Source organism: Prunus avium, chromosome 7 (assembly GCF_965620075.1).
Source record: "Prunus avium chromosome 7, drPruAviu1.hap1.1, whole genome shotgun sequence".
NCBI lineage: Eukaryota > Viridiplantae > Streptophyta > Magnoliopsida > Rosales > Rosaceae > Prunus > Prunus avium.
The window spans coordinates 32,569,200-32,631,841 of NC_142290.1; the positions used below are offsets into that span (position 1 = coordinate 32,569,200).

The 62,642-nt window shown below is 37.2% G+C and overlaps 7 protein-coding genes, 1 long non-coding RNA gene and 1 other non-coding gene across 13 annotated transcripts; 8 read left to right on the forward strand and 1 right to left on the reverse strand.

Annotated features, from left to right (window-relative positions):
• The first annotated feature begins 632 nt into the window (after positions 1-632).
• On the forward strand, positions 633-4,825 carry DWF4 (Cytochrome P450 superfamily protein). 4 transcript variants are annotated; one of them, XM_088255831.1, is made up of 8 exons: positions 633-1,152; positions 1,252-1,576; positions 1,690-1,842; positions 1,942-2,184; positions 2,247-2,357; positions 2,440-2,518; positions 2,661-2,767; positions 4,106-4,825. In XM_088255831.1, exons 1-8 carry the CDS (start codon positions 917-919, stop codon positions 4,367-4,369), a joined length of 1,518 nt encoding a protein of 505 aa, XP_088111957.1. In that variant the 5' UTR covers positions 633-916; the 3' UTR covers positions 4,370-4,825. The 4 variants fall into 4 exon arrangements, with proteins under 4 accessions (XP_088111957.1, XP_088111958.1, XP_021833668.1 ...); XM_088255832.1 differs by having other exon boundaries at positions 634-1,152; positions 4,109-4,825; XM_021977976.2 differs by having other exon boundaries at positions 635-1,152; positions 2,265-2,357.
• A 3,937-nt stretch (positions 4,826-8,762) lies between these two features.
• On the forward strand, positions 8,763-13,902 carry SDH1-1 (succinate dehydrogenase 1-1). Its single transcript, XM_021978137.2, has 16 exons — positions 8,763-9,066; positions 9,601-9,768; positions 9,888-9,975; positions 10,223-10,369; positions 10,484-10,624; positions 11,150-11,235; positions 11,341-11,433; positions 11,522-11,585; positions 11,704-11,847; positions 11,997-12,184; positions 12,384-12,558; positions 12,646-12,816; positions 13,025-13,094; positions 13,200-13,320; positions 13,395-13,432; positions 13,522-13,902. The coding sequence occupies exons 1-16, from the start codon at positions 8,962-8,964 to the stop codon at positions 13,622-13,624; spliced, it is 1,902 nt and encodes a 633-aa protein (XP_021833829.1). The 5' UTR covers positions 8,763-8,961; the 3' UTR covers positions 13,625-13,902.
• A 6,155-nt stretch (positions 13,903-20,057) lies between these two features.
• LOC110773678 (GRAS family transcription factor) lies at positions 20,058-22,701 on the forward strand. Its single transcript, XM_021978201.2, has 2 exons — positions 20,058-20,244; positions 20,372-22,701. Exon 2 carries the CDS (start codon positions 20,399-20,401, stop codon positions 22,205-22,207), a length of 1,809 nt encoding a protein of 602 aa, XP_021833893.2. The 5' UTR covers positions 20,058-20,244; positions 20,372-20,398; the 3' UTR covers positions 22,208-22,701.
• A 5,816-nt stretch (positions 22,702-28,517) lies between these two features.
• On the forward strand, positions 28,518-29,252 carry LOC110773351 (uncharacterized). Its single transcript, XM_021977865.2, has 2 exons — positions 28,518-28,735; positions 28,844-29,252. The coding sequence occupies exons 1-2, from the start codon at positions 28,536-28,538 to the stop codon at positions 29,037-29,039; spliced, it is 396 nt and encodes a 131-aa protein (XP_021833557.2). The 5' UTR covers positions 28,518-28,535; the 3' UTR covers positions 29,040-29,252.
• A 19-nt stretch (positions 29,253-29,271) lies between these two features.
• On the forward strand, positions 29,272-30,420 carry LOC110773361 (uncharacterized). Its single transcript, XM_088255889.1, has 3 exons — positions 29,272-29,385; positions 29,471-29,662; positions 30,045-30,420. Exons 2-3 carry the CDS (start codon positions 29,505-29,507, stop codon positions 30,259-30,261), a joined length of 375 nt encoding a protein of 124 aa, XP_088112015.1. The 5' UTR covers positions 29,272-29,385; positions 29,471-29,504; the 3' UTR covers positions 30,262-30,420.
• Positions 30,421-34,327: 3,907 nt separating this feature from the next.
• Positions 34,328-40,181, forward strand: LOC110773915 (uncharacterized). The gene is made up of 3 exons (XR_002529394.2): positions 34,328-34,592; positions 34,754-38,457; positions 38,581-40,181. It is a non-coding gene; the product is annotated as an uncharacterized LOC110773915 (long non-coding RNA).
• A 5,256-nt stretch (positions 40,182-45,437) lies between these two features.
• LOC110774192 (Sec14p-like phosphatidylinositol transfer family protein) lies at positions 45,438-48,926 on the forward strand. Of its 2 annotated transcripts, none has more exons than XM_021978737.2 (6): positions 45,438-45,771; positions 46,372-46,468; positions 46,724-46,900; positions 47,359-47,457; positions 47,562-47,807; positions 48,323-48,926. In XM_021978737.2, exons 2-6 carry the CDS (start codon positions 46,400-46,402, stop codon positions 48,620-48,622), a joined length of 891 nt encoding a protein of 296 aa, XP_021834429.1. In that variant the 5' UTR covers positions 45,438-45,771; positions 46,372-46,399; the 3' UTR covers positions 48,623-48,926. The 2 variants fall into 2 exon arrangements, with proteins under 2 accessions (XP_021834429.1, XP_021834435.1); XM_021978743.2 differs by lacking the exon at positions 45,438-45,771 and adding an exon at positions 45,788-45,886.
• A 600-nt stretch (positions 48,927-49,526) lies between these two features.
• LOC110773755 (MIP18 family protein (DUF59)) lies at positions 49,527-51,625 on the reverse strand. The gene is made up of 5 exons (XM_088244145.1): positions 51,443-51,625; positions 51,178-51,281; positions 50,955-51,054; positions 50,218-50,263; positions 49,527-49,759 (listed from the first exon to the last, which is right to left on the reverse strand). The coding sequence occupies exons 1-5, from the start codon at positions 51,554-51,556 to the stop codon at positions 49,659-49,661; spliced, it is 465 nt and encodes a 154-aa protein (XP_088100271.1). The 5' UTR covers positions 51,557-51,625; the 3' UTR covers positions 49,527-49,658.
• A 578-nt stretch (positions 51,626-52,203) lies between these two features.
• Positions 52,204-52,277, forward strand: TRNAI-UAU (transfer RNA isoleucine (anticodon UAU)). The gene has a single exon. It is a non-coding gene; the product is annotated as a tRNA-Ile (tRNA).
• Positions 52,278-62,642: the final 10,365 nt, after the last annotated feature.

Below are 62,642 nucleotides of genomic sequence, written 5' to 3' on the forward strand. Positions count from 1 at the left end.
ATCGTGTTAGATTTCGGTACTTTAGGATATAGTATCAATTACGTCCACTTATATTATAACAGACGATTTATACTATGTAACCATACTGGAGTACCGCACTTCACCTTCACCAATTTGATTTGGCAAATTAAAAGAACAACTCAAACGTTCTGCAACAACTGCTATTTATCAAAGTCTAATTAAAAGATGCTATAATAGATAGACCCAAATTCCACCCTATACTTGAGAAATAAATGTTTCGATCAAGCACATAATTCAAATTCATTATTATTTTCCGCCGTTTTCGCTCAAAAGAGAACAAAAAAAGGAAGCTTATGTTGATGCTAAAAAATGGACGGTCAAAATTGAGTCCAACTTAGAGATTAAATTTGAAGGGGAGGACCTTCAACATGTGTGTGAAAATTTAGGCAAGTGATTCACCCTTAATGAATGGACTATGTCCACGGAGAAGTATATTCTCATTCTCATAATAATATGTATTTACATTTGTATAAGGGGTTGAGTCTAAATATATAGGGAATAAGGGAGAGGCCTATGACTAAAGATCAAGTCAAGCTTAGGGATTCCTTTCTAAGTGGAGAGTGGTCTCCTTATATAGATGAGGGAGTCCTCATTTCTTGTAATATTTCAATATGAAACTCTTTGCCTTGCCTAAAGTTGCTTCTAGTTGGTTAGTCTGATATGCTATAAACAGCTTATAAAAGCCACCTCTTGGCTGCAAAAGCTTTTCATAAAAACCTTTTGCTTAAGAATAAGCAACTTTTAAAAAAACTCTGGAAAATCAAAGCTAAGCAGCCTTAAACTTAGCTCCTTTTTTCAACGGGTGTAGAGAGCTTCAAAAGGCAGATATCTGTTTTCATTTTTGCATTATAACAGCTAAGCAGAGTTCCACAGAGACAGAAAGAAAGAAAGAAAGATGGTAGAGAGACAGTCAGCCTCCATGTCTTCTGACTCAGAGGTAATTCTCTGTCTTCTTCCATCAGTCTTAGCTCTGTTCCTCTTCCTCATTCTCATCAGAAGGAAGCAGCAGCAAACAAGACTTCATCTCCCACCAGGCAACATGGGGTGGCCTTTTCTTGGTGAAACCCTAGGCTATTTGAAGCCTTACTCTGCTACCTCCACAGGCCAGTTCATGGAGCAACATATCTCAAGGTAAATCACACAAGACCCACAAAGCACAAAGCCTTGAATTTCATAACCCAGGTTCTGTTTTATGCAGGAAAGACTTGAACTTTCACTTAAAATCTGCAGGTATGGAAAAATCTACAAGTCCAATCTGTTTGGTGAGCCAACTATAGTCTCAGCAGATGCAGGGCTCAACAGGTTCATATTGCAAAATGAAGGGAGATTATTTGAATGCAGCTACCCAAGAAGCATAGGTGGAATTCTTGGGAAATGGTCTATGTTGGTTTTAGTTGGTGACATGCATAGAGACATGAGGATGATATCTCTCAATTTCTTAAGCCATGCCAGGCTCAGAACCCATTTGATGAGAGAAGTTGAAAAACACACTCTGCTGGTTTTGAGCAGCTGGAAAGAGAATTCTGTTTTTTCAGCTCAAGATGAAGCTAAGAAGGTAAACTACTTTTGTACCCAACAAGAAAAACAAAATTTATGAAATGAATGCTTGCAATTCAAGGAAAAAAAATGCAACAGCAGGTTAATTTTGTTATGAAAAAGTGATTGCAGTTCACATTCAATTTGATGGCCAAACATATCATGAGCTTAGATCCTGGAAAACCAGAGACTGAGCAGCTGAAGAAATTGTATGTTACTTTCATGAAAGGTGTGGTTTCTGCTCCAGTCAATTTACCAGGAACAGCTTACAGAAAAGCCTTGCAGGTAATTAGTTAACATTTTTCTACATGGAATTTCATCTGCCAATAAGCTTAAATTTTAATTTTCAAATTTTTTAAATGATTTATTTACTCTGCTTCACAGTCAAGATCAACCATTTTGAAGTTTATAGAGAGCAAAATGGAAGAAAGATTAAAGGAGGGAGCAGAAAATATAGATGAAGATGATCTTCTTGGATGGGTTTTGAAGCATTCCGATCTCTCCAAAGAGCAGATTCTTGACTTGATATTGAGCTTGCTCTTTGCTGGCCATGAAACATCCTCAGTGGCCATAGCTTTAGCCATATACTTCTTACCAGGCTGTCCTAATGCAATTCAACAGTTAAGGGTAAGCAAACATAGATTAATTCCAATCCATTTCCACTTGGGTTTTGATTATTTCTTCAATAGGTCTGGTTTATTCTGCAGGAAGAACACACAGAAATTGCCAAAGCCAAGAAACAAGCAGGAGAGACAGAGTTGAATTGGGATGACTACAAGAAAATGGGGTTCACTCAATGTGTAAGCTCTCTTAATCATTGTTAAAGCTTAAATTAAGCTTAATTATCTCATAATTAAAATTTTGCATCTTTTGTTTGTGAAGGTTATCAGTGAGACACTTCGGCTTGGAAATGTCGTGAGGTTTTTACACAGAAAGGCTTTGAAGGATGTTAGGTACAAAGGTAAAGACTTGAGGACAATTTAGTGTAAGAGTTGGAAGTTGTAGCCAAAAAGTCATCTGAAATCTGAGGCTGGTTAAATTAAAGTTGATTTTTTTTTCTTCTTCTTCTTATTTTTTCTGTTTGGTGTTCGAAACTTGGAAAGGTTATGACATTCCATGTGGGTGGAAAGTGCTTCCGGTCATTGCAGCCGTGCATTTGGATCCTTTACTTTTTGACCAGCCTCAACACTTCAATCCATGGAGATGGCAGGTCAGTCTTTTAGCTTTGGCCTTTGGACAGCATGCCTCATAATTATAGTGGTCTTTTTCACATTTTCCTTTAAATAATTGTTTTGTGTCAAGGTTAAATTGAAAAGGGTACCAAGCACATCCCCTTTGGTTGTTGTTGTGGCTCCCACAAAGCAGCCGTTGGTTGTTTACTTGTGGACACCACAAAAATTTAACTTCTTCCTAATCTTATATATGTAGTAGATATTTGTGTTATACACTATCAACAATAGTCTCTCGTCCCGTGATTAGAGAGATGATGACGATTGATTATTGTGTTGATATGATGTGAATTAAAAACGCATATTCAAATAAGATTCTACCTGATCAATAGTTCCAATTCAATGTGGATGCGAGGTGCGTCCAATGCGATAGTCCATAATAAGATAGTTGCAAAGGCAGATGATATCTCATGGATTTCCCATTCAGATGAAGTGTCTATATCAATGAAAGGATGGAAGCTTCATAATGTGTACGGACAAACATAGGTCCTCCACCTCTCTTTATTTCTTGCCCTAGTGTGCGTGTGGGGAGAGACTCGGGGGTTCGAGATGATTAGAGCCCATGTGGATGTGGGGTTGGTCACATGCTGCCATTGCACGTGCACATAAGTGCTTTTTTCCCTAGTGGGTCAAATGCCAAACTGGTCCTGAGCATTTTTTCTCCTTTTATAACAAAAGGAAGCCCAAAAACTGGTCCAGAAAATCCCAAACGAATAAGGAATAGAAACGTATTTACAAAGGCCATCACAAAAGGTTAGAGAGTGCACCACGGAAACCATACAACATTACAATGATAATTAGTGCGACAGTGACAAAATCACTACGAGAATTTGGTGAATTTTATCCTCACAGGGTCAAGATGAAACCCGCAAAATTCTCCCCTTAGGAAAGTTGCCCTCTTTGAGGCATTTTGTCAAACATATTGGTTTGGTGGGGTCAATTGACCTCTCTTTCAATCTTTAGTGGATTCGCCACTAATTAAAAGCCGTATCTTTAATAGAGATGAGACTCACTACTACTGGTGATATAGGTATTAGAAATGTGATCAGAATATACGTTACAAATAGTAACGTAAGTAGTAATATGCATCCAAATCTCGATTTTTATGGGGTGTAAAAGGCCCATTAGTCTCATTATGTAGTAGTATTGTATTGGGTAGAAAAGTAGAAAGCTCATATGAGCCCCAAATAATCCAAAACAAAACCATGACTTTTGCTTGATTAGATTTTTAGCATGACATGCCATTGAAATTTGTTGTTCATTTGTGGTTTTGTTTGTGTGTGTGTGGTGATGTTGATGGTGATGATGATTTGATGCAGCAGAATAACAACAGTGGAGCATCTTCATCATCTTACACGAGCATGACAAGCAGCAACTTTATGCCATTTGGGGGAGGACCACGACTTTGCGCTGGTTCAGAACTGGCCAAACTTGAAATGGCGGTTTTCATCCACCATCTGGTACTCAACTTCCACTGGGACTTAGAAGACGATTTGGATCAACCTTTTGCCTTCCCTTTTGTCGATTTTCAAAATGGCCTACCAATCACAGCCCGGAGGCACCAAAACCAATCTCATATATAAATCCCAAAATTTAAAACTCCCCATGGAATTATATTTTTAAAAAAAGCTTCAAATGTGACAGATGACAAAGCTAGCTAGCTCATTGTTTTGAGTTGTTGTAATTTCCCAACGGCTTAGTCTACTAGGGCAACTTCCTGTGCCTTTGTTTATGTGGTGCTTCACTTAAACAAAGACCTCAACTGATCACCGCCAAGCTCTCTGCATATATGCACCCAAATTAAAAGGAGAAAAAAAATATTATCACATCTTCCTCTCTTTGTAAATTTGATTTTGTCTTAAGGTCCCTTCCTCATTCTTGTTGGGAGACTTGAGGGTAATTATTTATTTTTATGTGATATGGATTCGAATTCAAGTGCATAGTGGGGAGCACATCCGCTCTAGCCAACTTGATTAAGCTCATGTATGTATTTTTAACTTACAACACAAGCAACAATTTGTGATGCCTTATTTTTAAAATATCAGCCTCTCTTCTGTTGATAGTTTATTTGTTAATTTTCTATGGATCGAAAAATCAAAACTTCAAAAGAAAAATGCCAAGAAAGGACATAGATTTAATGAAAGCTTCAGAAAGCTCGTGCAGAAACTTAATTGAATAGACCAAGGGCTCCTTTCCCTTTCTGATCCTTGTTAGTAGGTTTTCTTTCGCTTTCCCGATGTGCAATTGTTTGTTCCTACTTCCATCCATCTACTTAAATTCCATTTCATGGGTTTCTGTTTCTTTTTGTTTCTGTCTCTCACTGTTGTTGATGATCTCTCTGCGGCCAAGGAAGCTGCACGTTAGGCTAAGAAATGCGGACCTTAATTCCCCGCTTAAAATTTATGGTTGCAAGAAATTTACCAGGTTACGACTCCTACTGTTATGAAAATAGGAAAGGTCCCTAGACAAGATCCTCGGTTCGAGTTCTAATATTTGTGTAATGTGTGCGAGTTTAGTTACCCACTAGAGCTTACGGTTGCTAGAAATGTGGCCTTTATTACCAGCTTACGACTTTCCTATTGTTATGAAATTGAAACTAAACTAAAATTTGGGTTCAGCCCCCAGCCTATAAACTCTGTTTTCAGCCCAGCTCAACTACGGGAGTTGGATCAACCAAATCCAATGGAGGCCAATATGTGATGGATTCTTATTAAGACCACTTTATGCGTTTTCACAACAGGATGCAAAGTTCTTGATTGGCCCAAAACTGTGTATACTTGGACCGGATCATTCATGCTTTTATCCATACAGGCCTTCTCGCACCGACTTAGTATTTTTTATTTTTTATTTTTTATACAAGCGATGGTTTAAATTATTGTGGTTATAACAGGCCGATTCACTATCATGGTTAACTGGACTAACCCACCTCTACATGCCCATTTCGACTTTAAAATAGGAATGTTAAACACAACAGCTTGCACATAAGATTTAAAGAAAAATACTAAGTGCTCGTTTGACATTGCTTATTTAGAGTGATAAGTGATTTTTAAACATTTTTGGGAAGTCCAGCCCGTTTGGTAAACTGCGAGAAAATCACTTATTGTTAAAAATTGTTGTGAGAGAAAGCTATAAGGGAAAGCAGCTAATGAGGTGCTTTCATTTTCTGATTATGCAGGAATCAGTTTTGAAGAGGCACTAAGGGCATGTTTACGTATCAGTAATGGAAAAAGTAAGGAATCAGAAAATTTAGGAATTGGGGAACTACTGAATCGGTATGGGAAGAATCATTCTCATTAAGCTGTTTACTAAACATATGGAATTAGCAAAGGAATGAGGTTGATTCCCATTGTTATTGTTTACTAATTTTCATGAATCAGAATCCAAATTAATTTGATTACTAAAATGCCCTGCACATTTTCACCACATCACATATATAATTCTCAAATTGGCTAAGGAGACCAAACTAATCCAGTGGCAAACTAGTAAGGCAGTGTAAACATGATGAATCAATATGTTGAACAAGATGAACAACAAGAGGCCAGTTCAATGATAATGTTAATAACACCTTTGTCAAGAGCCAATTTCAAACGAAAAAATAAACTCCAATAAATATATATCTTTCACCTACGTAACTAGTAAACAATCAAATAATAATGACCTGCATAATCTTCATGCTACCAAAAAAAGAGATACATAATCTCCACAAAAAGTCCTTATCTATGACCGTATTATGTTGTGTGATGAATGTGAAAACAGAAGATAGAAGAAGAAGATAGATAGATAGAATGATTTACATAGCACAAGGCGTTGTTGCTGCTTATGGGAGGTTTTGTTTGCAACGATAACGTGAAAAAGAAGTTGGAGTGTCTTGGAACTTCTTGGCGTGAGTTTTTTTTTTTTATTTTAGGGTTTGGGGTTTTTTGGGATTATGGTAAAGTAGTAAAGGTATTTTTGGAAGTTATTAAGAGAAAACAGGAATGGGAATCGTATCGACTACTCCCCCTATGTGATCTGATACCCAGTTTTTAGGGGATGTGATTACGGATTTTGAGGTGGGGCCCACTTATTTTTTCATTCCTGATTGCAAGTAAACGCAGGGGAAGTTAGGAATGGAAATCATTCCATTTCCTCACATACCCATTACTGATACGTAAACATGCCCTAAGTTTAATGATTATGTCGCAATCATTTTCTAATTACGAGGAAATCAATATTAACAACACTTTTAACAAAAAGTTTACCAAACGCCAAACTGCTTTATCTCACAGCTGATTTCTCTCATAGCAAATCTAACAGCGATTATTTTCACAGCACAACAATGCCAAACTGGCCCTAAATGTGAAGTCTACAATGCATCAATTGTCAACGATCTCGAATGGTGGCAAAAATACTCTCTTATCATATAAGAAACATAGATTAGTGATTATTATAACTTTCTTTTTTAACACAATTGTCATGAGATTTAAGGTTAGTTTGGGAGTGATTTTAGATAGGCCATAATCACTTATGGGAAGAAGCATATCTCATGTGCTTCTTCATATAATCACTTTTAGTGATTTTGGGAAGTGATTCTTCATACAAGTGATTATTAGTCTATTTAAAATCACTTCCAAACAAAGCCTTAAGTTATTTCATCTTCGAACAAAATTGAAATGAAATGCCCTTAAACCAAATTTGTATTTGAGCAGTCATACATGGGACACATGCCGTGTCCCTCAATCAAATACAATACTTTCTAGTTTTGCAATTCAAATCAAAATTGATGTGGATGTCTTGAGCTAATGGTGGATTAAATGCCACGTGGTTTGTCTTCATTATGTCCATCGTGGCTTAAAGAGCACCGGCCCTTGCATACTTGCCCTTCCCCTACCAAACCTCCAAAATATTATTAGTTGGGTTGGTTTGGGTTTGGATCACCATGTTCTTCGACGTCCACTTACAATGTAAAAAGTCCTAAAAAGAAGCTTTATGCCTTGGAGGAGGACCATTCTGATTGGAACATTATTCTAAGAAGAAGACCAATCTATTCTAAACCGACTATAAAATTAAAGAAGAGAAAAAGTGATCGACATGAGGTTTTTGCAAATGAAGCGTGTTGAAATCCCAATCGCAAAATTCCAAAACGAATATTTATACACGACAAATGTCAAAATTCAGAAGCAGTAATCAATGAAAATGATTTACTGAACTTGATGTTACAAAATATACAACATTTGGATTAAATTTGGAGCAATGGTAAAACTTCAAACAAGACTTGATTCGTATTTGCTTTGATCCACATAAAATGAATGCAATCTATGTTAATTAGTCTTTGATTTAACGGTAATTCTCTTTTCAAGACGTCTTGAATTCGAATTTTCATTCATTCAATGATTAAGTAACATTGCCACTAATCACTACGTTTGTAATCACCACCATATGCTTATGGTATATGAACATGGGAAAGAATAAGGGTATCATAGGAATATGGTGTTTGAGTGTATGTGTATTGCTAATAGACTGACCTTTGTATTCGTATGGATAACATATTACGGTCTTTGTATAATAAGGTGATATTTTTGACATGACATGATAACTTTATTCATGCCCGACACAAATAGTTAATCAGTTTAATTGACCATTACTTAACCCAAACACGATTCATGGATATGACACAAGCCACCAATGCAAATATTAAACATGTCGGTTTGGTATCAAACATTGTAAAACATGCTTTGCTTAAATATTATTTGAAGAAAATAATGATTGAATAGTTACCGAATTTTTTATTTGTTAGTATGATTGTATGGGGGTAGGTTTGGTCTAAAAACAAAAGTCACCCACCAAAATTACTGAATTCTCCCCTTGGGTAGTAGGCACACAAGCGAGACTGGTTGGTTAAAAAAACAAGGCTGAAATGGTCATTGGTAGCACTAGTTTTTATCCTGGTGGCGATTCAGTAATTTCGGAAAACTTTATAACCGTAACATTCCATTTGCTAATCAAAAGCTGCTGATGCCCACACCTGTACTGTTGTATTTTATTTTCCATTTCGCCTCCACTGCTGCGACGCCGAGAAGAAAAAAAAACACATACGCAGAATAGCAGAGCCCCCAATCCACTGAGATACAGAGCGGGACAGAGATAAACCGGAAACCAAACACCACCCCAGAGATAGAGCTACAGCTGCAGCGAGATGTGGCGGTGCGTTTCTCGTCGACTTGGCGTTCCTTCTTCCCAGAGATCCGTCTCCAGTGACTCTCTTAGATCTCACTTCTCCAGGCTCTTCTCCACTGAATCCGTACGCGCACTCTCTCAATCTTTGGATTTTTTTTCTTCTCAATCTTCTTCGTCTTATTCTTGATCATTGATTTCATCTCATCTGTGTAGCTTCATTGGAAATGATACACTGTGTATCCAGTAATTGATTATTGGTTTTATGGATTATTTTTGTTGAGTTTTGATCGTATTCTAGCTGATTTTTGTCATTATTTTTATTATATATGGTACAATAGTTGGGCTTTTGATTTCTATTCTGTTTGGTTGCCGATAACTAGCAGGAAAGTAAGGGAATCTAAGCTTATAAGTTTCTGATTCTCTATTTTATTGTTTTTGAAACGGCATCAATCCACTCAAACGAGCTCATTGCTGCTAATTGGCTAAGCTATTTTTAGGGGGTTAAAGTTGAATTCAGTTATTCATTTTGTTGACATTTAAGTATTCAAACACTCTATTAATGCAGTTGATTATTCTTTAATCTACGTGCAAAGATTAGTTCTTTAGCTTGTGATCGATTGTATTTGGTAATAGTACATGCCTTTTCTGCTTTTGGCAGGCTACAGGGTGCTCTCCGTACACTGTCGTGGACCACACTTATGATGCCGTGGTTGTCGGGGCTGGTGGTGCAGGGCTGAGAGCAGCCATAGGACTTTCAGAGCATGGATTTAATACCGCTTGCATTACGAAGCTTTTCCCAACTCGTTCACATACTGTTGCAGCCCAGGTGTGTGATTTTGCAATTTAATCTGACTATTGCATATAGCTTCACCGAGTTAATGTGACTATGTAAGTTCCATAGTTTTGGTGTGGATATCGTTTACTAATGCGTTGAGTTGTCTGTAGGGTGGCATAAATGCTGCATTAGGGAATATGACAGAGGATGACTGGAGATGGCACATGTATGACACAGTCAAGGGAAGCGATTGGCTGGGTATGTTACTTGTTAAACATGACACATCAGTGGTTTTCATTTCATGTTGGGGATGGGGTGTTATACAGGAAACACTTGCTTTTATGGATTGTATTTTAACTGTACAAGGATTTCCTTGGTACTCATTATTCTTGCACCCCAACATGCACATGCAGACAGACAAACACACACTTTGCGGTTTTATCTCTACTTTTACAGTTGTCCTTTTGGTTGTATTTTGACATGTTAGCCTTTTGTGTTCCTATAGGTGATCAAGATGCCATCCAGTATATGTGTAGAGAGGCTCCAAAAGCTGTGATTGAACTTGAAAATTATGGATTGCCATTTTCTCGAACTGAAGATGGAAGAATATATCAGCGTGCATTTGGTGGGCAGAGCCTTGACTTCGGAAAAGGTAAGATGATGCATCCATGCAGGTTTGAACTTTGAAGATCGCATGCCTATCACATGATTTCTGTTTAAAGCTGTCTGACATTGGCTTCGTTTACTTTATCTTGTTACCTTATAGGTGGACAGGCATACCGCTGTGCTTGTGCTGCTGACAGAACTGGGCATGCTCTATTACATACTCTCTATGGACAAGCTATGAAGCATAATACACAATTTTTTGTCGAATATTTCGCTTTGGATCTTCTAATGAACAGTGATGGTAAGTTGATGCATAACAGATGGGCACTTTCTTCGAAGAAAAAATAAATATTACAAGTTGTAATCACTATGTTGCGATGTTTGGACTGTTGGAAGATGCAACCCTTTATACAAACCAGAAGCATATCAGAAGTGATTAATTATATTCAAACTTGCCTTTCATGAGAAGAAAGTTGTGACATGTTACTTATGGAATGAAGCTATTTTCATCACATGTTCTTATAAATAAAAGTCGGCAACTTTGAGTGTCTTTGTTAAGATGTGGTATAGTGACATAGTTAAGATGAGGTCCATATTTCAGCTGCGTATATGTTGATGCTTTGGTATATTGAGTCATTGACCATTATGTTCTTTTCATCTCTTCCCTGGATTGCTTGCATGTTGAACATCTTGTTCTGAAATGTTCAACTGTGTCCACTCTTTTCTTTATAGCAATGCACATATGATAATATGATATAAAGAATTGTTTTTTGTATATCAAGAGTGCTTTTCATTAAGTTAATTGTTGATTGATATTGTAATTCAGGGAGCTGCCAAGGAGTTATTGCATTAAATATGGAGGACGGGACTTTGCATCGGTTCCAAGCAGCATCAACAATTTTGGCCACAGGGGTATTTTTTCTGTTTTCTTTTTCATTTGTTGGAGTTATGTCATTGAAGTTCATCTTATTCCAATTAATCAATAAGATCTAAATCTATCTTTTGTGTTTCTGGCAGGGTTATGGTAGAGCATATTTCTCTGCAACCTCAGCTCATACCTGCACTGGAGATGGTAATGCCATGGTCGCACGTGCTGGACTTCCTCTTCAGGTTTTTTAATCTTTCCCAATCTTGAGTCTTCAGTAGGCTTTTCCTATTGTCATTATATATTTTCTCGTTTGGTATGTCTCTTCTGCAGGATTTGGAGTTTGTGCAGTTTCACCCTACTGGTATATATGGTGCTGGGTGCCTCATAACTGAAGGTTAGTGATATTTTGGTTGCATGCTCGGCTATGCAATCTCATTGTTTGATTATCTTGTTATTCTCAGTTAATTAGAAGCTAGAAACTGATATTTTCTTGTTATTTTTGCAAATTGTAGGATCACGAGGGGAAGGTGGTATCCTAAGGAATAGTGAAGGTGAGCGATTTATGGAACGATATGCCCCTACAGCGAAAGACCTTGCTTCTAGGGATGTTGTGTCAAGATCTATGACTATGGAAATCCGGGAGGGTCGTGGTGTAGGTATGATGTGTTCTGGAATGACATTGACCTTAATCCTTGCTGACACTGCTGTCCTACTTTATGTTCAGTAACGAGATGGATCATTTCAGTTATTTCCTTTCTATGCTTTTTGTGTGTCTTTTAGTAACTGTTACAGTTATTTTTATCAGGACCTTTGAAGGACCACATCTATCTCCACTTGAATCATTTGCCCCCAGATGTACTCAAGGAGAGGCTTCCTGGTATCTCTGAAACTGCTGCCATTTTTGCTGGCGTGGATGTTACAAAAGAGCCTATTCCCGTCTTACCTACTGTGCACTATAATATGGGTGGAATTCCGACCAATTATCATGGAGAGGTATGAGTTAATATATTCATGTCAACTAGGCCTCTTGTGATTTAGTCAAGTGCCTACAATGTAGTTAAATTGGATCATCACTGATTGAATGAATAGTTATAATGACTAAAATTCGAAAGAAACATCCTTTGATTAAAATAAGCATAAACAATTCTCTGAAATACTGCTTTTCCTCACGAACATGTTCTTTGTTTTTCAGGTCGTTACCAAAAAAGGTAATGATCCAGATGTTATAATTCCTGGGTTAATGGCAGCTGGGGAGGCAGCCTGTGCATCTGTGCATGGTGCCAATCGGCTTGGTGCAAATTCACTCCTTGACATTGTTGTTTTTGGCCGAGCTTGTGCAAATAGAGTTGCAGAGATCCATAAACCAGGCAAGTTTGTTTTCATGCTAATGAAGATAATAAATTAATAATGTAAATGTGTGAAAATCTTAAACGTCTCTACTTGATCTTGTGTAGGGGAGAAACAACAGCCTCTGGAAAAGGATTCTGGTGAGCAGACCATTGCATGGTTGGACAAAATAAGGAATTCAAATGGTTCACTACCAACTTCGCAAATCCGGTTGAATATGCAACGAATAATGCAAAATAATGCTGCTGTGTTCCGCACACAAGAAACATTAGAAGAAGGTATTCCATTGCACAAAAGTTAGAACGCCTTGACCCCATTTTGCCCTTTTTGGGTACATAAAGTGGCTTTATTGTTCACTCCTTCAACTCAAGATCTCATATTCAACCCATTACCTTGATCTGTATAGATTTCCCCTGAACTTTTTGGCTGAAAATCAAGCACTATTGCAAGCTTTTATTTACTCCCTTTTCTGTGTTCCTTCTGTAGGTTCTCAGTTGATTGACAAGGCATGGGAGAGTTTTGATGATGTTCAAGTGAAGGATCGGAGTTTGATATGGTGAAATTTTGTGCATGAAATTGTTGGCAAATGAGTAAATACATTTTTTTTTTCTTTTATGAGCTAACAATTTAAAATATATATATATATATAATTTTTTTACAGGAACTCTGACTTGATAGAGACTATAGAGTTGGAAAACCTTTTGATAAATGCCTGTGTCACCATGCATTCTGCTGAAGCCAGGAAAGAGAGCAGAGGAGCACATGCTCGTGAAGACTTCACGGTTAGCCCTGTTTCTCTTGGTTAGAAATGTCCTTTCCTTACCACTATATAATGAAATTTTCTCTGCTCTTGCAGAAAAGGGATGATGAGAAGTGGATGAAACATACTCTAGGGTAAGCCACCTTTGCCATCCCCCTTTGTTATGAGAAATATGCATTGTATTGTATATTCTAGATTAAATTATGTTCGTTTTTTTCTGCAGATACTGGGAAAATGAGAAGGTCCGACTAGACTACAGACCAGTTCACTTGAACACATTAGACGATGAAATTGAGTCATTCCCACCTAAAGCTCGTGTCTACTGAGATGTCTGCTCCGTTTATAATCGCGCGGATAATCTTATTTACAAGCATGTAGTGAACTCCCTAAGAAGAAAGAAGGCTGTCAATTGTTGTAGGTGCAGCTTTTTGGCTAATAATTGTTGCATTAATCTGTGTCAAACTGATGTGATCCAAAGTATCAATAATTTCAATCAAGGATTGGAATCTGTATTTTGCAGCGAAGGGGAAGATTCTCCAAATGTATTTAATTTTGATAACCCATTAAATTGCCAGCGAATTCATGGATGTGATATTGTGTTTTAGTTGAGAGTATCCAGGCGATTTGTTAGACTTGAACTTGCTAAAGGTGAATTTGTCAACATACAGCCGGTACCTTTTAACATTTGTGAAGCTGAATTTGTACTCCGAAATTGGATTTCGAGCTCCCAAAATGATTGGGTTTACAAAACTATGGTCTTAGTGTCGATCTACAAGAGCAGTGAGTTTCAAAATGTTTGCTTTGGATTGGCCAAGGCCAAAATAATTTAAATGATTTAAATCAAATTGAGTATCTGTGATAACAATAAAGTTGTTAAGGCAAGATTTGAAATCGGAGTAGGTACATAGATCCCTTCTACTCGTTTAGAAAAAGGCCACATTTAGGTGAAGTTCTCGTTATCTTCCCACCCTTTGTTTAAACTTTAGCTCTTAGTATTAGTTGAAAGAAAGAGGACTAAAGGTGGCAATGGAGGAACAATCAGTCTCTTTGCATTATGGAGGAAATTCGCTTCTTGATTTTGGGAAGGATTTTGCCACGTTCAGTCAATCGTTCACGCATAATCAGTTGTTGAATGTAGATGCATTAAGGACTCATTTAGATTTACGATCAACAATCAATCACGCATATACTATAAACGCATGATTAGTTGTTGATAGTAGATGCATTAGGGACTCATTTAAATCTCCAATCAACAATCAATCACACGTTCGCCGCGACTAACCGTAAGAGAGTTCAATTTAAAATTGCATAGCATTAATCCCTCCTATCATCCACAAGCAACAGTGAAGAATCAAGAATTAACAATGAACCCGTCATGTAAGGACAAAGGTAAGTTTTTAGCAGTCAAACATGCAATGGAGTGGTGTCTTGATCCAAAAACTGCTTTATTGGAAATTCGAGTGTGCATGGCTTATAATAATGTAAGAGTTGAGTGAGAGAGCGAGAGAGTTAGTAACAAGTAGGCGACAATAGTGGCTTTTAGTTGGACTAAATGGCATTCACAAAGACGTTGCTACAATATCACTGACTCACTACATCTACAGGTTTCATGATGTTAGTGGGAGACACTGTGCCCCCATCACAAAAATCAAATAACTACTCATTCATATTTCATACTCCCCTAAAAAAACCTTCCATAATTCTAACTTTTATAATCAGTTGGGGTGATTCGATTAATATTCGGAGTGGAACAAATCTAGATTCTTTTTCACTGGTTCAGACTCCGTTGAAATAAAAGATCTCAAGTACAGAGGTAAATACTCTTAACTACCTAATTTCGTTTGCAACTCTTCTTTTTGTATTTTTGTTTTTAACTTTTTCATGAGTGTTTCAATTTAATCCGGAAATTAAGTACTCATTAGTCATTACGATTACAGTCACTCAAGTTGAATAACGGCTTCAATTATATGACCCACTTGGTGCGGATGACGGATGACGTTCTTGTCCTGTGATTATGATGTTTGTTATTGTCCTAATATAATATAAACTGTGTTTGTTTGGGACTCATTTCTATATTTCCTTACTAATGGTTAAGGTGGTGATGGTGGTGGCGGTGGTAAGTCATTTATTTAATTTATCACGTTCCAAGACTAAGAAAGTGTCATTATTTTAAAGAGTCTTAAATATATAGAAAACATGTATAGAACCTAACCTTATTTTAATATTTAATTTGTCACAATATGATGGGTTTTACATGATTTCTTTAAAATTTTGAGTTTCATATCATGTAAGAAAAAAAACCCCTCAATTAATTACTTGTTATTTTCTAATTGATTCTTAGCATGTTAAAAAAATTTCACTTAAAAGCATAGCATGAAATTTGTCTAAAGTATTGTACTTTAAATATTTTTTTTATTTATTTATAAAATGTCATATCAGAATTGACCTATTTGTAAAAACTATTGTTTCTTTACATTTTACACAATTGGTTGATTGAATTTGAAAATATAGATTTTCCCACTTAGACAAATATACATTGATCAGTGGTTTTTTTTCCTTTTCTTTTTTGCACTAATTTGATCAAATGATGACACTTGTAATACAAAATTAAGGGATATGCACTGTTGGGATTTTGGTGGACCACAAAAGAGTTGGTGAACACTAAACAGGCAACATTAAAAGACTAATTTGTAAAATAAGAGAACTACATATAAAATAAAATAAAAAGTGTATTACGACGTTCAATTATTAGCCAAAGTACTCAAGTACTTTATCATAAACCTGCATTCAATATTTGATTATTCCCAACCCCATTCACCACTGCCTAAAGTTAGCTATTAAAAAATATATATATATATATATATATATATATATATATAGTTATTCTCTCATTCGGATGTCTGTATATTATTACCGTGCGAATATCATTACAAAAAAGAAGGAAAACAATCAGGAATAATAAAAAATACATAAAGTCTGTATGGTAATAATATCCAAATAATATTATTATAATTAATACATCGATCCCAAAAAAGTTATGGTCAATTTCCATAACATAATGCAAAAGTTTCCAAATAATATTATTATAATTAATACATCGATCCCAAAAAAGTTATGGTCAATTTCCATAACATAATGCAAAAGTTATGTGGGATATAACATGTCATCATATGTAAGCTGTTTTATAATAATAATAAAGAACTTAATTAGAAAATATTGTAATGCTAGTTGTTGTTGCTTTCATTTTCGATTGAATTTCAAAATTTTCACCTATCTCAGGCTAGCAAGAGTCCCGCAGCTATTAGCCATACCTATATAACTTTTTAAAACAAAACACTATTTCAGTGCTGGCTCTTAATCAGATTGTTGACTAAGCTATAAGCTGCTTACTGCTTAATTAATCCGTCGTGCGTAATTGTTATATTCGTATACTCTAGTGCTCTATGAGTTAATCCTAAGATCACTTAGGGCTGTACTATTCATGTGAATAGTTGCAGCCCTTGCAAAAGGTTGTGATGTTTCCACCCATTGCCATGGCAACAACTATTCACATGAGATATGAGGAGAGGAATTTGTATAGAGTTTTCATGTGGGAAGTGAAAAATATGACTAAGTATTAATTTTTTTTAAAATTCTAAAATTTTTTGTATTTTTTATTTTTTGTTGTTGACGTTAGCAAATCCAGGCTAAATCACGAGCTCATTTTACCTGAAGACTGGTCTGGTTTCGTGGGCCCCAGCAACTGTCCTGGCAGCTTTAGCCCGCTGGAACGCGTTTTTTGGCTTGGGCTCCCCCCTTGCCCTGGGCCTGGCGCACCAGTGGAAGTGCTCTAATTACTATTTGGTTTAGTTTCACTAACCCTATTTTTGTTGTATTTTTTAGTTGTTCATAATAGCTTTCTACCCTATTATCCTAGCTATTGATATCTTATGAAGTCAAAAGCCTATACTACAAAATGACCCTTCACTTATATTGCATTAGGTAGATTCAACTGTACAATTAAACTATTATTGAATTGGTCCAGTTGCACACTATACAATTCGAACCCCCCAAACCCTAAATTTAGGCAACAATTTTGCTTTTGATGATTTATAGACTCGCACTTCACAATTCTTTCTTTTTAAACACCTTCCAATTCCATGAAGTAGATGTATTAATTATTATGATTGATTAAAAAAAGTGAATCAGTTATATAACTTGTCTCTCACAACATGCATGTAGAAGTCACATGTAAATTAATAGCGTTACGATGGATATTTATAAGTTGCATGTATAGTAATTATTGGTATTGTGAAGTAGAATCATGAGAATAAGTAAAATAAATATTGATTAGATAGTGAGAAATGAGAATTTGAGAACCTTGGTTAACTTAATTGAAGGTGTGAAAAGTGGATGGAGAAAAAGAAATGGTAAAGGAGGATATGCATCGGTTGTGGGTCTAGTCCAAATGAGAAAGATAAGCTAAGCAATGGATTGCTTTGATTTCTTGTCTAATCAACCCAACTAGTGACGGCGGACTAAGACCTCTAATCTTTGTCCATTTCGCTTTTACATCATTAATTGATAATCTTAATTAGAGAGCCAAAAAATATATATATAAAAAGTATAAAGAGTTCTTTCACAGCCTTTCCCATCTACAACACCACCTCAAATCCACGTCCCAATTGCCGAGTGATCATCACTAAAAACAACTCATTTGGTTGACCTCTACTTATTATCACATCTTAATTCGGAGAAAAACTTTTCTACCACTTGTTTGTATTCTTAAACGTGACAAAAGATATAAAAATACAATTATATATGACCGAATACACCGAAAATTTTCCCGATTCACTTGCTTTGACGCCAATAAGGACTTTTGATCACAACACCGAAATTACATTACGTACATCCCAAATAAACCTAAAATAGTGAATTGAATGACTATTTTCCAACGAAAATACATTTCAACATAATGAATCCATTGACTTACACCACCAACACATGTCTCAGATTCTGAAAAAGAAATTTTGGTTCTCACTTTTTTGAATCTTTGAATATATATATTTATTTTGCATTTGAATGAAACGTAACATAAGAAAACATGTTAATGTGGTAGACATCTCCACCAGCACCACCACCAAATTCCGAAAGCCCACGGTGGACGTTGCTTTCACTGGGTTTGTTGCCCGTTGGTTTGTTTGTTCCACGTCAAAGTTTCGTGCACCGTTGCTTTTCTCAGTTGTTGCATTTTGGTTGGTCCAAGATTGTCCACGTGGGACCACACTGTGCCCACTTTTCCTCATTAGTCCCATTAGTCCTTGACAAAGAGGGCCCATGTAGTCTTAGAGTGGGCCCACCGACCGCCCAAAAAGAACGGACCCCAATCTGCCTGCGAGTCTCTCCCTCCCTTCCTACTTTGCCCCATTAAAAAAAGCCCACTCCAAATTTTCACCTTTCTATGCTCTTTCTTCCTTTTTTAACCCTTATCTCCACCCTTTTTATCTAAAAATCACCCCCTCCATCCCCACCCTTGGGCCTTGACTCACTTTTTATCTCTTGACTATACTTTGCATTGTGTTCTCTTTTTGATCTAGATTCATGCCTCATAAAATTGTTTTGTTTTTACATTACGGAAGGAGAGGAATTCGAATTTGGGTTTTTTACTCGTTCCACCTCATCTGATATTTAAAATACACATAATTAATTCGAAATTAGTTGTTGATTTATCGAATGAAAAATAGTAAGACTACATTAATTATATTTGAATATTAAAGTTTGATAATGATATGATGTGGTGCTTTCTTGCGTAAGAGAATGCTAACGTCAGTTATAGGTGGCCACGTGAAGTAATTTCAACCATTGATGATTATAGATTATTATAGACCGTGGCGTGACTCAGATAAGCATAACTCTTTTTACCTAGTCAGAATTGAGGACCACTACAAAACTTCACTTAGTTTTTTTTTTTCTTTTGAAAAACTTGATTTAGTACTAATAGGAAAGTTTTTTTTTTTTTTTTTTCTTTCTGTTTTGTCGATTCTAATAGGAAAAGGTAGTAGAGACACATCATGTAATGTTTAAATCCAAAAAGTAATTATGGCTGATGAATGTATTATAAACTCACCTCACCTCACCATTCGTTGTTGTTGGATTCACATTTTTACCTTTTGACTCAGGTCCAAGACTAAACTACAGTAATTGCATGTCGTACAAAGCGCCAACTGCATACACGCATCAGGCATAAGAGATGAAGCAGACAGGTAACGCAGTCCGTTTCTGTTTTTGTGTAAGTCAGAGAAACGAGCGGCCAGGATTTGGTTACCTTTTCCCTAAAAGATCAGACCCCATGACGTCACTCGTAGACGGTGACATGGACGCGCCGTTTAAAATCGAGAGCCCCGGGGTCCCACATGGCCCGAACACAGCGGGAGGAAAATAAAAAAGACCTACACACGTGGACGTTCGTGACACGGTGTTGTCATATTTTTGAGTAGGCCGGGCCCACTCTCATATGGGCGCCACGTCACTGAGGTAGAAAAAAGAAAAAAAAGAAAGTGAGAGCGCAGAAAAGAGGGCCTAGGTTTTTTTTTAGTAGGGGTGGTTCCCTCTACTCTCATCTCATGATTTCTTAATTTTCATTTTTTTGGTTTTCAAAATCGGGAATTTCTTTTTTAATCTTTTTGCAAAATGAGGAAGTGGGTCCCACACTGTTGCTGATTTTGGATGGACTTTAATCAACTCCAGCAGAGCGAGCGCCTTGGGTTTGGTTTTTGGTCCTTCTTCTGGGGTTCAAGTCAGCTGCTCTGCTTGCTTTCTCCTTCTTAAAATCCTATTTATTAATAAATAATAAACCAAAGCTCTGCTCTATACAAACGTCGACTCTCTCTCTCTCTCTCTCTCTCTCTCTCTCTCTCTAGCTCAGCAAACCAAGTTGTGATCCCGTTGTTTCTGGACCTCCAGTTGTGTATGTACCACTCTCTCTCTCTCTCTCTCTCTCTCTCTCACTATATAAAGTCTCAGTCTTTCACTCTGGAACTCACTTCGCTGCTATGTTCTGATTGTGGGTTTGTGTTGTTGTAATGTGAGTGCAGCGGTTTCCGGTTGGATTTGGCCGGAGAATGGCATATATGTGCGCAGACAGTGGCAATCTAATGGCGATTGCTCAGCAAGTCATCAAGCAGAAGCAGCAGCAGGAGCAGCAACAACAGCAGCACCATCACCACCAACAGCAGCCGCTCGGCGCTTTCTCTCTCACTCCCTGGCCCAACAACACTCACAGCCCCAATTTGGGCTACGGGTTAACCGGGTCGGGGTTTCCCGACCCATTTCAGCTTTCCGGAAGCTCTGACGCCGGCGGGGAGCCTGGGTTTCCGTTTCCCAACTTGGATCACCACCCCACTGGGTTCCGGTTTTCTGATTTAGGCGGCGGTGGCGCTGCCGAGTTCGACTCGGACGAGTGGATGGATAGTATCATAGGCGGTGGGGATTCAACGGATAGTTCTAATCTGCCCTCTGCTTGCGACACGTGGCATGGCAGCAATGCTGATTTCGGTCTCTACGGTGCCGATCCATTCCAACCCCCCTGCCCGAGTCGACTCAGCAACCCCTGCTCCCCACCGTCCGATCTCAACCGAGTCATCTTCTCTGAAACTCAGAACCAGTTGCCAGCCTGGACCGCCCCTCCTCCGCCGCCACCAACACCGCATGTTGTAGTCAAACAGGCCAAATCAGCAGACCCTCCTCCTCCGCAGCCAAACGATGCCGTTGGGGTCTCGTCAAGGTCGCCGGAGATCGAGTCAGCGCCGCCGCTACTGAAGGCTCTACTCGACTGCGCCCGGCTCGCCGAGTCCGACCCGGACCGCGCCGTCAAATCACTGATTCGACTCAGAGAATCGGTCTCAGACCGCGGAGATCCAACTGAAAGAGTTGGTTTTTACTTCACCGAAGCGTTGCAGAGCAGAGTGTTGTCTCTGCAATCGGAGAAAAGCTTGGCGGCCACCACGACCTACGACACTGCTTGCGAAGACTTCACTCTCTCTTACAAGGCCCTAAACGACGCTTGCCCCTATTCCAAGTTTGCCCATTTGACTGCGAACCAGGCCATTCTCGAAGCGACGGAGAGAGCGACGAAGATCCACATAGTCGACTTCGGAATCGTTCAAGGGGTCCAATGGGCCGCTCTGTTGCAGGCCCTGGCGACCAGGTCGACCGGAAAACCCAGCAGAATTCGGATCTCCGGCATACCCGCTCCGTCTCTGGGGACATCGCCGGTGGCCTCGCTGTTCGCTACTGGAAATCGACTGCGCGAGTTTGCCAAGCTTCTGGAATTGAACTTCGAGTTCGAACCGATTCTCACTCCGGTTCAAGAGCTCGACGAGTCGTGCTTCCGGGTAGAACCGGACGAGGCCTTGGCTGTGAACTTGATGCTCCAATTGTACAACCTACTTGATGAGACTCCAACGGCAGTTCAATCTGCTCTGAAGCTAGCTAAATCGCTGAACCCGAAGATTGTGACTTTGGGCGAGTACGAAGCGAACTTGAACCGGGTTGCATTCACGAGCCGGTTCAAGAACGCGTTGAAGTACTACACCGCACTGTTTGAGTCGCTGGAGCCGAACATGACCCGAGACTCGCCGGAGAGGCTTAAAGTGGAGAAGCTTTTACTGGGTCGTCGAATTGGCGGCGTGGTTGGGCCGGAGCAACCGGGGACCAAGAGAGAACGGTTCGAAGACAAAGAGCAATGGAAGTATTTGATGGAAAGCTCCGGTTTTGAGCCGGTAGCACTTAGCCATTACGCAGTGAGCCAGGCCAAGATCCTTCTTTGGAACTACAACAATTCTTTGTATTCTCTAATTGAATCTCCACCTGGGTTTCTCTCTTTGGCTTGGAACGAAGTTCCTCTGTTCACTGTTTCATCATGGCGTTAATGGGTTTTGCTTCAATTTGGGAATTGGGTTTTTCACCAGGTCTTTTAATACTGGGTGGAAGCCTATTAGTTTCAGTACGCCATTGACAGTGGTCTTAGTTCAGTGCTTCTTCTTCTTCATAATCAGAAATGGAACTCAAGACTGCCCTAGTGAACTTACAGTTAGTATTCATTTTACTTCAGCATATAAAATCACCTCCACCACCATCACTCTTTTGAGCTTTTTGGTTCACAAATTGCTTGTTAATTTTTGTAGTTTGTTCCTAGTTTTTGATCATTCTCCAACGTTATCATGGTCTTCTTTGGTTTTTTTCTTTTGTTTTTTCGGTTGGGGTTTTTCTTACAGGTTTGAGACTCTGAATATGACTAATTGTAAAAAAAAAAAAGGGCATTGAAAATCAAATCAAGGGGTAACAAGGTTCTGCCCCCTTTGTTGTCTGTAGTTTCTGTATGTAAATTTGAATCTTCATATTGAATTTAGTTTCTATTTCTTCAGTTCAGCTTCATTCTTTTGTTCAGCAAAGATTATTACCGTCAGAAATGGTTAATTAGTGATCTCATTTTTTATTTTTACATTAAAGCTTGCACCTTTCGAGTATTCTGGCTTTATGGCTGCAAGTTTGGTTTACCTCACAGAGGCCGTGGCTCCGCAATTTATTTCAATGCCTATGCCATCAGGCAGGCATCAGATTTTTGTGACCTGCAGCAGCAGTAGCAGTGTGTAATAGATTTCTGACAGTTTTAATTGGCTCATTATCCACCAGGTTGTGTCTGTAAGACTAATTAGGGTTTGATGAAGACCCATTACCCGCGCACGCAAAGCTGTGATGTCTGTAATTGGTCTCTTGATGAAGACGACCTGCTGTAAGTGATCTGCCAGCAGAGATATTTTTTTCTCCTGCTGCTCAACTTTCCATATTCAAAGGCTGCTGCTTTTGTTTCTGCCTCGTAATCAATTTCCTTAAACCAGCGCAAAAGACAATGACTTGGAGTTAAAGCAACTTAGCAATTTGCTTGAGCATTGGAGTTTCTCGCCCATCCAATGTGTAAATGCGTCTATTTTTTCAATCCATGGGCCATGTTTTCTTCCTAATTATGATATTAATGCATGTCCCTTTCACTCTGAGATCAATCCTTCTCTGGCTCTCTTTCTTACAAGCTTGGGGTGGAGAACCAACCCCTTTCCTGGTCTCTCTCTCTCTCTGTACAAAATCAATGGGCCAAAAGCATGACAAAGAAGGCAGTGGCACTGCATGATAATGCTCTGCTTATGGTCCGAGTGATTGTGACCATTCAAGCGTCGTTGTAAAAGAAACGTTTGAGTATATAGAAATTTGCTTTGTCTTCTAGGGTCCCATTTAAACCCAAAAATTAATTAATTAATTAATTTTAAAAAATGTCACTATGTGGGGTTTGGTATAAGTCTCTTTCAATATCTCTTGCTCTGTTACTCGTAAAAATACAAAGCCCTCCCTCTTCTGTCGTCCTCAGCAGAATAACACCGTCTTGAATTGCAAAGAAATGGACCCTTTAAGCCCCTCTGCTGGTCTGGCACTATCCTGTGAAATGTCCTTCTCCTCATAACTGGAGAAATTATCAAAATCATCAAATGGTTGTTTTGTTTTCACAATTAAAACTTGGAAGAATTCATATCTTTCCAAAGATGGCTGGCTCACATCACTTATTGGGTTAATGGCTCAAATACCCCAACTTTGGCAATTTCATTACTTGAAAGAGGTCTTTTTCATCACTAATTGTACCCAGGACCCCTTTTATTTGGGAACTTGACAGCTAAGGCAGTGATTAACTGGTTATAAATAGTTCAACTTGATAACTTTAAACACGTATTAGTATAAGGTGGGTGGGAAAATATGACGAGGGTAGAAATAGCAACGCTCATCGCTTTTCATATTTGTTCTTCTTTTTTTATAAAGGAAAGGTATATTGTGCTAGTCAAAAACTTAAAATGAGTCTTTTGGGATTAGATTAGCCAGTACTTGAGACAATTACTAAACATAATTATCTTTTAGACTTTAGTGAGGCGCTTCTACTGGTAAAAAAGAAGGATCAATTAAAAGGAGGTCATATAATGTTTGAAGATTTTGTGGATAATTGATATAGCTTTTGTCATCAAGTAATTTGGTTAATTTAAGTTAAGATGAGTCAACAATGTACCACTTTGCTTTATATAAAAGGGCCAAGATAAAGAGCCTAATCTCAACAGAAGAATGTGGGTGAGTAGCGGGAGTTTATCTTGACCGTTGATGTCATATGAATAACTACACTCATTATGTGGATTTACTCATTGCTCTGCGTACAGTTTGAAGATGATGTAGTTAAGTTACTTTATAGCTTTAGGGTTAAAAGGTGAGAACTTTACTACAACGGTAATGAAACAGTGCACATTGGAGATTTGGTAACATTTGAACAAGTCGCCTTGACTGGTCTTTCAAAACCTACAGTACTCGACAGATTGGATTGGTTCTTTTGTGCGATTGCATGAGTCTCATCAACCCAAATTCATATTTGGAGCTGGAGGAATGCAACTGACTGTTTCACTGTTGTGAGTGCCTCACAAACGGAGAACAACTTTCGTGTAGCAGGATGTAACGTTAACGGCGTTTCAAGCCAATCACATACTGTCACGTGAAAAGACGAACATCAATGTATATATAATAGGGTACTTGCCTCTGAGACTTTGAGGCTTTTAAGCCTACACAGTGATCAAACCGTCACACCACCACCAGAAAGAAAGAGGCTGTATTGGCGAGAGGAGGTGACTGCTGCTGTTGCAATTTGCAAATAGAGTAGGAGGGAGATTTTGGGGGTGCACTTTTTCACTAGGGTACTGGTGATGAATTTGACGTTTTTGGGAGGGTGATTTTATCAGAGATGTGCAGAATGTGCTCTGACGATGACATCATGCATGGTGCAAAGTGGTCCCATCCCAGCCTTGCGCTTCTTCCTTCTGGAGGGAGGGAGGAGACATTGGCGATTGTGTTGTTACCATCAAAGTGTAAAAGTGACATGTCATCTATACACAGTGGCTGACTGGGTCATGACTCGGATGCATGCATGTGTTGTGTATTTATACTATTGCTATTGCGCCAGGAAACGTGTTCATCTACGTCGACGACAATATCATCTCATATTTGAATCAACTCTGCGATCATACTTCAATTTGATTTCTAACTTTTCTGAAGTGATCAAGAGGGATTGTTTACTTAATTGGAAGATCGAAATTTCAAATTAGCAAGATTAACCTACACCATTATTCTCTAAGATAAACAAATATTTTGAATTTCGATTGATACATACATTGGCGTGTTACTGGATATAATAACTATAAATAATAAAAATAGTAAGGAATAGTGGAGTGTTGAAACGGTGAGAGTAAACATATGTCTCGTTTACATTCTTAAGCTTCGACACAAAACTTATACGGAAAATTGTTCTACAGAAAAGGAAAAAATCAAAATCATTTGTATAACCGGAGTCGTTCTTCGTTAGCTTGAAATCAAGTCCGAAACATTTATAGAAAATAACCCATTAAAGCTAGAAAAAAAGGGAAAATTGTCTGCAACACGTCAAAGTATAATCGGTAAATATCAAAGAGGAATGATTCCTTCCATGTAAGGAGAAGCCTTAGTATTCTTGTACTAGTAATTATTGTGTTAGTGAATGTAACCAAAAGATCAGAACTTGCTGCTAAGTTCAATAAGCAATAGTCATGGTCGACAACAGAGGCGGGCTATAGCCTACTTTGTGGGCAAAGAAAGTTTGGGCTACTTTATGGGTAAAAGAATTTTGGGCTTTTCTCCCAAGGATTTAAAACGCATCCAATTTTGGGCTATAGGCTAATTTTGTACATCATGTTCCAAAAATTTGTCAGATGGCATATGTAGGGAGATACTTAGAAACATACACGCAATAAAGAAATTTTTTTAAAACGACCATTTAGAAAAATATAATTACTTGTCTAACAGGGAAAAAACCATAGCCCCTTTTCTCCCAAAAAACACTCCTAGAGCCGTTTTCACTTTAAGGGAGGAGGAAGCCATTGTTCTTCGTCCTCTCTCTCATCTTCTCTTCCTCCCTGATTCAATAATGTAGGGAGATATTAATTTAGGGAAAAAGTCATTTTTGGTCATTGTAGTTTATCATTTTTACCATTTTGGTCCTTATAGTTTCGATTTGATCAATTTTGTCTATGTAGTTTCAATTTTGAGCAATTCAAGGACAATTCCCAATTTTTTTTGTCAAATTACTCTAATATGGAGGGGCATTTCAATCCAACTTACAGCCCCTCCACAACCACCCCCATAAAAACTTAGCAGCCCCTACCCAACCTCCTCCTCCTCCTCCTCCTAACTCAACCCACTCCCTATCCTATAGTAGGGCTCGTCAATGGGCCGGGCCGGGCTAGCCCGGCCCAAATTTCATGGGCTTGGGCCGGGCCGGGCCGGGCTTTAAAGAGGAGAGAGAAAATATCGGGCCGGGCCGGGCCGGGTTTTTTTAGAAAATTCAAAGCCCAAGCCCATCTCATGAGTCGGGCTTGAAAAAGCCCATCGGGCCGGGCCGGGCTAAGCCCAACGGGCCGGGCCGAAATGGGCCTAAAAAATAATGTGTAAAAAAAAAATAAAAAATTATGCTACAACAAAATTGAAAATTTAAATTTATGTATGCATTTTCATGTTTTTGTATGTAATCACATTTTCACGTTGTCTTGAGCATATTTCCTTGATAGATTTACATAAAACAAAAGAAAATACTCTAATAGATTTACATAAAACAAAAGAAAATACTAAAAACTATAAATTTAAGGATAAAACTTGTATTAATTTTGTGCTCATCATTTGGTGATGTGTTAAAGAAAAATATGATTATATTTGGTGGTATGATTATGTTTGGTGATATGATATGTTGTTTGTCTTATTTATATATATATATATATATATATATATATATATAATTGTTGTATTAATAAATGACACAAATTAATGTGCTAATCATCCAATTATAAACTAGGAATGAGTAGAATTCAATGGAAACAAACACAATTTTTATAACAAGTAACACACAAAAAAAAATTAAAGAGGGAGATTTGTCATTCAAGTGATGTAATCCTAATTCTAAACCCTTATTTATACATAATTATATATGTATGCGGGCCTAACGGGCCGGGTTTTTGTGGGCGGGCCGGGCCGGGCTTTCATGGGCTTAATCGGGCCGGGCCTATGGGCCGGGCCGGGCTTCAAACACCTAAGCCCAAGCCCGGCCCAAGCCCAAGCGGGCCGGGCCCTCTCAAAGCCCATAACGGGCCGGGCCGGGCTTTTTTTCAATGGGCCGGGCGGGCCCCCGTAAGCCCATGAGCCCGCGGGCCAAATGATGAGGCCTATCCTATAGCTATAACTCAACCACCCCTACAATCACCTTATCCCCTCCCTCCACAATCACCTTTTCCTCTCACTATCTCTCTCTCTCATCAAACTCCAAAACTAATTACATCATTGCCTAAAACCTCTTATCATGAACCCAAGATAAAGTGGGGCTTGAGACTTGAAAGCATAAGAAAAGTTACATTCGGGGTTGCTTGGGTGGCTAGAGAGTAGTTGTGGAGGGGATGTAATATTGGACATAAATACCCCTCCATGTTAAAGTAATTTGATAAAAAATTAAGGATTGTTCTTAAATTGCTAAGAATTGAAATTACAAGTACAAAATTGATCAAATTTAAATGACAGTAATCAAAGTGATAAAAGTAGTAAACTACAGGGACTAAAAATAATTTTTTACCATTAATTTATCATATGACAGTTTTTTTTTACAGTGCATAAACTATTGAGACGAACATCCAGAAAAATAGGCATAATCAAGGAAAATTTTGAAAACCACCATCTAGAAAAATACAATTACAAAATAAAACAAAGTTGTAAGTCGCATGTAGTGTGCGTTATGAAAGAAAATTAATTATAAAATAACGATATAATATACACCTAAGTTCATAAAACTAGTACAATAAATAAATATCTGATGTTACTTTAGTGCAACGAATTAAACCCATACAACGAATTAAACTAGTACAAATAAATACATATCTGATGTTACACCTTGGTGGTGCTCTTCCTTATCTTCTGACGACATGGACAGTCGAAAGCCCACGTACACAAATTTTCCTCTCAGAAAAGCGACACCTGTCCACTTTATCGCCACGTGTCATGACTTGAAATAAAAAAACTCCGCTACAAGAATCGGACACGGTTGTGCTGGCTTCATCCACAGTCCCTTCACCGGCATATATATATATAGAAAGCGGTAGAAGTTTGAAGATGCAAAAGATGATTAATGCATTCAAAACATTCAGAACCCAATCACCAGCATTGATATTCTCGTCGCCTCTGCCACCGCCAGGCTTGGGACGGAAAGCTTCCGGGGTCCGATTCAAACAGGCCACAACCCTGCGCTCTGGCGAGTCCGATAGTGAGCACAACATGGACAAGCCAGAGCCCAAACCTAGTGAGAAAACTGGGTAAGTGGCTTTATACCATGATTATCACATTTTCTTTGAAAGTAAGTTGGATGTGTATTTAATTTAGGTTGGCTAATGTTATTTGACTGTAAAATATTTATATATTAGGGACGGTTTGTCACATTCATTTGGGGAGGGGTATGCGACGAGGTGCGATGACGATGGGTTTGGAGTGGTATATGGGGGAATCCGGTCAGTTCCGAAGACGGAGCAGGATGAGAACCACCCTGCTGTTGACAAGTCACAGGGGAGTGAGGTGCAGGAGAAGGAGAAAGCGCGACACCAGAAAAATGCTTCATCATAACTAAACTAATATATACGAGAGTCGACTATATATATATACATGCAGTGCTTTTATATAGATTTGTTAATTTTCGCTTTTGTATGTTTTTATAATTTCTGCTAATCTGTTTTATGAAGCGAGGAGACCCATGTACCTATTTGTATTGACTAGCTCTATATCTAGCTCTCTATGTACTGTGAATGTGAATATCTAGAAACGCTTTCAAGTTGGCTATCTTGGTTTTTGGGCCTCTGGTAAGGAGTTGAATTTGTCTTGTGGTTGCCAGTTCCGCCACTACGTGTCAAGACATGAAACAAAATTTCTCACTGAAATCAGGATGAATCCCCATAGAACCGGACACAATTTGGTGATTTTTTAGCCTCTCACCTTTCACCGCCATATATTTACTGCCTCATCCTCAGTTATGTTTGTGTGTTTTCATGTATAAATAGCAACCAGCAGAAATTCCTACAAGGTACGCAAAACATGATTCATACAATAAGATCACTCAGAACCCAATCGCTCTCAAACTTAGTCCAAAATCCTTCCGGGATCCGATTTAGGCAGAACGCAACTATTTCTACTGATCCAGATAGTAAACATAACATGGACAAGACACAGAACCCTAACCAGCAGAAAACTGGGTTAGTCTACACATTTCTTATTGTTATCTCCCATGTTAACTTATCGGGTTTTTGGTTTTTGTACACTATTCGGTGCATTGTCAATATTCAATCGGTATTTCCCACGTCACGTCACATGAGAATATCGACAATGTATCAAATATTGTGAACTAACATTTGGTATATAATCAACTGTTTCCCACGTCACGTCACATGAGAATATCGACAATGTATCAAATATTGTGAACTAACATTTGGTATATAATCAACTGTTTATGATGATTGATACGGATATTAGAATGGTATTTCTCACATCACATGCATAATTAATTGACTTGTTGATTCATAACGAGGGATTAGTAGTGTTAATCTGGGTACATTTTGTTTGTTGTATATTAATTAGAGATGCGATGTCTCATTCATTTGGGGAAGGGTATGCGACGAGGTCTGATGAGGAAGGATTTGGAGGGGTATTTTCGGGAAACCAGTCTCTTCCGAAGACAGAGCAGGATCAGCTGATCCATGAGAACCACCCTGCTTATGACAAGACGCAGGGAAGCGAAGTGAAGGAGAAGGAGAAAGGACGACACCAAACTCAGGCCAATGCATCAACAAACTAATGAAGGAGCCCGCGAGCGGATTGATCTGTGTGGATTCGGTGGCCTTTCTATATAATTCCTTTTCATTTTGCAAATCATTTTTTATTTAATTTGTTGATTATATGTTAATACTTGGAAAGGCTTTAAAGTTCGTAATAATTTCATTCATTTTTGGCTTTATTGAATCACCAAACTTCATTCTCTTTCGTTGGATTAAAGTTGTCTTTCAATTGATCATTTGCTTCAATCTGCATTTGGATTTTGTAATAATTTGCATGCAGAGTTCATGGTTCCTAAATTAAAAAAAGAAGAAATTACTGTTAAAAAAGGAGGGCAGCACAATTCGAAGGCAAAATCCAAACGTAGCACAAGCTCAAGACCACCACTAACAATCCTAACCCAAAAGCCTAATGTGAGAGAAAAAAATTATGTTGATATATTTTGGCCCCAAAAACGATTGTGTTAGAATTACAATAGAGAATCAAACATTATGATAGAGAAATGTCAGAGCTATATAAGGATTCGTGAGGTTCCTCAAAAGAACCTCACGCATGGAATCCCTCATTATATATCCATAAATCTTCCTTTGTGAGTTACCATGCGAGGAGAATGATTGAAAAAAGCAGTATATACATAATTATATCATATATGTAAGTTTTTTTTTTTTTGAAAGAGGGGCAGGGACGGTCTTACGTCTAGGCTAATATGGGGTGTAGCCTAACTCATTTGATTTTTTTAGCCTAAAATCCCAGTCCTCCCTTGCAAGCCCCACACGCTCATTCCACACAAATAAAATCTCATTAACTAAGGGCTCGTTTGGGAGTGCTTTTGGAGCAGCGAAAAGCACTTCTAAATGGGTGAAAGCGCTTCTGTCTTTTAAAAATGATGTTTGGCAAAAATTTAAAAAGCACTTTGGGTGAGATCCAAAAGCACTTGGAGTAGTTTTGGAAGAAGCACTTGAGAGGTGCTTCTTCTTAAAAGCGCTACAGGACAAAAACACGGGAAGCACTTGGCTCCTTTTAATGAAACTTTTAAAATGCCGAAAATACCCATATTTAAGTTTTTTAAATGCCAAAATACCATTTCTTTCATTTCTCTCTCTCTCTCTCTCTCTCTCTCTCTCTCTCTCTCCTATGACAACAACGCTGAAAATCTCGAGTCACAAACTCAAGCCATTATCATTAAACTTCAACGGTAACACCATAGTAAAGAAGATCAGCATAGAGACTCCCAACATTGTTTCTTATGAATACAGTGGTGGTGACAAATTTCAGCCTTTGTTTTCTTTGAAATCGACGAAGCTAGAAAACGTTTATCTTTCCGTAAGTCCCGTGAGTGCTATTGTCACTTCATGGTTTCTTCAACTGCCACAATATCTTTGGAAGTTCAAGCCAAAAGAAGGGGTGGTCTTCAACTTTCACTGTCCTTCCGTCTCTCTTTAAATTATTTGGAGGTTTGGTATTTGTTCTTAAGAATATCATTCTGTTCTCTCGTTCATGATATCCTTCTTGTTTATGCTTGTTGCAATTCCTTTTTGTATTTTTTTGAATTTCCAGAATTTATTAATGTGGCAAGGGAATGAATTTGATTATATTTGATCCTACTTCTCATTACTTGCACAGCTCTCTTATGATTAATGTATTAATTGTATTTTTGTCACCTTAATTAGCTTATTTTTCTAAATGCATGGATGTTGAAATGTATGGATGTTGAAATTTTGGAGATTGTTTAGGGTTTATGAAGTATTAACTAGGGATTTACAATTAAGACTTGTGAATTATCAAACAAGATGTGTAATTGATTTTGGTGTTCTTGTTTGCTTGTGTGAATTATCAATTGGAGATTTTGTTGATCTATATATTTACATCTTCCATATATTATTCAATAGGTTATACTTTATAATGTCGAATCAATATCGAAATGTTAAGAGATCAAAGACTCTTAGATATCAAGATTTGCAATTGATTTTGGTGTTCTTGCTTGCTTTCCTGTTTATTTATTGTTGTATTTTTTTCTTACATGTGCTAGATACATTTTGAAGGGGAAGGCTCAATATGTTCCCCTGTGTATTTTTTTGTTACCAATGAAATTCACTTGTATCGTCGAATTTTCTATCATTTTAGTAGGTTTGTACGTAAAGTAAATGTAGCCCACATCATTTTGAGAGTCCCGAAAGGAGGATATGTGAGAAATAAATTCAGAACTGTGTTGATAAAATGAATGGTTTTTTTTATTTTTATTTTTCTTCGTCACATTTTTATTTAAAATATTTTATGAGGACAATACTTACCTATAGTCATTGGAGGCACCCCATCCCTTTGTGATTAAAGAATTTTCAGTATACACATGTCTAGTGGCGGATCCACATAGGGGCAAGAGGGGTCAATTGACCCCCGCAAGCTCGGAATCCGCCATAGGAACCCAAAAACTTGACCCCTGCAAATGCCCAGAAGGTGTTTGATGAAATTCCCCAAAGAGGGAGCAGCCATAGCCAAGAGCAAGCAAGCTTGCTTGTTGCCCAGCGAGTGCGAGGAGCCCAGCGCTTCAATTTTTGTTTTTTTAATCCTGATGTCAAAACGACGTCGTTCCACTTAAGTGGTTTTTTTAAAGACCTGGCCAAAACGACGTCGTTTTGGCTTATGTATTTTTTTAGAAAAAAATAACGCACAGTAAGGGGTTAATTTAAAAGGAGGGGATACTTATTGGAGAAGCTGCTTGCCCCCACCTTTTTAAAACGTGAAGATGGAAACAAATGAAGGGATTTTGAAACACCGAACTTGGTTATAAGTTTTGGTTTTTAACTGATCCAAATTATATTTCTCTTTAGGAAAAGCCAGAGCTTCTATCTGTAAAGTAAGCCCTGCATAAGCTGAGTTTTAAATTAGTTTCCTTGTAATCTTACCAGTACTTCTCCTATATAGAAAAACGACGAAGGATAGAGCACAGCAGCAATGAAATTCATTGCCTTGTGTAGTGCATCCAAGAAAATGGGATAGTTTTTTTCCGGCCATGGAATTTGGAGTTTTCAAATTCATTGCCTTGACGAAGGATATTGATTTCCGGGCATGGAATTTGGATTTTTAAAATTTATAAATTGTTAACAAAATAGTTTTTTAATATAAGAAAATAGGATAGTTTTTTTTTCATTAAGCAAGCAAGCAGACATTATTAAAATATAATAATGAAAATATTACCTCATTAAAAAACAAGTTAACATATTAAGCTTTTGATCATATATAAAAAGTTTTTGACCATATATAAAGCTTTTGATTGAATATATGGAGCAGTGCGTGAAAACCCAATAGAAGATATCGAGAGGACCAAATTAAAGTCTCCTGCTATGGAAAAATGAAGCTTTGATTTCTTTACTTTAAAAGTGAATGGTGTGGTTGAATATTGTTGTTGTTTTATTTTATTTTATTTTATTTTATGTGGACAATTGTAATGTGATTTTTTCTATTAATTAAGAATTATAATATTATAGTTTCAATTTTTTTTTTCTCTATTTTGTATAGAATTTTTTTACCTTTTAGATGTTGACCCCTGCAAGGAAAATTCCTGAATCCGCCACTGCATATGTCCCTAACCAATGGAGTTGTACCGCAATGGTCGAACGGGTACCCTTCCCCCATGTGGCACCCGGGTTCAAAATCATAGCCGTGCAATCCTAAGGAAACCCACTAATATATAATCCCGATTTATATCGAGCTTGACCCGTAGCAAACGTCGAATAATCTAGAAGAAAAGATAACAAATTGGCGCGAGAGAAAACTAATTGTAGTAAAAAACTGATAAGGTAGTAAATTCGCGCGAGAGACACCTAATTATAGAAAGAAACCTGATAAGGACGTGAATCCGATTCCCGACAAAAACGGTAACGTGTTGTATAATAAATTCAAAAAAGGAAAGTGCTTACGAAAAACGCAAAGGTTTTCTTTTATCTGTCTCCAGCGCATCAGAGACGTGTACAAATGGACTACCGCCGAATCCACCAAACCCTGTGATTACGTCTTAGCCGTCGATCTTAAAGCTTAGAAATCAATCGCAACCGTACATCCGCTTTTATCCCTATTATAAAAGTACGTTAGGGTGTCTGGTTCTAAATCATTCAGCGCCTCAACGTTCTGTTTCTCTCTCCTCACAACTCTATGAGCCTCCTCGGTTCTTCTTCTCCTGCAGATCAGCTCTGCATGGATCGTTTTCTGTATCTGTTTCTTTCAAATTCGCGTAGATCGCTTCGGTGTCTTCGTGTTGATGGTGGTTTTATGTTGTGAGGATGGTTTGAGCTGACGTTTATAGCTGGTTTGACCAGCACGAGCTTGTGCTCCGCGCTCTTCGATTCAGATTTACAGGTTCGTTTATGTTTTTGATTTGATTTACGCATAAGGATCTGCAATAAAGCTTTAGTGTTTATGCCTTCGTTCGAATTTTCTAGATCTGCTACGAATTGAGCTTTTTGTGTTTCTGCTTCGCACAGTTTCTGATTCATGTACTTTCTTTGTTGTTTAAACAGAGATGGCGACGGAGCTCTTATGGATTCTCAAGAGGTTTCAAGCCCCGACGGTTCTGAGCTGGATGCAGATCTGATGCTTACGGCTGCTGAGGCTGGTCCAACAGATGTAATTGATATTCGATTCGATGAGCATATTTGTAATTTGAAGAGGGAAGCTGAAGTATTCGGGGGTTTGGGTGTGGTTGAATTTCGGATGTATAAGATATCGGGACGAAAGGCTCGGTGGAAGGGCTGAGTCCTGGACCGATCTTTGTCATCCGACCTTTGCCATGACAGGTGCGCTTGCATGGCAGGTCACAAAAATACCTCAATAAAAAAACAAACGATTTTTTGGTTTTGAGGGGAGACAGCATGGGGGTTTGCCCAGGGTCTCCCCTCTGGTCTGGTGTGTTTGTGCGCTCTGTGTCCTCCTCTCTCTTTGTTCTCTGTTTTATTTTTTGCTCTCTTCTCCATGCACACCAGTCGAGCACGGATCGTGGACATCAACAACAACGAAATCTCGCCCCTAAAGGTATTATCTGCCCAAGTCTATATTCTTTTAGTTTATATGAGTCATGGTACCCAAATATGCAAATTTCACACCAAATTCACACGAACACCTATCTAAACATGGTACTTAATCTGCAGCTACACGATTAATTAGTTTTATGCGGTTTTATTTATCTTAATTAATAAGTGATTAAGCTTATTGGGTTATATTAACCATAACTGGGGACTTGAGAATCGATAGAGCTTGGTAATAATGTTTGTTTACAGTTTGCTAATTGTGTTCTTCTTCAAACTACCCCACTGATTTTGAAGGTAATCGGGTTCGAGTTTCCATGGCTATATTGATGTAGGATACTAGTTACATAGTATTAACAGCAAAGAAAGTATTTTGATCCATCATAATAACCTCGAAGTATACACTCATATTTTACTGGATCCAATACTAATATTTTTGGCAAGTTCCTTGTACTGGTGTGCATCCATTTATTATTCTATAATACTGTAAAACAGAAGTGGTCGTATGCTCGTCCAGATCCCAAATCCCTCATACCACCATGCCACTCATTTAAAATACCTTGCGATACGTATTTCGTCACAGATTCCCATCACCTTTGCAACATTTTTAATTACTTGTGTTACTACAGCTAATTGCATGAGTTGAAATGAAATTTTATGGTGTCTCGTGAACTATTTTGAATACTTATTCATTATAATCTGGATTACAGTTTATGTTATGTTATATATTGGGATCTCAAAAGATATAGATCCCCTGTAATATTCTGTAATTTTATATCATTTGGCTCCGTTTTTCGTTGAGCCGTGGATTGTATTCCCAGTAGTTTGTTCTTAGGAGTGACTGCTGGAAGCTTTCTTAGCTCTGGAGATTGCACAAGATTTCTACCGGAACAAAGCAGTGCGGTCGTGGGAAGGTTCAAGGCGTCTGTTGTATGCATTTTCTTTCTGGAGATTATAAGGTGAAAAATGACTGTAGGTGTCTGGAAGTTATTCGAAGCCTCGATAAGCAGTGTCCTACATTTTATTTCATCTTTAAGTTATTGAAGTTATTACAATCAGCGTTTTCAATTATTTTACCTCATTATGTATGTTCTTGCAGTAGTTCGCCTATATATTTCATTTCAGAATTTCATGACTTGTTCTGTTGAACTTATGTTATTATGATGGTGGCTCTGGTCGAATAATGAATTACTTATATTAATATAATGTATAATTCATTGAATCTCATTTGTGTTTGTGGATTTTGCATATAGATTACTCTGATTAATGAAATGAAATATTAGGGATCGTGTAGAGGTGGTTTAGGGTAGACTAGAAGGTGGGGGATGGGATTTGATGACAGATGTTTTGGTTTGAAAATGGAGGAACTGTTCTTGATTTAAACATTATTTTTGAAACTGCATGAAATTAATTGTGTAGGTTATGTGGGATCTTCTGTAGTTGTGTGGTTATCGATCTTATAGACTCTGAAATGTTGTTTGATATGGAAAAAACTGTATTCTTATATTGCAAATCAAGAAAAGACTGTTCCATGTTAATTAGTCGATGTTCATTTGTGGTTTCCCTATTTGAACCTGAAATTTTATTCTTCCAAGTGTCACTCACTGCGGTTCTCGTGAATTGCTCGGTATTTCTGAACTTGGTTTCTTAAAAATTTTGGTAAGTGTTGGACATAAGAGAATGAAAACAGAGCTGCTTCGGACTGGAAAACATGTTAAATCAGTAAGAAACCCGTGTATGATGTAAACCTAATTTCCACATAATCTAGTCTCCTTGGTGATGACCTGTGACCGTCGTCGTTAAACGTAAGCTATGTTGGAAAGGTGAGTTCCATGGTTGGAGATATGATTTAACCCGTTTTAGCGTCGATGAGTGGAATTTGAGATCAAGGTCTGTAAGCTCAAAAATGGTAGAGCGCTCGGGTCCATAATTGGGCTTTGGGAGGATGGTGGTTCGAATCCACCCAGATCTAAAATAACAATACCATTTAAAATTCATGTGTTTCGGTTTTATGTTTTCTTTACTCTTTAACCTCATATAGCTGTCAGGCAAACAAAAAGAGCCCAGGGCCGGCAGCAACAGGGAACAACTGGCGGCAAAGCAAAACAAGGACCAAGGCAGGCTGCCGAAGCTGAGAGACAACCAAGACAGCCAAAAGTGAGCTAAGCAAGCAACAGTAGGCACCATTAATCTAATTATTATTAACGATAAATGTCAGGTCATCTTCTCCCTGACTAATACATGATTAGTGAAGCTGAGAGACAACCAAGACAGCCAAAAGTGAGCTAAGCAAGCAACAGTAGGCACCATTAATCTAATTATTATTAACGATAAATGTCAGGTCATCTTCTCCCTGACTAATACATGATTAGTGAAATACCTTTCCATTGAAGGAATCTTGAGGACTATGTCGATATTTATTTGTGTTCGATTTCAATATCGCTTGTATAAAAAAAAAAGTTTTACATTAAAGAAACCTAGTATGATTTTGTTATTCTCTTTATGTATCTAAATCTAAAGGTTGTGACCTATGAAATTTGATGTTAATGCGTGCAATTTGACCAAGATTTGTTGAAGGAATAATAGGTTTGGGCCAAAAACCCCAGCCCAATTCTCATTTTTTCGGGCCGTAGTCTCTTATCTTTTTTCTTAGGTCCGGCCCGGTTAAAACTATTCAAGGACTGTAATTTCGAGCTTGGGCTTTTCCAAATTCCGAAATATCTAGAATGAAAGGCGCGAGAGAAACCTAATTATAGTGGACCCAGCTGTCAAGGCGGCAAAATAAACGTGTCGTGGTTGATAAGGTCAAAAACAGTAACGTGGAAAATTATACCACCGCCTAACCACCCAACCACGTTATAACATACCAGCCGTCGATCTTAAAGATAAGGGCGCAATGGCAGCCGTCCATCGCATTTATCCTATTATAAAAGTACGTTAGGTTGGGTTGGTTCCTAACCATTCAACGACTCAATGTTCTCTCTCTCTTCGCATCTCTATGCGCCTCCGTGGTTCCTCTCTTGCAGATCTGTTCTGCAAGGATTCTTTTCTCTTCCTTTATGTCTCGAATTCGCGTAGGTCTTTTCAAGATCTACGTTTTCATGGTGATTTGAGGCTGTGAAGATGTTTTGAGCTGCTGGTTCGTAGCTGGTTTTACGAGCTTGAGCTCGTCTTCTTCGTGCTTTGGCTCAGATTTACAGGTTCGTCTATGTTTTCTATTCGTTTAACTTATCTAGATTTCGAAGAAGACTATACTGTTTATGCTTTCGTTTAAATTTGTTAGATCTGCTAGAATTCAGCTTAACAGTTTCTGTTTCATGCAGTTTCTGATTGACTATGATGGAGTTCATAGCAAGTCCTCGGAGTTTCCAAGACTTGACCGTTTTGAACCAAATCCGACGTCGTTTCAGCTGCAGATCTGGTTCTTCTGGAGTCAAACGTATGTTTATTCAATTTTCGAATGGCATAATTGTAATTTGATGATCGGGAAGCTGAAAGCTGCGGGGTTTAGGGTTGATTGGGTTGTGCAACGGATGTATAAGATGTCGGGACGAAAGGCTCAGAGGAAGGGTCTGTGTCCTGGACCGATCTTTGTCATCCGACCTTTGCCATGACAGGTGCGCTTGCATGGCAGGTCACAAAATACCTTAATAAAAAAACAGAAACGATTTTTTGGTTTGGAGGGGAGATTGCATGGGGTTTTGCCCAGGGTCTCTCCCTCTGGTGTGTGGTGTGTGCTGCTCTGTGTCGTCCTCTCTTTACTCTGTTTTATTTTTTGCTCTCCTGCTCATCCAAGTATGCCAGATTGTGGACAGCAACGACGACAAAATCTCAGCCGTCCAAAGGTATCGTCTGCCCAATTCTATTTCAATTAATATGCATCCATCTATCTAATTCTAGTACTGAAATCTGCCACTTGCACAGCCAACTCACGATCATGATTTAAATTGACATTCATCTAATCTAATCTAGTCATGTCTAATTCACAATCCTCATGTCCAATTAATTAGTCTTATGCTCGTAGTTATGGCGCTGCTGTGAATTGATATTGGATTAAGCATTTTTAGGCATAATCCAATATATTTGGTAACCTCAGAATTAATTATATAGAGTAATGTTTTCTAGACAAACGGGTTTCAAGTTTCTGTAAATATCATCTAATATAAGATATTTTATCCGTGGAAAAATTAAAAGGTTTTTTTAATTAAGAAGTATATGAATGTGCGGAATTATGAAACAGAAATTTCAACTGTCTTTTTAATTGCTTGGTAATTTGGCTAATCATAATATTTTGGGGAAGTTTCAATTTGTTTACAGTAATCCATTTTTATATGCTATCATGTGCGCGCCCAAATCTCACATTCCACCCTTCACTTATTCAATTCATCATGCAATACTTTGCAATCCGTACTTATAATACTAAATCTCAATACAGCTGCACCAATTCTTGTCTTTATTTAAGTACAGTTCTTGTATGCGCTGAAATGAGGTTGTGTGGTGGTTCTTGAGTTCTTATTTGTAATTTTGTGGGTATGCACTTCCGAAATTATGGTATATTCTGGGTTCCCAAGATTTATGGATCCTTTGTAATATTATGTAATTATTTTTGCTTTTGGCTGATATTGCCTCTAGCAATGGATTGTATTCCCATTATAGATGGTTTGTAGGAGTTTGGCTGCTGGAAGCAATTTCCTCAGTGAAGCCTGAATGTTTCTACTCGTTTATAAACCAGTCAAGACTCTTCTCAATTACAAGCTGTTTGCGGGAAGGTTCAAGTTCTGTTAGTCTGCAATATTTCTCGAAACTTTGAGGTGAAAACTGAATTGAGTTGAGCTTCGCATTGCCTTTGTTTTTAAAGTTATTATCACTATTCAGTATTACTTTATACAGTAATCCTTCATTAATTGAGTCATTTCAAGGATTATTTGGTATGGTTATATTTATTCATGTTAGTAGTTTTATCTGCCCATGGATTACTCTATCTTTTGTTCAATTGAATTAGATGAATAATTTATACATCCTTTATTGTAGTAAATATTTATTCTTTCTCTTTCTATTTTATTGGATATTTTTTATAGATATTATTTTTGTATGCTTGTGTTTCATGTGGTTGTTTAATTGTTAGAGATTGATACAATCAGAATTAGAAAGGAGAAGGTGGGTGAGGTTGGGATGGATTAGGATTGCAGTAGTTGGGCTGGAAGATGAGTTCAATGCATGAGTAGTTGATAGTCTTTTGGGTTGGGTCGTCTTACCTTCATTTATCTGAGTCGCTAAATAAATGCGGTATTGTTTCAATAACCAACTATAGTTTCATAAATGCTAGGCTTACTAAATTTTTGTGCCACATTGTGTCCCATTGTATTGGTGGGCTCTATAAGAGTTGTGGTACACAATGTGGTATAAAAATGTGGTAAGTTTAGCATTACTCTTTCATAAGACTTGCCCAAATATATGCTCCGTTGAAGTAATACTGGTTTCATGCCGTCCTAGAGAAGTTGCGAGACCAGCGAATTTGTCAAGTTGAATCTTTTTGACTTTGAGGAAGTGTGACCTCGGTTTGTAACATTCTAGATGTGAACTTTTCTGCACTTTCTGGAATTTTCTTGGTGTTTGTTTCTCTGAAATTGGTTTTTAGAAGTTTGGGTATAGTTTTTAGTAAAGTAGATCGTTGGGAAGATGATACATACTAACACCGGTGTTTAATGTAGTTAGGTCCAACATTATTGTTGAAAACCCCAATTATTTTTTGGGGCGTTTTCTCGGGTCATTTTCTTGAGAAGATATTATTCACACAGACCCTTCTTGAAAAGATATTATTCACACAAACCCTTCGATGACTTAACGGCTGTTGTGCTTGAGGAATAGTTTCACAAAAATGGAGAGGCTCTGTACTGAGGTATAAAACAGTGGAGTGCAGTGCTTTCTATGCTTAATAGACGCCACACTTCCGAAATCTACTTTCAACTCTGTGCGGCGGGTATTAGGTGAGGTAATTGGTCTTATTTACATCTCTAACATTTTTAATGAATGCAATTAAATGGCTAATGACCAAGATTAGAAATATATAATCAATCTTAACGTAAAAATAGAATACTTATTGGAGAGTAGGATTTGCTTTGTCCTGCTGGAATTGCAATCCGAAGATTTGTTTTGAGTGTTTGGTGTCCGGCTGCTGAATTTGTCAGACTATTTCTAGGCCGGCCCGTGGGAAATTGCGTGAAATCAAAAGATCTGTAGCTCAAAAATGGCAGAGCGCTCAAAGTCCTTATTGGGCTTTCGAGAGGTTGGTGGTTCAAATCCACCCAGATCTACCATCTTTTGTTCGTGCGGTTGGTTTGGTGGGCTGGGTTTCCCTTCTGAAAAATTTATACTACGTTTTTGGTCGGAATTTTATTGTCATCTTGTCCCTCCTATTTCGCTTACATGTTACCTAACATTCAATTGGGGTCTTGGTGTGCATGGGCTCTTTACGGGTTGTTTTCCCTTATTAGGAAAACTTGATGGGCTGCCCAGCTATTGAGGACCAGGAAAAAGGAGAGCTTCATTTTCTGTGTTGTGCTGAACTGTTTATCTTTTGGATTATGAAGTCGGGTGTTTAAAGTAAGTCACTTTCCATTGTAAATGGATGACACTATTCCAAAAATAAAGAGAAGAGAAGAAGAGAATGCAAGATTAAAAAAATAAAAAAATAAGTGACTGTTTTTCTTTGTTTTCTTGCCTGACAAATGTTACATGAATCAAATTGTTTGTTTCTAAATGAATATTTTTGATCTTCTCCTGGTTATTTTTTTTTTACAACAGGAGCTGGTTTATGCAATGAACTTGGTTTATCTGGTACTGGATTGCATTATGTAATTTATAAACACATTTGTGAGTGCATCCTTTTTAAGGAAATCACATGCTTTTCCATTAAAAACTTGCCTCTAATTTTCTGCTTGCTACTTACTGCTTGTTCTAAACTTCATAAATTGCACAGCAGCTGCCCCCCTCCAACCGAGGCTATGTCTTTCTTGTTGCTTTATTTTAGAAGGTGAGTGGTGTGGTGGAAGAGAGCCGGATCCCTGGACCCAGTTGTGGCTTTGGGAGGTTGTTGGTCATTGAAATTTATGCTCTTCTTTTAGCCAGTATAAGATTTCATATCAATGATTTGTCTGAAATTCAATGCCCATTTGCCAAAGACCAGAGAGTACAAAATCATGCGGGATGTGTAAGCTCAAACTTAATGCCTGCAGTCTTATGTATCTATCTACCCACCCAGCTCATTCTTATTATGGGCCATTTATGTTCTTTAACCAGCCTGAGATCTTGGTAGTTCTAACTTCTAATGATACATACTAGTTGCATCCACTTCAAGATTGTTCTTGATTTGCATATAAATTCAATTTGGATATCAGCTTTTATTGATCTCTATAAATAACATTTCATAGTCAACACGATCTCGGATTTCTCTACTCATTGCCCTCTGATTTTGTGTTTGACCGTTCTCATTCTATGATTTCGGGTTGAATGTTCTCAAAGCATTCTATGATCTCGGTTTGAATGTTCTCATTCGGTTGAAGTTACGCCCTAGGTTTGTTAACTTCAAACTAGGACAATCATTTTCACTACACCCGAAGTCAACCATATAAGTTCACATAAGAACAAAGAATTAGAAAAATGAAGCCTGATCAAAGGAAATAGAGAAAAAGAAGAAGAGATATTTAGTCTTATACCCATTCTTAGCACTAATGATATAGATAAATCTTACACAATTTAATTTCTATAAATAAATCCAAAAAAAACCTACAAAATGACAGTTTGCCTTTTAATTTTGATTATTAAATTACTTTGATACCCTACTGAGTGTTTTTGGTATTTTTATGAGGTTTTGCGGTTAGGCCTGTTTTAAGAAATTGATGGTAATTTATAAAAACCTCTTTGTTATGTTGTAAATGGACTTTTGGTGTGTTTTTAAAGTTCATTTGATATAAGGATTTTTTATATTATAATTTGGGCTCCTATATTGGTTATAATAGTGAATCTCCCAAAAATGAAACGTCAATTGTACGGTCATTTTCACAATTTCATCATCCGGATCAAAACACGCCAAGTAGCATTGTTTTCAGTCAACCGATAATATTACCAAACTATCACTTCCCATGGCCAAGGCTTGGGCGGTTGTAACAAAATCAAAACGTATACATTTTTGGACCTCACGACATGAGCCAAATATCACTATCAATATCATGGCCTCCCCTTTTAAATTGGCACCTAAAAAACTTCTTCTCATTTGCTTCTGATATTGACTCATTCCGTAAACCATCTGGCGTTTTGATTGTCAACTTTAATGCGCGGATCAAACTTATAGCCCAACAGAAATATGACGAGGCACCTATTTTGACGATCCAAGCTTCTAGTCGCTTTCCTTTCATAACTTTTCACTGAAGCCATTTGGTTGTGATAATATTCATAAATTTTTTTCAAGATGCCCGATCCCAAGTCCTAACAAACAAACAACCAAGAGGTTCAGCTACCCAATGCTACATTCAACAGAGGTTGGCCCTTATATAATCTTTTTTATACCAGTAGTATGGGAGGAATCGAACCTAGGATTTAGGATGCAGGGGCTCTTAACCATTTGAGCTACAAGTCCCTTTATACACACTATCATGGTGTCATGGAGGTTCAAACTTGAGACAACTGATCTGCAATTCAAGATCCTTTCCCACTAGGCTAGATTCGATTTGCGCATAATCTTTTTTATTTTATATGATAAAGTAAGGTAATATTTTTAACAGCCATATAGATAGAAGAATGGAAAACCAAACACAAGGTTGTGTGATTAATTAAGTCCAAATCCTTAATAATTGTGCAAATTGGTCCTCCATGATTGATTAGTGTGATTCATGCGTTAATAAACAAACAAAGAGAAGTAGAGAGAAGAAATGAGAGGTACCCACGAATTATGCTGAATTTTTAATCATGCAATTATTTGTAGTCAACTCTATAATAAAAGTGCAATCTTTTATAGGATATGAACACATGGCACACCTGGGAGACCTAGAGGACAACACATCTTAAAGCAAATACTAAAATCAGGTAGAATGTTGCCTCTTAATGGGAATTCAAATATTAAAGCTTTTCCCTCCTCTATAGCCGGCGATCTATCCAATAGGAAAAAGAAAGAATAAATTATTACATGTTAAGAATTCTAGAAACATTTGAAATGTATGTAAAAAAATATGTAAGGGCAAAGGGAACTACTTTAAAATAAAGTGGGATGGGTCTTCCCACCCAAAACCCTATTTCTTGGTAGGCGGGGCCAGTCAATAACGCAACTTCGGCCACAATGCCAATGCCAATAATTTAGTAGAAAGATTATGGAAATAATGATATTTGATATTTGATCAAAAATGAAGGTGGTGAAAATTATCATGGTAATCCATATAGAGAGGCGATAACATATTAAACTCACACACTACATGGATATTAGGATTTGAATTTATGAATTTTTTTCTGAAGGTTCAAGGAGCAATTGCTCTAAACCACTATACTAATACATCATTTGCAGAAAAGAAGAATTATTAATGTAATTGATACATATTAGTATATTACAATCAAGCAACATGAATTTTTTTTCATGAGTTCATTTATTACTCACCATCTTAATTTAAGACGTATTCTCACCGTTTACTTCTATATCTATCACATGTCAAACAAAATAAGCATGATCAAATTGTGAATTAAAATAATTTATTCTAATATGATTTCATTTTATTATGGCAATACCACATGATATACTCTTTGGTAAAAGAAACGTAAATAGGTGGCGAAAATCCTTTTTGGTTTTATCAAAATTTAGATGTAAAGAAGTAAATACAGTCATAATCAACTTATCTAATCCATATCTACAGATAATTATCTTTTTTTGTTATATTAGTAAAACACCTCACTAGCCAGATCTTGTATAAACATTTTTTTGGGAAACAAGATCTTGTTCAACTATTAGATGGAAAACGTTCACACAAAAATAAAAATATAATAAGAAATTAATATTAAAAAAAAATAGGGAAAACATAGAGGAAATAGAAATGAGAAATGAATGGGGAGCGGGCCAAGGGGAGGTACAAAGAAACCCCCCACTTTGATAAAGTCAGTCGCAGTCTTTGAAGGACTTGGAGCCAACTTTGGTGGCCTCTCACACACAGGACACAGCAAACATCAATTCTCAGTCATCAAGTCCTACCCTTTTTTAACACTATAAATGCAGAGACAACTAGAGATGGCCAACTCCTGCAATTTCCCTTCTCTCCTTCACATTGTTCTTGTCCTGGTAAATAAAACCCACTAAATGACACCCTCATAAAGGTCAAGAATCAACATCAAACCAATCACACAGACTCTCTCTCTCTCTCCCTTCTGTCTCTGTCTCTGTAACATTTTTAATTGCCGTAAAAGGCTAAGCAAAAAGCTACCTACGCTTGACCAAGAGCTGATTCATTTCATTTCATTCTCTCCTCTGCTGAACCCAGGTACGTTTTAAGCTATTCATTTCATTATGCTTACAAAAGAATAAAAGATGAGATTTTTGAGATTTTTGAGATTTTTTTTAAAAACGCATAGCTGATCAAGACTTAACCCAGTTTGGTATTTTCCTTTTTCTCGTTTGCATATTCATGTTTTTTTTCTTCCTGAGTTTTAATTAGATCTGTCTCTCCCAAATGATTTTCCAATAAGTGTAGCTAGACCCTTTTGACCATTTCTTAAAATGGATCTTGAATGATTATCTGATTTTGTTAGAAATTATTATGATCGTTTTTATCTAGAGGGATTTGACCAGCACACCACATCTCAGCTTCAAATATGAAACTAAGGTGCTGTGTTCAATCTCGATGAATAGTAGCTTAAACATGAAGATCGACTAGTTTTCCAATATGCTGTAGAAGAATTTTCATGTTTTGGATTTCTAAGTTTTTTCTGTTTTGACGTGAAGTGCTTGGTGAATTTTGCTTTTTCTAAAAGTTAATGCATTGTTGTAGATACACTGATTGTATTTAAAAGAGGAATTCAAGAGAAAAAAAGGACCTACAGATTTTTGTTTCGCCTTTTATTTACCAATGTTATTACTGTAGATTGAAGTGAAGTCAATTGGTGACCAACATGTATCTTCTGAGAAGACAAGCTCAAAAACCATCCCCAGAGGATGATTCTGCACAAAAAGATGCAAAGGTAACAAATTCAATTACTTTTCTGGGTTTTTATTTTGTTGGAAAACAACTAGCGTACAATTGTCCATCCAAAGGGCTTTAATCTCAAGTAAATCAATCGGCTTCTCTAGCATACACATGATGATAATTGTTAAATGAGCAAAAAAATTTAAACCTTGTCTTCTTATCTTATTTGCAAAACAAATTTGAACGGAAAAGGTTAAGTTACATAACAAATATTGAAATCTGACATTGGGTGAAACAAATTTGCAATCAGGTCAAAGAACTCAGGGCTGCACTTGGCCCCCTGTCTGGACGTAATCTGAAGTACTGCACTGATGCATGCCTTCGGAGATATTTGGAAGCTCGGAGCTGGAATCTTGATAAGGCGAAGAAAATGGTGGAAGAGACACTCAGGTGGAGGGCAACTTATAAGCCTGAAGAAACTCGTTGGGTAATTCAGATGAACTTTTCTGACATGCAAAAACTAGAAATGGATATGTTGCGGTTCTAGTACTGTTTGTTTCTTTTAATATCTTATTACCTCTGCTTGCAAATAAAACGATCCTTTTCAAGTGTGAATTCTTGTGGAAATCAACATAACATCACCTTGGAAAAAAAAAAAACATGAGGGCATGGGGCCTTGAGTCTTTGGTCTTAACTGAAAATAAAAGAAAAAGAAGCAATGTTAGGATGCCTAAGCTTGCATATGCTGTTTTCATGTAGTCCACATCAAAGATATGGCAGAATAAACTCATTGTGGACTCAGAAGGTGTTCTCTAACCACATTGCATATGTAGTGCGTTCATTTAATTCCTTTACATGATCTGCAACTTATTGATGTTAAATTTTAGTTCACTATCGTTTGGTTTAAGTTGTACTTGCTTACCATGGAAATATGTCATTGTTCAGCATGAAATAGCACATGAAGGTGAGACTGGGAAAGTGTCAAGAGCAAATTTCCATGATCGACTTGGGAGGACTGTGCTTATAATGAGGCCAGCAATGCAGGTCTGTTGTAGGCTTTGCCCACCCCCCACAAAAATTGGTTACACTGTCTGTAGATTTTAGTAAATAGATCTAACTCTTTATCTTTTTTCTTTTCTTTCTTTCAGAACACAAACTCACCTGAAGGTAATATCCGCCATTTAGTCTATCTTATAGAAAATGGTATCCTCAACCTTCCTGAAGGTCAAGAACAAATGTCGTGGTTGGTTGACTTCTCTGGATTCTCGTTGAACACCAATGTCTCGGTCAAGACAGCCCGTGATATTATTTACATTCTACAGAACCATTACCCCGAGAGGCTTGCGGTTGCATTTCTTTATAACCCACCAAGGATTTTTCAGGCGTTCTGGAAGGTTTGAACTACTTAACTGTTGAAATTTTTTAAGTTGTTATTGACACGGACATCCACTGCACACACAAAACTTCAACTGAAGTTTGAGCACCAACATTTCAACTTTATTGAGAAAATAAAATTTAGTTAATTAAATTTCAACTGGAAGGCAATTTGATTACTTCCACCACTAGATTTAGAACAGTTCAACTTTTGAACTTAGCATGACACCCACGGGCACGCGTGCGCGCACACACACACACAAGAAGAGGATGAGGATCTGCAGCATGGAATGGAATAGCCTTCATTTCCGTTTTTCAGTATGCCATTCGCAGAAGTTCAAACATGGGTTCTTCAAGCTTGTTCAGTAAAGGGTCCTGTTCAACCTGATAAACTCATGGATGTAAATCTGAAAATTCATTTTAGATAAGAGTTGTACTACAAGTTCACTTATATACACTTTTATTGGTACACTATTTGTAGCTTAGCACGCATATCTGTCATTTGATGAACTTCCCGCTGCTTTCACTTCTGTAGGCTGTCAAGTACTTCCTGGATCCCAAGACATTTCAGAAGGTGAAGTTTGTATACCCCAAAGGTAAAGAAAGTGTAGAGCTCATGAAGACATTCTTTGATGTTGAAAATCTTCCGAGTGAGTTCGGGGGTCAAGCCACCCTAAAGTACGACCATGAGGAGTTTTCACGAATGATGGCTGAGGATGATGTGAAAACTGCCAAGTTCTGGGGATTTGATGAGAAGCCTTGCCACATAAAAAATGGGCTTTCAGGAGCGGAGGTGGTGCCGGGGCCCCTCCCCATTGCACCTATAGCTAGCTGAGCACCCTGCCTAATGCCCAGATCAGGAAGAATCACAAAAATTATACGATGAGCAGGAGCTGAACTTATATATAGAAGTTTAGTTTCAATTTCCAAAATGTGGACTGGAATGTTCATGTTTCAGTTCCTTGATGCAGGTTAATAAACATGTGATCCACCGTGCTTAACTGCTAACCATGAGGGAAACAGACAAACCTCTGTGTTGTTTTCCTAATGTTCTCACCTTAAACATACACTGTAATATGTTTCTTCTATTTTTTCAATGTATCTTTTGTTCCCTCTTGATTTAAGAACTTTGTTGCCAACTGCATCAAAATTTCATTTCGATTACAACGCAAAACTTAAGCATGGTGCATTCGGGTCATAAACAGCTAACCAATTCCAAGCACTTAGTTACACTTGTTCATAGCTGGTCGGGGTCAGCTATCCAATTTCTTGGTACCTAAAAATTCAATGCATACTCCCATTTGTTTTCCATTTTATCAGGATGGTAAGAATTATGATGTTCCTTAATTACTTTAGAGATATTAAATAATTGCGATTAAGAAGTACGTTGATTTAAGGTGTCGAACACATAGACGACTATATGAAGTCTTTACCAAAACATAAAAAATAAGAGAAGACTATTTGAAGGGAAAAGAAAACAAAGCAAAACCGTTTACTAACGAAAGATTGAAACTCATGGGCGGCATCTCAGGCTTAATTTTATATTCATAAACTGATGAAATTTCTGATTATTTTATTTGACGGATTGTCCACACCAAAAGATGGCCAGCCAACCAACCACATTAGACACTAAGATAATCCAAACACAGACCACACACACGCTTTGCAACTTATGTTTTCCTTCCTATTTTACATGATAGCTTTTGCAGATGAACTTTACGTAGACATAACAAGGCCACTCACTGTAAAGCAACTTCACTTAATAGAGGCAAAAAGGCAGATTAACAATACAACAAAGCAGTTTCTTATTACATATGAACTACTAAAGTTTCTTCTGTACAGTGGGTTTTGAGCTGTGAAGTTTTACTTGGTCAGAGTTCATTGGAATACAGGCACTCGTCCACGAGTTGGCGAAGGTTGGGATTCTCCAGGGCAGCAGCCACTCTTTCTTTATCATTCAACTGCTTGTTAACTATAAAAATGAAAAGAGCCAACTTTACAATCTCAGTTCTCAGCCTTCATTTTGAGGAGAAACATGTCAACATACAATGATGAAAAGTTAGTTCTTGCACCCTAGAAATTCCCAAAATAAGATTGATGCTTTCTTGTAACTTGACACATCTCGAGGGAAAAATCAACTAGCTTGGTAATATATATCAAAACTACTTAATGTGTCTGTCCATGTATTTCTGTTCCCTTATTTCAGAAAACTCATAACCCAGTATTAGCTTTTCTTGCCTAAAGATATTAGACCGAAGTAAGCAGATTGAATACCAATCTAACAACAATTGGTCCGACTCCAACAGTTCCCTACGCACATGACAGGATGACTAGGTTCTTAGATGGCATCCAACCCTTCGCAGAAGATGCTATCCGGGATGAAATTTCTTAAGTCATTACCTGATGCTAAAAAGGGGAAAAAGAGATTACCTGATTCTTCATTTGCATGAGATCCTGGAGATACTTTAATGTCAACCTGTTAAAACGCATTATCAAGCATATGCATATGGTTAAACATCTTTCCAAAAACAAAAAAAGCATATGGTTAAACACAGAGCTAAACAACTATAATGTGACTCACTCAGATCAACCATATATCTTCCATTGATTTCTCGTTATCAGTCCTAAAGTGAGGCCGTTCTTTTGATAAATTATGTAACAAGAAGGAGATCAAAAGATGCTGAAAGGAACATTCGGGATAGCGTTAGCGTGAGGTACAGAGTTGAGCAACTCCAAAAGAAGTTGGCAGCTCCAAAAGAAGTTGGCAGTAACAGCTCACAAGGGAGGTTATTCGCTAGGATAGATTCTCTATGCACCCTCTGGAAAAAGGAGGGAAAACTAGGGGATCCCCAAGAAATGAGAGATTATTTATAGTTGAAGTAATGCTAGAAGATCACATTATGCGCCAATTAACAGATGGTCAAGCATACATCAACTATCACATTATCCAACTAGCAGCTAAGTGCGAACTATCCGAGAGAAATAGAGAATGATGTGTCCCGTCTAGCATCAATGGACTAAAATGCATCAAACTTTGGTCTCTATTGCAAGTTGCAACTACGCTCATTGTCAGCCTCATAACTGAAACAGATCGCACTGAAAACAGGACGCGTAAATTAATTGCTTGAAAGCTAAATACACCAACATTTCTAACATAGCAAACTGACCTTATAATGAGGAGGGAAACAGTGTTTTAGTTTAACTCTCAGGCAAAGACCTATCACTGTTGCCATACTGCAATGCTGAATAGTCGGCGTGAAAGTTATCCTAAAAAATGAATTTGACCAAAACAGTGAAGAAGAAGAAAAAGATCAAAACTTTGGTAAATTCTTAAGAAACCCAGAATCAAAATGATCAGAGAAAGCTGAACTGCAGCTCAGAAACACTCACAGAATACGACCGAGCTTGTCATCAACGGTGATCGATTCCTCTGAAAGCACGCTGAGCTGCTCTAAGGAATATGGGTGCTCTGGATCTCTAATATCCCTCACGAAATTTACAATTTCCAGTCAAAGATCGCAAATTTCAGCAAAGTTGACAAAACAAAGACCATCATTTCGCTTAATTGAACTAACTGTGTTGCAGATATCAATCAGAAAAAAAAATCCAAGTAAATAAATAAATAAATAAAAAGACAGCGAGAAATGGAAAGGATATCATAGATATCGAGAGGATCAACGGCATCGTCAGCGTGGAGATCTTCAGTGCGAGCAACCCTTTCCTTTTTAGCGTGAACCACGGGGTTCGCATTGATCAGACCCAGCGTCATCTTCGCTCTTTTTTCACTCACTTCTTTCACGAACCAGCTTTTACCAAGTCGAGACCTGAAGTGGGTGACTGATTATTATTTATCTTTATCTGATTCGATAACCTTTTTAATAAGCAATTAAAATAAGCCACGTAATGCAAAGAAGATAATTTTCACAAAGAAATGACGACAATGGCGACAAGCTCATATACGGATTGTGTGCGGACTATGTCATAGAATTCACCTAAAAGAAATATCCTTAGTTGATGTGTCATAAAATTCACATATAACAAATATACATCATACAACATTACATAATTGATGTGTCATGACGTTTAAGAAATATCCATCTTCCAATATTAGTAGATTAATAATATCATGTCACGATGTCAGAATCAAATTGAAAATTTTCGAAACTTTAGCTACGCAAATTTAGATCATATATGTTTGAATATTCTTAGGTGAAGCTAGATGGATACACCCTCATAATAATAAGCATTTACCTATGCACTATCTATTGGTTGTTTGTTATGTCGTGATCATTGGTTTTCACTGTCATCAGAAAACGAAACCAAACAAACTACTTGTAAAAAGGATAAAATCCCATTGTTACAAATATTGTTTTATTTTATGTTATATATAATAACTGCACGAAAACTTAACATCACGGTCCCGTAGCTCAGTTGGTTAGAGCGTTGGTCTTATGAGCCGAAGGTCGCGGGTTCGAGCCCCGCCGGGACCACTTTTTTCCACTCCTATTATTAACAATTTTTTTATTTTTTCATTTTACAGTCAAATTTATTTAATTTTGTTGTTGTTGTGATTTTGGTACCAAAAATTGAAATGCAGCGATAGAAATCGAAATTTTCCGGTTAAAATATAAACACAAAGCGACGCCGTATCCATCGGTAGATATAAACGTCTGCACTTAGCCACGAAGCTCCGATCAGTAGTTCTAAAGCGTCGACGACGACATGGTACACAGTGCCTACGATTCATTGGAGCTCATCAGCGACTGCCCTACGACGATCGAAGCCATCGAATCGTACGGTCCGAAGCTCCTCCTGGGCTGCTCTGATGGATCTCTCAAAATCTACGCTCCGGACTCCTCCAGTTCCGACCGTTCTCCGCCTTCCGATTACCACGCGCACAAGCTGCATCAGGAACCGTACAGACTGGAGAGAAACTTGTCCGGTTTTTCGAAGAAGCCTTTGGTCTCCATGGAGGTCCTGGAATCAAGAGAGCTCCTTCTATCACTGTCTGAGTCAATAGCGTTTCATGGCCTCCCGAACTCCTGGGACGACCGCAGAGGCTTCTTGTGCTTCGCGAGGCAGAAGCGGGTCTGTATTTTCAGACATGACGGTAATTGACATGAATTCCATTTCTCATCATTTGTCAATTTCAGTTGAAAATGCTCAATTTTTTTTGTACCAGCTCACATTCTCACTCTTTCTCTGACATGTGTTGGAGCAGATACTAGCAGCTGACCATCTTTTTGAGTATCAAGAGGCACATGAAGAAAATTTGATACTGTCAAAACAATTGCAAGAATTTCAAGTTTCTAATTTTGAACTTTCTAAAGGTTTGATAGTTGGCATACATATTTCAAAATGATTTCAGTGCATGTTTTCTCCCATTTCCTCTTACCTCTCATCCAAGATAGAGTTTCTAGACGCACCTACAAAGAAGTTATTGACAAAGTTGAAGCCAGATAGTAGATTGTCCTCTTGGAAGAGTAATACTCTCTCATTGATGGTAAACTCAGTTTAATTCAGTCGGTAACCTCAACTATCCCGTATTATATACAATGCAAACTGCTAGGCTACCTGGCTACATCCGGGATGATTTTGTTAAAAGTAATGCATATTAGTTGTATTTTTTCCTACAAGTTTCTTATGAAGAGTTGTATCTCTTTATCTCTTGGAATCAATTCAAGAGTTGTATCTCTTTATCTCTTGGAATCAATTCAAGAGTTGTGTCTTTACAAATGTAATTCAAAATAGCCAATGTTATAGGCTGCTGTTGCATAGAAGAAGTTAATAAAATCAGTTTGTATAATTCTCTGTTTTTACAAATACTCTATGCCTTACTTTATATACCCAGCCTATTCTTCTATTTTGTGATCATTCCCCCAACAAATTTGGTACTAGAGCAGTATTTGATCTTATCGCTACTGCTGTGATTATCAATGGCATCAAGTTCAAATTCCTCTACCATTGGGAATATCCATAATCTAATGCCTATTTTTTATGGTGAGAATTATGAGTATTGGAGCGTTCAAATGAAGACTCTACTTATCTCCCATGATCTTTGGGATATTGTGGAAGATGAGTATGAGGAACAAGAAACTTGAAAAGCATGAAGGGAAACACAAGAAAAGTAGCAGACTTACAAGGAAAATAAGAAAAAAGATGCCAAGGCGTTGTTCCTAATTCAACAAGGATTAAGCAAAAATCTCTTTCCAAGATTACTTTTAGCAACAACATCGAAGAAGGCTTGGGAAATTCTCAAAATTGAGTTCAAAGGTTCAGCAAAAGTGATCTCCATCAAACTGCAATACTTATGGTGGGAATTTGATAACCTACTTATGAAAGACACTGAATCCATTCAAGCATTATTCACAAAGGTTTCTGGGATTGTGAACCAAATCAGATGTTATGGGGACACAATTCCAAACAAGAAAATCGTAGAGAAAACTTTACGAAGTCTACCACCAAAATATGATCATGTCGCTGTCGCAATAGAAGAATCAAAAGATTTATCTACGCTCTCTTTACATGAATTAATTGGTTCACTGGAAGCAAATGAAAAAAGAATCAGCAGATCCACAGAACAATCGGTGGAGCAAGCTTTTCGATCCAAGGTGAATTCGAAGGAGAAAAAAGACAAACAAAAAGGAGGACAATTCCAGAAATCTCAAAATAGGAGAAACAACAATTTTGGGCATTGTTGTGTAGATACAGCTTCACCAAAATGGATTCAGTTGCATCCTCAACTTGTGATACTCGCAAGTGCACGAGCCGTTTGGTAGTATAGCATATGTAAGTGCGAGGTCGATCCCACGAGGATTGGTGATTGAATGATCCAATTCATTTTCCCTACACAAAACAGAAATGAAAAAGAAAGGAAATAAATACAACAAGGAAGAAAGAAATAACTAACTCAAGCAAATAAGTTCCCAAGTTCAATTAGATTAATGGATTGGTTCTAGCTAAAGTATGATTAAGCCATGGTGTGTGGTCATAACCTTGTGTTCCTAATTCCCTAATTTGATCATTTGTTGTCTAACCTAAAATTAAGCATTAGGAACCCATTAAGCATAGAAGAACAATTTAAACAACCAAGCATGTATCTAATCCCTGTTGTCGAATGTCCATACATACTCTTCCTATTCATAGTTCAATTCGAATTAAAGCATGGTGTCTACTCTTAATTCAAACCAAGATAGCTAACATGCAAGCTTAAATGGTGATCAATCATTCAAACTAGCATATTAACTTATAAGCATAATGAATAAGAACAAAAACCATAATTGAAACTTGGAAACTAATTCAACTTGAAAACTTAAGAAAAGAATTTACATTACAAAGAAAAATAAACTACAACTAAGAAGCAAAAGGAAAGCTAGAATTGAGAACTAGAAAGCAAAATTAAGAGAATTTGAGGGAGAGAAGGGAAGAGAGCTCTAGAGAAGTGTTTGAGAGCTCCCCCCCTTGGGGTGTGTTTACAAGCTTTGAGAACATCCCTATTTATAGGCCTAAGGGAAGAGAAAATCTGAATTCAATATGGCTAATGCATACAACACTTGTTTTATAAAATCTGAAATGGTTGATGCACTTGTATTAGAAAATCTAAATTGGGTGATGCACTTGTATTAGAAAATCTTGAATTGGTTGATGCACTTCACCAATAGATCCCACCAGCAGCCCTAGCTCATCTTCATGTCACCATGACCAAGCTTCCAACCAGAAATGATAGCTCATACCTAGCTCACCATGACCAAGCATCCAACCAGCACATGCTGAGGTCAGCATGACCATCAACCTCAAGGGCTTACAACTTGGGCTTCTCTTAATCAAATTAGGACTTTAAGCACTCGAAATTGAAGTTCAGAATGTCTTCTTTCCAGCCATATGTTATTTGGGCCAATCCAAGGTCGGAGGAAGAAGTTAAGGCTGAAACAAATTTCTAACTCATTTTGCTCGCTGACAAAAATCCATCCTGAGCATGGTTCTGTGTTTGCTAGGTGACAGACTCCATATTTATCCAATGGGGCTTAAGTTTGGATATGTTATAGTATACACCCATTGGAACAACTTTCATGAAGAATGCTGCCTCATCCGAGCTGTGTAGATTGCTGAAACAAAGCTTGCAATATGACCTACGGAACTGGACTGGCAGGGGGCTGTAGCCAAAATGAGTTTGTCTTTAAGCACTTCTTCCCTTCATCCAAATTAGGCCTTAACATGCTTGAATTGCATGAATTATGCTCTCTAAACCCATCATTATTACCTAAAGCTCAATGAACTGAAAGATAAACACAAAAAGGATTAAAAGCACAAGTTTAACTCAAAAACATAACCAAATCATAAGCTAGAAGGGTACAAAATGATATACAATTATGAACCGATCAGGCATAGAAACTCCAACAAAGGAGGCAACAGTTTCAATAATCAACAAGGAAGCAGCAATTCCAATAATCAACAAGGAAGCAATAATTCAAATAATGAAAACGGAAGATCATCCATTCAATGCTATGTTTGCAACAAATATGAGCATAAAAGTGCATATCCCCGATACAAATGTACACGGTGCAGGATACCCAACCATTCATAAAGAGACTGCATATGTCAAACAAACAATGAAAGCAAATTTTACTGAGAACAATGACTCTCAAGAGCAATTATTTTATACATGTTTCAGTTCACATCAAGATTCACAAGATGTTTGGTACGTGGATAGCGGATGCAGTAATCATATGACAGGAAATAAGCAATGCTTTGTCAAGTTAGAAGAAAAGGTGAACTCACAAGTCAAGCTTGGTGATGGAAAACTACACAACGTGGAAGGCAAATGTATCATTTCAGTGCAAATAAAAGAAGGTACTCCAAAACTTATCTATGATGTGCTGTATGTTCCTAATTTGGCTCAAAATTTACTAAGTGTGGGACAACTTTTGCAAAGAGGATTCTTGGTGAAATTTGAAGATGATTGTTGTGTTATTTCTGATAAAAAGAATAATATCCTAGTGACAAAGATAAAAATGACAACAAACAAAGTTTTTCCTCCGTTGATGACATCAAAGGAAAACTTTGCTTTGGAGGCAGAGAAAGTTGATGGATATGGCATCTAATATACTTTCTTGAGGCGGCCTATTTCTTCAAGGTATATATATACATATAAGCATACGCTGATCTATAGCCGTCTTCTTATAGACAATAATGACATCTCTTTGTCTCACATCCTCTTGTTTTGAATTGAAATTCATATTAAAAGTAGAATACTACATAAACCAAATCAATTTTCAAAATTTTGAGTTCCACATGTTGTGGAATTTTTGATTTGTTGTTATATCTTGGTCAAGTCTAAATCTCATTGATGTTCAATAAATAAGATAATGTCAGGGCCAACCATGAGGGTGTGCAAGCAGTGGTGAAAGCCAGGATTTCATGTGTGCATCTTACAAATTATAAAGAATCAAAAATTCGAACTCACAATACATACGAAAAATAGTATATGTATCACATCTATCAAGAATTATATTGTTTATTCATTGCAATCATAATTTTCCTTGACGAAGGGATAGACAAATACATAATAAGCAAAAATAAATTGCAAGAATTAGATTGCATAATTCGACAAGGATTTAAATGGCTTGAAATATTTAATTATACAAGCTTGACCCTAGCTAGCTTTCCATGTACATGTTATATACTCGAATCCCCATAACCTAACTCAAGCATGGAGCATGAAACTAGCACCCCCTCCCTTCCCTTGTGTGCTCTTTAGAGTAAATATAAGATTTATCATTGCTACTTGGCATACATGATATCAAAATATGGCCAAGAAGAAAATAATGATGTCTTCGAACATTCTTTAGAAACTAAAAACTTTCCCAATAAAACAGTTATCTCCCAACTCCCGAACTGTAATTATAAGGATGAAAGCTCCAAGAAAAGAGTATTTTATTCAAACTGCTTACATTTACATTCATATGAAGGTATATATCTGATTCAAGAACTTCATATACGATCTTCTGACCTCAGTGTCCGCAGCCTCCTCCCCATCGAGATATACATCTTTCAAAAATTCTACAAGGTCCCGTACACTTTTACCATCATATTTATTGTTCGGATCTTCATATATTCTTTGGATACGAGGAGCCTTATCTTTAAACCAATTCCAGTCTCTATACTCATCGAATGCCCTATCATCTAATATTCTCTTCAACTCACTTTCATCTACGAGGAGCCTTATTTCAACAAACCACCGCCTTCTTTCCGCATGAGTCAATAAAAAGGGATGATTCTTTAGTTGCTTCACAAATGCACAGTACCTGAAAAAAAAAATCATTAAAAACTAAGGTTTGTGAGCCAAAGAACATATTCTACGTAATTTTTTTCACTTAGTACATTTAGGAACAAAATAAAAGTTGTAACACTAGTAAACTTACTCATAATCTTCATTATCAAAGAAATCAAAGAAATAATTACGATCAAGCCAAGAATCATATCCCGGTAACAGTATGTTTTTCTTTAACATGTTCCTCAGTGCTTTTAAGTCCTTAATTCTCCACGAATTTACTTGTTCAGGATATACAGGATCATCGAGATCTTCCAAACTATTTTGGACATTAATAATCTTGATTCCATTGGAAACAACAACATAATTGCGTGTGTCTTCCAAACCCATATGAAAAAGGTCGTGAAAATGTATATGTTTTACTGCTCGTAAAAGATTCCTGCACAATTGATCAAAAACATTATCAGTATTAATTACTATAAAATACATATTTGAAACACAAAAACAAAAAGGACATGAACATATTATACCGAATTACATTGCGCCACCAACGAATTAGACGATCAGGATTGTTAGTTATCAATGGTATTGCAGGATCCTCATCGTCCACCATTTCACCTAGAAGTTGATCAAATCGATCGTAGCACAAAATCCAAATATTTTGAGGTTCATAATAAGCAAAGAAGTAAGGTTTCAAGATCCACGCATGATTTAACTTGGAAGTTTGAGTAAATATCTTCTTAGCCAAGGCTTCCTCCGATTTTTCGAACTTCAAAAATCGAGCCTCCCTTTCTTTGCCATTCACAAAGTATATTTTTCCAGCAAAATAAGATTGAGATGGGACATAATTTAACTCATATCCTATGATTCTTCGACCTTCGATTATCTGCATAAGAAGTAGGTGCAACATCATATTTTTACTGTTATACAAGCATCACGTGATCAACTGATGCAGTGTCATAAAATAAAAGGAAAAGTAGTCAGAGCATACCACATCCTTAACGACGTTGAGTTTATGTTCCTTTTGTACTCCAATTGAAGCTTGTTGTTTTTCCATTCGAAATAAACTTTTGTAGCCCCAACACAAAATATAACTTAATTAGTTGCTATGATTATTGCAACCAAAAAAATGAAATAGTTCATGTTATACAATATATATATATATATATATATATATATATATATATATAGATTCCCAATATGAGATTCAATCGCAGTAATATAACCACTTACCAGTCGTCGTCCAAAAAGAAATCGATCTGTCCTTCAATATGAAAAGCCTCTCTCTTTATCTTGCTGTTAAAAAATTTCTCTCTCTCTCTCTCTCTCTCTCTCTCTCTCTCTCTCTCTCGGGTTGACGTGCTTCGCCAAGGTTATGTCCTTTTTATAGGGGATCAGATCACCTAGAATTTAAATAATCAGGTCAGGAACCCTAATTCAACAAAACAAAAAAGAAGAAGTTAAAGATAGAATATCCAACAAAAGATAGACTAATTTATGTTGTCTTCCTCTATGCCTCTTATTTCTCTTTACAATTTTCCTTAATGGGGGTGGATCCATAACATCATATTTTTAACACAAGTTTTGACATAATTTTTGGGCCATTAGATTACTCCACTTTTAATAGTTGAGATTAAATCTGACATGACAAATAGTTTTAATGTTTTAAATAAACAATTTTTATTTTTATTTTTTCTCTCATAAAAATAAAATAAAATTATTTTCTCTCTCCTCCTTTTTTTTCTTGGAAACGTAATCCCTTTTCTTGGTAGTATCCTTTATTACTTGGTACTCTAATCTCTCTTCTTTCTCTTTACAATTTTCCTTAATTATATAACAAATAGCAAAAATTAGTAGCATTGTTACTTTGTAATGTAAAATGCTGTAAATATTTCTTGATTTAAAACTAGGTACATACATTATAAACGAATATTGAATGAATGAAAATTGATAAGAATTGATCGCATGAATATTGAATTAATGAGAATTGATAAGAATTTTCTTTTTAGATAAGTTTTTAACTTTCATTTTTTCCACCACACGTGCTTTTTTTTTTTTTTTGGGTGCAACGTGCCTTCTTATAGGAAACTTTGGGAGGTGTATTCAATTAAGATTTTAAAAGACTATTTTGGGATAAATAAGTCTTTTCATATTCACTTAAGACTTCTAAATAAACTAAACAAGTCTTGTGGTATTCAATAAGGACTATTAGGATATTTTAAAGAGGGTGTCCAAATCTAGTGGTATTCAAATTCAATCAAGACTTTAGATGGATTTTTTTTTAATGTTGAATTTGTGTGACTTTTAAATGGGAGGTATAAATACCAAACCCTATCTCAAATCTCACCCTAACCCATTAGACTTTTCACGTGAGTTTTTTTTTTTGTTTGCTAGAGAAGATGAATAGCTCTCGTGAAGATGAATAACTCTTCGTGAACAAGGTATTGCTTCCTTCTTATGTTGTGTCTTCTTGCGTTTATTGTCTATATATTTGCTATATGCCATGTTTGTATATGGTCTGTGTCTATGGCCCTTCATGGGTTCGCTGCTACCTATCGGTGATGCTACCTTTTCCATGTTTATATATGAAAGCTCTATGGCCCTTCGCAACAATTGCTGCTACCTTCCAGTTGCCCAAAATATTATTTTCCCCTATATTATAGAATTAGGGTTCCCAATCAAGATTTCAAGCCTAGGGTGATCCCCTATAAAAAGGACAAGACCCTTGGCGCCGCATTGCCATAATATATATATTGTCAAACACCGCACAGCTAATTCATTCAATCAAATTAAGCGATAGTTTTTAATACCAAGAGATTCTGTTATCATATTGGGAGAGGGAGTATCGGATATAAGATGGTAGTGCAATATGATGACAAATTATGAGGATCGGGATTATGATGCGAAGGAAGGAAGATCAAGGGTTTGGAAAGACTATACACCCCCACCTACAGCTTTCAAAAGGATTCAAGACCCGAATCTCATAAGAACGGTTGTATTATTTAAAATGGAAAGAAGTGTAATGAAAATTTATAACTCAATTATGCTTTTTTCATCTGTATGCCTATTCCAATTCATCTCCTCGTTATTCTTTGTCATGTGTGTGTATGTCTAATTGATTTTCGTTTTCTTCCAGGTTAAGAAATGTGTGATTAGGGACCATATGATTCTTAATACGAAAGGAGTGGATTCTGGGGTAAATCCCTCAGTCATGGACACAATAGACTTGTCAAATGTGAGAACCAGATTGATAAGGATGTGTTTTTTTTCTAAAGAGTTAGTTTTTTCCTTCATTCAGTCATTTGATGTGTGTGTGTGTGTTTTTTTTTCAGGCAACGCACAAAGAAGCTCGTAGAGCCTGTAATTCTATCTTTCAATGGTCCTTTGGTAAATACAAGAAAGTTCATGCTTTTGTTGAATTTGTTACCCGTATTAACAACAGAGATAAAATTATACTACGGATTCAAAACCAAAAGATATGGAGGATTGCCTTCTCACTTCATGGTCTCACATGGCCCAAAGATGAGGAGCCTTATGCAGATGAAGCAATTGAACTACTGAGGACAACCATATCTCAGAGATGGGTGGAGGTGATTATTTAGCATTTATGTGGTAGCTTTGATTTCCCCTTGGTTTTTCTTCTTGCCTCCATAAAATTGTATCTCTTTGTACAGGTGGAACTGGAGACTATTGATAAAGATGGACATTTTGTGGGATATTTATTGGAGTCAAATACCCATGTGATAATTCCCGTCCTTGAAGCCGGCCTTGCAAAACTTAACACATGTTTGGCCCGCCAATTATGCCTTTAAAGCTGAGGCGTATGCAAGAGAGAAGAAACTGAAAGTATGTGAAGATATATATATATATATATATATATCTGCATTATGACAATTGCCCTACATTTTAACTAATTGTGTTAATAATATGTATTCATTTTGGTGCAGATTTGGGAGAATTAACATTAAGAGGGCACTGGTGATATGGAGGAGATATCTAGCTAGCTAGTATGTGCTGAGAAATTACAAGAACATAGATTTTAGGAATTGGGAAATTTTTTATCCTATACTTCATAGTTCTCGTTCGTTGTTGACGGTCAATCGATGAAGCTTGTTGCTCTTCCAATTCTTGATTAAAATTATATATTGACAGCTCAAGTTATCTACAGTAAATTTCAATATTCCTTGATGGGCAAGGAAATCTGAGCTGATGCATATAAATACCATGTCCATGCTTAGTCAATCACACCAGCTTGAAAGCATTAGAACCCCATCTAGAATTATAGCATAAGGGATCGTTCTGAGGAGAAGTACTTGGTAGCTCTTGTATAAACTTTATATATAATGTACAAGAGTCTAATAAAGTATAGGAGATATGAACACAGTAGATGATAATAGACCTATGCACAGATAAATATTATAATATCATGTAGATGAGTTAGGACTGTTTAGCAGTAACGTGGAAGGCAAGCTAGTCTCATTAAGGAGAACAATAAGAATTTGAGAGTTGGATCTCGAAAGAAGAGTAAGTCTTTAGCAGTTAAACTATTGATCTTAATTGTCTCTATAAAATAAAATAAATAAAT

What these genes read in the sequence shown, in the direction of transcription:
- DWF4 (XM_088255831.1), top strand. Translation starts at nt 917, where the DNA reads ATGGTAGAGAGACAGTCAGCCTCCATGTCTTCTGACTCAGAGGTAATT. An exon ending in AAATGGGGTTCACTCAATGT is followed by an intron (nt 2,358 to 2,439) that starts GTAAGCTCTCTT and finishes TTGTTTGTGAAG; the next exon opens with GTTATCAGTGAGACACTTCG. An exon ending in TCAATCCATGGAGATGGCAG is followed by an intron (nt 2,768 to 4,105) that starts GTCAGTCTTTTA and finishes GATTTGATGCAG; the next exon opens with CAGAATAACAACAGTGGAGC.
- LOC110773755 (XM_088244145.1), bottom strand. Translation starts at nt 51,556, where the DNA reads ATGACGCTGGGTCTGATCAATGCGAACCCCGTGGTTCACGCTAAAAAG. An exon ending in ATCCTCTCGATATCTATGAT is followed by an intron (nt 51,282 to 51,442) that starts ATCCTTTCCATT and finishes GAAATTGTAAAT; the next exon opens with TTCGTGAGGGATATTAGAGA. An exon ending in GTTTCCCTCCTCATTATAAG is followed by an intron (nt 50,264 to 50,954) that starts GTCAGTTTGCTA and finishes GCGTTTTAACAG; the next exon opens with GTTGACATTAAAGTATCTCC.
- SDH1-1 (XM_021978137.2), top strand. Translation starts at nt 8,962, where the DNA reads ATGTGGCGGTGCGTTTCTCGTCGACTTGGCGTTCCTTCTTCCCAGAGA. An exon ending in TGGGTGCCTCATAACTGAAG is followed by an intron (nt 11,586 to 11,703) that starts GTTAGTGATATT and finishes TGCAAATTGTAG; the next exon opens with GATCACGAGGGGAAGGTGGT. An exon ending in AAGGATCGGAGTTTGATATG is followed by an intron (nt 13,095 to 13,199) that starts GTGAAATTTTGT and finishes ATTTTTTTACAG; the next exon opens with GAACTCTGACTTGATAGAGA.
- LOC110773351 (XM_021977865.2), top strand. Translation starts at nt 28,536, where the DNA reads ATGCAAAAGATGATTAATGCATTCAAAACATTCAGAACCCAATCACCA. An exon ending in AAACCTAGTGAGAAAACTGG is followed by an intron (nt 28,736 to 28,843) that starts GTAAGTGGCTTT and finishes TTTATATATTAG; the next exon opens with GGACGGTTTGTCACATTCAT.
- LOC110773678 (XM_021978201.2), top strand. Translation starts at nt 20,399, where the DNA reads ATGGCATATATGTGCGCAGACAGTGGCAATCTAATGGCGATTGCTCAG.
- LOC110774192 (XM_021978737.2), top strand. Translation starts at nt 46,400, where the DNA reads ATGTATCTTCTGAGAAGACAAGCTCAAAAACCATCCCCAGAGGATGAT. An exon ending in CTGCACAAAAAGATGCAAAG is followed by an intron (nt 46,469 to 46,723) that starts GTAACAAATTCA and finishes ATTTGCAATCAG; the next exon opens with GTCAAAGAACTCAGGGCTGC. An exon ending in TAATGAGGCCAGCAATGCAG is followed by an intron (nt 47,458 to 47,561) that starts GTCTGTTGTAGG and finishes TCTTTCTTTCAG; the next exon opens with AACACAAACTCACCTGAAGG.
- LOC110773361 (XM_088255889.1), top strand. Translation starts at nt 29,505, where the DNA reads ATGATTCATACAATAAGATCACTCAGAACCCAATCGCTCTCAAACTTA. An exon ending in CCTAACCAGCAGAAAACTGG is followed by an intron (nt 29,663 to 30,044) that starts GTTAGTCTACAC and finishes TATATTAATTAG; the next exon opens with AGATGCGATGTCTCATTCAT.